General features: G+C 37.0%; 1 protein-coding gene across 1 annotated transcript; it reads left to right on the top strand.

Moving 5' to 3' along the window:
- The first annotated feature begins 11,025 nt into the window (after window positions 1-11,025).
- Window positions 11,026-45,664, top strand: LOC133641780 (protocadherin-9). Its single transcript, XM_062035779.1, has 3 exons — window positions 11,026-11,414; window positions 15,641-18,720; window positions 45,170-45,664. Exons 2-3 carry the CDS (start codon window positions 15,685-15,687, stop codon window positions 45,281-45,283), a joined length of 3,150 nt encoding a protein of 1,049 aa, XP_061891763.1. The 5' UTR covers window positions 11,026-11,414; window positions 15,641-15,684; the 3' UTR covers window positions 45,284-45,664.
- Window positions 45,665-62,500: the final 16,836 nt, after the last annotated feature.

Raw genomic sequence — 62,500 nt, 5'->3', positions numbered from 1 at the left:
TTAGCACACACACACACTCACACACACTCACACTACCGTATGACGGGGATAACTGTCTTATTTAATTTCATTTATCATGGATGGATTGATAAATAATAATAGTTATAATAGTTAATACATGTACATAATCAACATTTTTATTGCATTTTTAACATATTTGCATTCATATTTAAAAATAAAAATACAAATCTGCGTATTAAAATTCGGGTCACTGATGTGGTCTGGATTTTAAAAAATGTTTACTAGTCAAACGAGTAATGGAAGTAGAATATAAATCAGAGTTTTTTCCTACTCAAATGAATCCATTAATCATTGCAGCCCCAAAAGGAGAATATCATCACACTTCAACTTCTCTAACATGTAAACACTGCCTGTATGCTTAGGTCAGCCTCGCAAATGGAAATGTGTTTTTTTAATTGTTTTCAATAAATGTTACATGAATCTAATGTTCTTCTTTACATTAGTTTTGGCTGATACTACAAATGTGGGTATGGATCCGATACCAAGTAGTAACAGGATCATACGTTGGTCATATTCAAAGTTCTCATGTGTCCAGGGACGTATTTCACGAGTTTATAAACAATAAAAAAGACAAAGTCGATATCGACTATATACGACTCTTGTACTTGATATCGTTACAGTCGATGTCTGTATAGACCCACCCATTTGTTTACATTCAGGATAGCCAGCTTGATGTTAGCGGTTATGCTAGGTTCACACCAACGGCGCTTTGACGGCGCTTTAAAGCGGCATGCAAAGCGGCGTTAAAGCGTAACAAAGCCTGATTAAAGCGTGAGGGTCCTAATGGATGGTGGGAAAGCTTGTAGTGAAGCGGGACATGCGGCAAGTTCGCCAACAAATTTTAAGCGGTTTAAAAAAATTCTGCGCTCTGTCAAGAATGGAATAAAGCGCCGAGAGCGTATCAAAGCCTGACAAAGCCTGACAAAGCTCAGCAAAACTTGACTAAAAGCGTAGGAAAGCTTAACAGATCTTGGTTGAAAGCGCGGACCCCAGTCTACAACTACAAATAGGAAGTGACTGTGATGTTGACTAGTGACATTGAATATAAATAATAAAATAAATGCATTTTATTGTCAACTAGCATAAGAAATGAAAGATAGATATTTATTAATATGACAAATAAATAAAAGAAATGAAGATATAAAACGTAATAAATAATAAATAATAAACATAATACAACGGAAAAAAAAGAGGAATTGAAAAAATAAATGAATATAAACATAATAAATAATAAACATAATATAACGAAAAAATAGAGAAATTGAAAAAATAAATGAATATAAAACATAATAAATATTAAATAATAAACATAATATAACGAAAAAAGAAGACAAATTGAAAAAAATAATGAATATAAAACATAATAAATAATACATAATAAACATAATACAACAGGAAAAAAAGAGAAATTGAAAAAATAAATGAATGTAAAACATAATAAATAATAAATAATAAACATAATATAAGAAAAAAAGAAGAGAAATTGAAAAAATAAATGAATATAAAACATAATAAATAATAAACATAATATAACGAAAAAAGAAGAGGAATTGAAAAAATAAATGAATATAAAACATAATAAATAATACATAATAAACATAATACAACGGAAAAAAAAGAGAAATTGAAAAAATAAATGAATATAAACATAATAAATAATAAATAATAAACATAATACAACGAAAAAAGAGAAATTGAAAAAATAAATGAATATAAAACATAATAAATATTAAATAACAAACATAATATAACGAAAAAAGAAGAGAAATTGAAAAAATAAATGAATATAAAACATAATAAATAATACATAATAAACATAATATAACGGAAGAGAAAGAGAAATTGAAAAAACAAATGAATATAAAACATAATAAATAATAAATAATAAACATAATATAACGAAAAAAGAAGAGGAATTGAAAAAATAAATGAATATAAAACATAATAAATAATAAATAATAAACATAATATAACGAAAAAAGAAGAGAAATTGAAAAAATAAATGAATATAAAACATAATAAATAATAAATAATAAACATGATATAACGGAAAAAAAGAGGAATCGAAAAAACAAATGAATATAAAACATAATAAATAATAAATTATAAACATAATATAACGGAAAAAAATAGAGAAATTGAAAAAACAAATGAATATAAAACATAATAAATTATAAATTATAAACATAATATAACGGGGGAAAAAAGAGAAATTGAAAAAAATAAATGAATATAAAACATAATAAATAATAAAGAATAAACATAATATAACGGAAAAAAAAGAGAAATTAAAAAAATGAATCAATACAAAAAATGTGTGGAAAACAGTATAATGAGTTTTTCACATTTTTTTTTACTTATTTGTATATCATATTTCTCTTTTTTATTACATTATGTGTTTTATCCTGTATATAATAAAACAAAAAGAGAAATCAAATAAATAGATAAATCTAAAAAAAATGTGGGGGAAACTTAGTATACTGAGTTTTTCACATTGTTTTTTTTTACTTATTTGTTTATCATATTTCTCTTTTTTATTATATTATGTGTGCGCACGCAATTTATTCATCAAATTCACAAAATAATAATCACAGCATCTTCCAAATTGCGCATAATTACATAACAATATCACATTTCAAAGTCATTATTACAAATTAATGTTCATACTGTTCATGACACGTTAATTCCAATGCACAACAGAGCTTGATAATCGTGTCAGAGCCTGATTTAAAGCGTCAGGATCGCATCAAATCATAATAAAGTTCAATAAAGCGTAATAAAACGTATCAAAGCGGGATTTAAAGCGTATCAAAGCGGCATCAAATCGTGAGGAACGGTAATTCGTCCCCCCAAAGCGGCAACTAATTTGTATCAGAGCGTATCAAAGCATAACATTACTTCGGAGATCGGGATATTCGTGGAAAAATTGACAAAAATGACGGCGCTCTGCTCGCCGCTTTAAAGCGTGGCAAGCGCCGTTGGTGTGAACCAGGCATTAAGCAACTAAAACAATAATATATATTAAATAATAATACATTAAAATAAAAAAAATTAAGCACCCAAGCTGGCCCCCGTGTCAGCATCAGGTGCTGACACGGGGGCCAGCCTGGGTGCTGGTGCTGGTACGGGGACCAGCCTGGGTGCTGGTGCTGGTGCTGGTACGGCGACCAGCCTGGGTGCTGGTGCTGGTACGGGGACCAGCCTGGGTGCTGGTGCTGGTGCTGGTGCTGGTACGGGGACCAGCCTGGGTGCTGGTACTGGTACGGCGACCAGCCTGGATGCTGGTGCTGGTGCTGGTACGGGGACCAGCCTGGGTGCTGGTACTGGTACGGGGACCAGCCTGGGGTGCTGAGTCAGGGACCAGTTCTGGAGCATGTGCTGGTAGTTTGGTTGGTGGGTACGGCTCCGAAAGCGGATGCCAGACGCTTCCTGTCGACTGACGACCAGTCACTGAGGGTGGGGATGAAGAAAAAAACAATTGTGCTGTCAGGTCCCTAATCAATTGGCTGAAACATTCGGTTGACGCGGCCAGCGCGAGCAGGGGCGTGTCTCGGCGCGTTTCCAACGGAGAAAAAGCGGGTTCGAGCCCGCGCCGTGACAATATGTTTGTCATGTCTGTGTGATCATGTTTTGTTTTAGTTATGTTCGGTTTTGTTTTTGGACTCTTTGTGCACTCTTGTTTTGTCACCATGACGACCGATTAGTTGCACCTGTTTTCACGTTCGGAATCACACACCTGTTGTCAATCATGTCTGTATTATTTAAGCCCATTGTTTTCAGTTAGTCTGCCTGGCGACATCACACTTTATCATCACTCTGCTTCATGCCATGTTCACAGTCCCATGCCAAGTAAGTTTTTGTTTCATGTTTATAGTTCTGCCTTTGTGCCAGTTTTTGTTTTCATAGCCAAGTTTTGTACTTCCGCCATTGTGCGCGCCTTTTGTTTGTTCCTTTTTTGATAGATTCATTTAAAAAAATGTACTCACATTCACGTCTTGCCCGCGCCAACTTTCCGTTGCCTTCCGGGGAAAACAAACCCCAAGGACCAAGTCTTGACAATGTCCATTAATGTGCTTTGTGTCATGCACAAATGGCAACTTATTATGAGGAGTTTTATTGTACATCTAGAAACAAGCTTATTGGTGTGTCTAGTGGGACAGGCGAGAGTTAAGTCGGAGAAAAGGCGGTCGTTTACGAATTATTCAATGTTTCTCTGCGGCCCGGTAGCAAATGCGTCACGGACCTGTACCGGTCCCCGGACCGCTGGTTGGGGACCGCTGCGATAGCTGACAGGTTGTCTCGTGACTTTGTTGCCAAACAGCCTCGATATGGTGAAAGAATGCTGACTATTTGTACTACTCAGTGGCCTAGTGGTTAGAGCAGGGGTGGGCAATTAATTTTTACGGGGGGCCGCGTGAGCAACCCGAGCACTGTTGGAGGGCCACACCCACAATATTTCAATTAAATTTTGCTCAAATTATTTTTGATATACCGTAAGATAAATAATAATAATAATAATAATAATAATTTCATTTAACCTAACTTAACTTTATATAAAAGCAGATTGCTTTTGATGGTTTTATTTTTAACACTGTCTTACGCAACACTTCCTGATGTATAATACAATGCAAAAATGTCAATTTCTGTCTCTTTGTCCTGCATCCTCTTTAAAAGTCCAACTTTTTTCCCCGTCAGATTTGGACAACCATCTGCCAGCTTGTCCCATTTCAGTCCTAACATGTCCAAACACGCATTTACCTCTGTGATCAAGTCATTACCTTTGGTTGTCTCTTTAATTGACTGCATGGCTGCCAGCTCCTCTGTGATTTGAAAGTCTGCAGTTATCCCACGTAAGAAGATGAGCAGCTGGGCGGTGTCACGTACATCGCAGCTCTCATCCAAAGCCAGCGAAAAACAGTCAAAGTCGGCCGTTCTGTTCTTCAGTTGAAGCTACAAGTTTCCAGCGATGGTCTCAACCCGCCTCGTTACAGTGCGTCGGGAGAGTGACACGTTGTCAAATGCGCCCCTTTTCTCCGGGCATATCAGCGCAACAGAGTCCAATAAGCACTCCTTAATAAACTCTCCGTCAGAAAACAAGAAGCAGCACCGTTGTATTGCACACTCGACATAGATACTTTTTAAAATGTATTTTGTAATTTATGATTGGCCTCACGCGGGCCGGACAGGGATGCACAAAGGGCCGGATGTGGCCCGCGGGCCGCAGAATGCCCAGGTCTGGGTTAGAGTGTCCGCCTTGAGATGGGTAGGTCGTGAGTTCAAACCCCGGCCGAGTCATACCAAAGACTATACAAATGGGACCCGTTACAACCCTGCTTGGCACTCAGCATCAAGGGTTGGAATTGGGGGTTAAATCACCAAAAATTATTCCCGGGCGCGGCCACCGCTGCTTCCCAATCCTCCCCTCACCTCCCAGGGGGTGAACAAGGGCATGGGTCGAATGCAGAGGACTCATTTCACCACACCTAGTGTGTGTGTGACAATCATTGGTACTTTAACTTTAACTATTTGTGATGAAACAACACTAATTAGTGGTCCGAGCCAGCATCATGATCCCCGCAACCCCACTCCCTTCCAAACCTTTTGGCATGATGCGAACACCTAAAATGTTAATTGGTTGTTGAATTGTGCATGAATTGGCGCTATCCAAAGTCACCAAATTCTGAGAGTAATTTTTAATTTATTTTTTATTTTTTATGTTGTCTCTTATTTTGCTGCAGTGTGCTGGAATGGCCATCCAAACTGGAGCGTCCGATTATCTGACAGGTTGTCTCGTGACTTTGTTGCCAAACAGCCACGATATGCTAATAAAAAAAAAATATATATATATATTTATTTGTAAAAAGCACTTTACATTGAGTAAACAACCTCAAAGTGCTCATTGGTGGAGCTAAGGATAATATTTGAATATTGTTTTTGATGTTGTTTTTAATATTATTTTTAATATTGTTGTGCCGCACTTTGGAAACATTTTGGATTGGATTGGATTGCTACAGTGTATTAAAAAAAAATAAAATAAAAAGATAATAAAAAAATAAAAATAAATAAAAACTAGAACAGCCAAATAGCTAGAACTAGTGTGCGTATATCTAAAAAAAAAAAGGCTTTTTTAAAAAGAAGGGTTTTTAAGCCTTTTTTAAAAAACATCCACAGTCTGTGGTGCCCTCAGGTGGTCAGGGAGAGTGTTCCACAGACTGGGAATGTTAATTGTTTGTCGAATTCTGCATGAATTGGCGCTATCCATAATCACCACATTCCGATTATTTTTCACCTATTTACTTTAAAAATATTTTATGCAAACCAGTAATTATAATCTGCAAATTAAGTGTCGGGGCTGTCTAGAGCCCGACAGAGAAACCGTGTAATACTCTTCCATATTAGTAGGTGGCAGCAAGTAGCAAATTGCTTTGTAAACGTCGTATCTAATGCTTAAACCAAAAAATAAACAAAAGGCGGGTGCCCCTAAAAAAGGCATTGAAGCTTCGGGACGGCTATGGAAAACGAAACTCAAACTGAACTGGCTACAAAACAAACAAAAACAGAATGCTGGACGACAGCAAAGACATTCACGATATCGTGAAGCAACACTAATTAGTGGTCCGCGCCAGCATCATGAACCCTGCAACCCCACTCCCTTCCCCAACCTTTTGGGGGATGATGGCTGCGAACGTCTCCGTCATCATATTGTTTGTAGCCAAAGCTAATTTGCAACACTTGTCCCAAAACAAAAACAACAACAACAACAACAACAACACAGATCTAACATCATTAAAATAAGAAAATAAAAAGAATGAGGCAAAGAGGAGTCCATAATAATGATAAGAGTAATACTATATAAAAGCCAATAATAATAATAATAATAATAATAATAATAATAATAATAATAATAATAATAATAATAATAAATATTTACATATAATAATAATAATACAAATAATAATAATCAAAATAATAATCAAAATAATAACAATAACAATAATAATAATAATAATAATAATAATGATAATAATAATAATAAATATTTACATATAATAATAATAATACAAATATTAATAATAATAATAATAATAATAATAATAATAATAATAATAATAATAATAATGTAATAATACAGACAAAGTGCAAACTAGATAAAAGCCAATAATAATAATAATAATAATAATAATGAAAATAATAATACAAATAATAATAATAATAATAATAATAAATATTTACATATAATAATAATAATAATAATAATAATAATGATAATGTAATAATACAGACAAAGTGCAAACTAGATAAAAGCCAATAATAATAATAATAATAATAATAATCAAAATAATAATCAAAATAATAACAATAATAATACTACTACTAATAATAATAATACATATTTACATATAATAATTATAATACAAATAATAATAATAATAATGCAATAATACAGACAAAGTGCAAACTAGATAAAAGTCAATAATAATAATAATAATAAAAATAATAATAATAATATAAATAATAACAATAATAATACTAATAATAATAATAATAATAAATATTTACATATAATAATAATAATACAAATAATAATAATAATAATGCAATAATACAGACAAAGTGCAAACTAGATAAAAGTCAATAATAATAATAATAATAATAATAATAATACAAATAATAATAATAATAATAATAATAAATATTTATATAATAATAATAATAATAATAATAATAATAATAATAATAATAATAATAATAATAATGTAATAATACAGACAAAGTGCAAACTAGATTAAAGCCAATAATAATAATAATAATAATAATAATAATAATAATAATAATAATAATAATAATAATAATAATAATAACACAGACAAAGTGCAAACTAAATCTGACAAGTTGTCTCGTGACTTTGCTGCCAAACAGCCACGATATCGTGAAACAACACTGATTAGTGGTCCGCGCCAGCATCATGAACCCTGCAACCCCACTCCCTTCCCCAACCTTTTGGGGGATGATGGCTGCGAACGTCTCCGTCATCATATTGTTTGTAGCCAAAGCTAATTTGCAACACTTGTCCCAAAACAAAAACAACAACAACAACAACACAGATCTAACATCATTAAAATAAGAAAATAAAAAGAATGAGGCAAAGAGGAGTCCATAATAATGATAAGAGTAATACTATATAAAAGCCAATAATAATAATAATAATAATAATAATAATAATAATAAATATTTACATATAATAATAATAATACAAATAATAATAATCAAAATAATAATCAAAATAATAACAATAACAATAATAATAATAATAATAATAATAATGATAATAATAATAATAAATATTTACATATAATAATAATAATAATACAAATATTAATAATAATAATAATAATAATAATAATAATAATAATAATAATAATAATAATAATAATAATAATGTAATAATACAGACAAAGTGCAAACTAGATAAAAGCCAATAATAATAATAATAATAATAATAATGAAAATAATAATACAAATAATAATAATAATAATAATAAATATTTACATATAATAATAATAATAATAATAATAATGATAATGTAATAATACAGACAAAGTGCAAACTAGATAAAAGCCAATAATAATAATAATAATAATAATAATCAAAATAATAATCAAAATAATAACAATAATAATACTACTACTAATAATAATAATACATATTTACATATAATAATAATAATACAAATAATAATAATAATAATGCAATAATACAGACAAAGTGCAAACTAGATAAAAGTCAATAATAATAATAATAATAAAAATAATAATAATAATATAAATAATAACAATAATAATACTACTACTAATAATAATAATAAATATTTACATATAATAATAATAATACAAATAATAATAATAATAATGCAATAATACAGACAAAGTGCAAACTAGATAAAAGTCAATAATAATAATAATAATAATAATAATAATAATACAAATAATAATAATAATAATAATAATAAATATTTATATAATAATAATAATAATAATAATAATAATAATAATAATAATAATAATAATAATGTAATAATACAGACAAAGTGCAAACTAGATTAAAGCCAATAATAATAATAATAATAATAATAATAATAATAATAATAATAATAATAATAATAACACAGACAAAGTGCAAACTAAATCTGACAAGTTGTCTCGTGACTTTGCTGCCAAACAGCCACGATATCGTGAAACAACACTAATTAGTGGTCCGCGCCAGCATCATGAGCCCCGCAACCCCACTCCCTTCCCCAACCTTTTGGGGGATGATGGCTGTGAACGTCTCCGTCATCATAGTGTTTGTAGCCAAAGCTAATTTGCAACACTTGTCCCAAAACAAAAACAACAACAACAACAACAACAACACAGATCTAACATCATTAAAATAAGAAAATAAAAAGAATGAGGCAAAGAGGAGTCCATAATAATGATAAGAGTAATACTATATAAAAGCCAATAATAATAATAATAATAATAATAATAATAATAATAATAAATATTTACATATAATAATAATAATACAAATAATAATAATCAAAATAATAATCAAAATAATAACAATAACAATAATAATAATAATAATAATAATAATGATAATAATAATAATAAATATTTACATATAATAATAATAATACAAATATTAATAATAATAATAATAATAATAATAATAATAATAATAATAATAATAATAATAATAATAATGTAATAATACAGACAAAGTGCAAACTAGATAAAAGCCAATAATAATAATAATAATAATAATAATGAAAATAATAATACAAATAATTATAATAATAATAACAATACATATTTACATATAATAATAATAATAATAATAATAATAATAATAATAATATTAATAATAATAATAATGATAATGTAATAATACAGAAAAAGTGCAAACTAGATAAAAGCCAATAATAATAATAATAATAATAATAATCAAAATAATAATCAAAATAATAACAATAATAATACTAATAATAATAATAATAATAAATATTTACATATAATAATAATAATACAAATAATAATAATAATAATGCAATAATACAGACAAAGTGCAAACTAGATAAAAGTCAATAATACTACTAATAATAATAAAAATAATAATAATAATCAAAATAATAACAATAATAATACTAATAATAATAATAATAATAAATATTTACATATAATAATAATAATACAAATAATAATAATAATAATGCAATAATACAGACAAAGTGCAAACTAGATAAAAGTCAATAATAATAATAAAAATAATAATAATAATACAAATAATAATAATAATAATAATAATAAATATTTATATAATAATAATAATAATAATAATAATAATAATAATAATAATAATGTAATAATACAGACAAAGTGCAAACTAGATTAAAGCCAATAATAATAATAATAATAATAATAATAATAATAATAATAATAATAATAATAATAATAATAATAATAATAATAATAATAATAATAATAACACAGACAAAGTGCAAACTAAATCTGACAAGTTGTCTCGTGACTTTGTTGCCAAACAGCCACGATATCGTGAAACAACACTAATTAGTGGTCCGCGCCAGCATCATGAGCCCCGCAACCCCACTCCCTTCCCCAACCTTTTGGGGGATGATGGCTGCGAACGTCTCCGCAGCCTGCAGCATCTCCACGCAGCATCCCGCCGGCGGACAGCCCTCGGGGGTGTGTAGGTGGAGGGGTGACGTCGCCGCGGGGCCAATCGCCTTCCCGCTCGGCCTGCCGACGCGGATGCGAAACGACCCGGCTTGACCAATGGTGAGGTGGAGGGGGCGTGGGTGTACTCCACCGCCCCCCTCCACCTCCTCCTCCTCCTCCTCCTCCTCCTGTGGCTCGGCAAGAGAGAGAGAGAGTTCCGCCAAAGAGAGTCGGGCTCCGGCAGCGAGAGCGCGCAAATACGAGCGGCGCGTAAACGTTGCGCATTGCTGTGACATTGAACGGGTGACTTGGGGTTATTTTTTTTCTTCTTCTTCTTCTCCCTTCTTCATGTTTCGCAGCGCCCAGGAGGATTAAATCTAACCATTTTCGCATCTTTTTTTTGGAGGATCTTTTTTTTTTTTTTTTTTTTTTCCCTTGCTTGGTGGCTGCGTGCCAGCTTGTTGGCGGATGGCGCGCCGTGCGGACTTGATGCGTGAGCGGACGCCTCGTCTCGCCTTCACCTCACCGGCGCGTCCACGCTAACAGGTAGCCCGGGTGCGTTCTCCTTGGTTCTGCGCATCCATTCCGGGGAGGAGGGGGGCACGTCGGAGTGGAAGGACACCCGCAAAAGGGCTGCAAGGAGGATGAGACGCTGATCACCGCAACTGCTGCAGGTCACTCTTTTTAAAAAAAAAACCTTTGCATGAAGTTGAATTTTAGGATGAGGCTTTGTTTATGCAGAATGTTCCTCCAAAATGGTTCTTCCCCCAACATAATTGCCAAATGAAAGCAATGCATGAAATGACTACCATGTGAGGGTAATGACTAATAAGGAACGGTGCGTTTTTCCATAGGAAAGTACAATATCGGTCTAGAAGGGGCCAAAAGTACACATTTATAGTACCAAGAAGGTGATGTGAAGTACCTGCTGCATTCAAAATGTGCTTCGCTCATAGACAGTACCTATAAATGGTATTGTACCAGGGAGTAGTACACCATATTTGATTATCGGCATCATTTCAAGGCTAATAACTTTAATACATCATTTTTTGTGTCAATTGTATCCTTTAAAAATGCACTTTTTGTCATGTATTTGGCTTTTTTCCATCCTGAATTACGATGGATTGCACACATAGATAAGGAACGCAAATGGAGCTGGACTGAAGGGTACAGAAATATCCCCCCCCCCCCCAGGGACAGGCATTGTACTACCTTTAACTACACGCTACTTCGGAGAGGGTTCACAAGTGCAGAATGCTCTCCCAAAATGGTTTTCCCCTAACATAATTGCCAAATGACAGCAATGCATGTCATGACTACCATGTGAGGGTAATGACTAATAAGGAACGGTGCGTTTTTCCATAGGAAAGTACAATATCGGTCTAGAAGGGGCCAAAAGTACACATTTATAGTACCAAGAAGGTGATGTGAAGTACCTGCTGCATTCAAAATGTGCTTCGCTCATAGACAGTACCTATAAATGGTATTGTACCAGGGAGTAGTACACCATATTTGATTATCGGCATCATTTCAAGGCTAATAACTTTAATACATCATTTTTTGTGTCAATTGTATCCTTTAAAAATGCACTTTTTGTCATGTATTTGGCTTTTTTTCCATGCTGAATTACGATGGATTGCACACATAGATAAGGAACGCAAATGGAGCTGGACTGAAGTGTACAGAAATATCCCCCCCAGGGACAGGCATTGTACCACCTTTAACTACACGCTACTTCGGAGAGGGTTCACGAGTGCAGAATGCTCTCCCAGAATGGTTTTTCCCCTAACATAATTGCCAAATAACAGCAATGCATGTCATGACTACCATGTGAGGGTAATGACTAATAAGGAACGGTGCGTTTTTCCATAGGAAAGTACAATATCGGTCTAGAAGGGGTCAAAAGTACACATTTATAGTACCAAGAAGGTGATGTGAAGTACCTGCTGCATTCAAAATGTGCTTCGCTCGTAGACAATACCTATAAATGGTATTGTGCCAGGGAGTAGTACACCATATTTGATTATCGGCATCATTTCAAGGCTAATAACTTTAATACATAATTTTTAGTGTCAATTTTATCCTTTAAAAATGCACTTTTTGTCGAGTATTTGGCTTTTTTCCCATTCTGAATTACGATGGATTGCACACATAGATAAGGAACGCAAATGGAGCTGGACTGAAGCGTACAGAAATACCCCCCCCCCCCCAGGGACAGGCATTGTACCACCTTTAACTACACGCTACTTCGGAGAGGGTTCACGAGTGCAGAATGCTCTCCCAAAATGGTTTTTCCCCTAACATAATTGCCAAATAACAGCAATGCATGTCATGACTACCATGTGAGGGTAATGACTAATAAGGAACGGTGCGTTTTTCCACAGGAAAGTACAATATCGGTCTAGAAGGGGCCAAAAGTACACATTTATAGTACCAAGAAGGTGATGTGAAGTACCTGCTGCATTCAAAATGTGCTTCGCTCGTAAACAATACCTATAAATGGTAGTATTGTGCCAGGGAGTAGTACACCATATTTGATTATCGGCATCATTTCAAGGCTAATAACTTTAAAACATCATTTTTAGTGTCAATTTTATCGTTTAAAAATGCACTTTTTGTCGAGTATTTGGCTTTTTTTCCATGCTGAATTACGATGGATTGCACACATAGATAAGGAACGCAATGGAGCTGGACTGAAGGGTACAGAAATATCCCCCCCAGGGACAGGCATTGTACTACCTTTAACTACACGCTACTTCGGAGAGGGTTCACGAGTGCAGAATGCTCTCCCAAAATGTTTTTTCCCCTAACATAATTGCCAAATAACAGCAATGCATGTCATGACTACCATGAGAGGGTAATGACTAATAAGGAACAGTGCGTTTTTCCATAGGAAAGTACAATATCGGTCTAGAAGGGGCCAAAAGTACACATTTATAGTACCAAGAAGGTGATGTGAAGTACCTGCTGCATTCAAAATGTGCTTCGCTCATAGACAATACCTATAAATGGTAGTATTGTGCCAGGGAGTAGTACACCATATTTGATTATCGGCATCATTTCAAGGCTAATAACTTTAATACATCATTTTTAGTGTCAATTTTCACTTTTTGTCGTGTATTTGGCTTTTTTTCCATGCTGAATTACGATGGATTGCACACATAGATAAGGAACGCAAATGGAGCTGGACTGAAGCGTACAGAAATACCCCCCCCCCCCCCAGGGTAAGGCATTGTACCACCTTTAACTACACGCTACTTCGGAGAGGGTTCACGAGTGCAGAATGCTCTCCCAGAATGTTTTTCCCCTAACATAATTGCCAAATAACAGCAAAGCATGGCATGACTACCATGTGAGGGTAATGGTTAATAAGGAACGGTGCGTTTTTTTCATAGGAAAGTACAATATCGCTCTAGAAGGGGTCAAAAGTACACATTTATAGTACCAAGAAGGTGATGTGAAGTACCTGCTGCATTCAAATGTGCTTCGCTCGTAGACAATACCTATAAATGGTAGTATTGTGCCAGGGAGTAGTACACCATATTTGATTATCGGCATCATTTCAAGGCTAATAACTTTAATACATCATTTTAGTGTCAATTTTATCCTTTAAAAATGCACTTTTTGTCGTGTATTTGGCTTTTTTTCCTCCTGAATTACGATTCGTTGCACACATAGATAAGGAACACAAATGGACCTGAACTGAAGGGTACAGAAATATCCCCCCCAGGGACAGGCATTGTACCACCTCTTAGTACACGCTACTTCGGAGAGTGTTCACGAGTGCAGAATGCTCCCCCAAAATGGTTGTTTTCCCCTAACATAATTGGAAAATAACAGCAATGCATGAGATGACTACCATGAGAGGGTAATGACTAATAAAGAACATTGCGCTTTTTCACGGGAAATGTTCTCTCAAAAGTACAATATCGGTCTAGAAGGGCCAGAAGTACACATGTATAGTACCTGAAGTACCTGCTGCATTCAAAATGTGCTTAGCTCGTAGACAATACATATAAATAGTAGTATTGTACCAGGGAGTACTAATAGTACTATACTATATTTGATTATCTGCATCATCTCAAATCTAATAACGTTTACAGTGTCAATTTTATCCTTCAAAAATGCAATTTTTGTCGTGTACTTGGCTTATTTTTCCTCCTAAATTACGATTTCACAAATAGATAAGGAACAGAAATGGACCTGGACTGAATGGTGCAAACCCCCCCCCCCCCCCCCCCCCCCCAGGACAGGCATTGTACCACCTCTAAGTACACGCTACTTCGGAGAGTGTTCACGAGTGCAAAAATGCTCTTTCAAAATGATTGTTTTCCCTAACATAATTGCCAAATAACAGCAATGCATGAAATGACTACCATGAGAGGGTAATGAGCAGTAAAGACCATTGCGTTTTTTCATAGGAAATGTTCTCTCAAAAGTACAATATCAGTCTAGAAGGGGCCAGAAGTACACCTTTATAGTACCAAGAAGGTGATGAGAAGTACCTGCTGCATTCAAAATGTGCTTAGCTCATAGACAATACCTATAAATGGTAGTATTGAAGGGTGCAGAATTACCCCACCCCCCAGGGACAGGCATTGTACCCCTCTCTGTACACGCTACTTCGGAGAGGGTTCACGAGTGCTATCGCAGATTTTAATACGTCAACTCAAATTGAGAGTATAGTTCATTTTTGCAAGCTTCAGCCAGACACAATTTAGATGTACGGATAGGTATCTCTATTGTCAAAATAAACAATGGATTTAAGGGTGCTCTCCAAAAACATATTGCATGAGTCAAAAAAATGTTTCGGGTTCTACACACAATAATGCAAAATACAATAATGTTTTGATTTAATAATTTACTGGACTAAAAGGGATGTTCTCTATCTGCTTTTTAGGTTTGGAAGATTCCTTAGAAAACGTTTGATTCCCGTCCTCCGTCATGGATCTAAAAGACTATTACCTGTTGGGTGCTCTACTCGCCTGTATCTGGCTCGACCCATCCATCGCCCAAGAACTAATCTACCCCATCAGGGAGGAGCTGCAGGAGAATGTGCTCATCGGGAATATACCCAGGGACCTTAACATTTCTCACACCAACGCTGCCACCGGAGCAAGTGCTAATCTGGTGTACCGACTCGTCTCCAAGGCGGGAGATAATCCCCTGGTCCGCGTTCTGAGCAGCACAGGTGAGATATTCACCACCTCCAACCGAATAGACCGGGAGAAGCTATGCCCCGGCCCCTCGTTTGAGGACAGCGAATGCTCCTTTGAGATCGAAGTGGTCATCCTGCCTAATGATTATTTCCGGCTGATTAAGATCAAAATAACCGTCAGAGACACAAACGACAACGCGCCGATGTTTCCGTCACCTGTGATCAACATCTCCATTCCGGAGAACACGCTCATTAACAGCCGTTTCGCTATTCCTTCGGCCACCGACCCGGACACCGGCCCCAATAGTGTCCACAAATATGAGCTGATCAACGGGCAAAGTGCCTTTGGCCTGGACATAGTGGAAACACCCGAGGGGGAGAAGTGGCCCCAGCTTATTGTGCAGCAGAATCTGGACAGAGAGCAGAAGGACACGTACGTGATGAAGATCAAAGTGGAGGACGGCGGCAGCCCGCAGAAATCCAGCACCGCCATCCTACAAGTTTCCATAACGGACGTCAACGACAACCGGCCTGTGTTTAAGGAGAGTCAGGTGGAGGTGCATATCCCGGAGAATTCCCCCGTCGGCACATCTGTCGTGCAGCTTCAGGCCACGGACGCAGACGTGGGAGCCAACGCAGAGATTCGATATGTGTTTGGCGCTCAGGTGTCACCTGCTACGAAGAGGCTGTTTGCACTCAATACCACATCTGGCCTAATCACGGTGCAGAGGCCCTTAGACAGGGAAGAGACTGCAATACATAAGCTCTCTGTTGTGGCTAGCGACGGCAGCCCGAGCCCCGCCAGAGCGATTATTTCCATCAACGTGACCGATGTTAATGACAATCCCCCCAATATAGACCTGAGATACATTATCAGTCCCATTAACGGCACTGTTTTCCTCTCTGAGAAGGATCCCATTAATACCAAGATAGCCCTCATCACGGTGTCGGACAAAGACACCGACATCAACGGCAAGGTCAGTTGTTTCATCGAGAACAACGTGCCCTTCCACCTCAAAGCTGTGTATGACAACCAGTATCTGCTGGAGACATCTGCGCTGCTCGACTATGAAGGGACAAAGGAATATAACTTTAAGATCGTGGCTTCCGATTCCGGGAAACCCAGCTTGAATCAGACCGCTTTGGTGCGGGTGAGGCTGGAGGACGAGAACGACAACCCGCCTATTTTCACTCAACCCGTCATCGAGCTGGCCGTCATGGAGAACAACAAACGCGACTTGTTCCTCACCACTCTCAGCGCCACGGACGAGGACAGCGGCAAAAACGCGGAGATTGTTTATCAGCTGGGGCCGAACGCGTCCTTCTTTGACCTCGACCGCAAAACGGGGGTTTTGACGGCCTCCCGGGTTTTCGACCGCGAGGATCAGGATCGCTTCCTGTTCACTGTCACGGCGAGGGACAACGGGACCCCGCCTCTGCAGACGCAGGCGGCGGTGATCGTAACCGTGCTGGACGAAAACGACAACAACCCCAAGTTCACGCACAACCACTTTCAGTTCTTCGTCTCGGAGAATCTTCCTAAGTACAGCACCGTCGGGGTGATAACTGTGACGGATTCCGACGCCGGGGAAAACGCCGCAGTTTCTCTTTCCATTCCGAATGACAATGAAAACTTCATACTGGACGCGTTCTCTGGCGTGATAAAGTCCAACGTGTCCTTTGACAGGGAGCAACAGAGCTCCTACACGTTTGACGTCAGGGCTGTGGACAGCGGCAGACCCCCTTGCTCCTCAGCAGCTAAGGTGACCATCAATGTCATCGACGTAAACGACAACACTCCCGTTGTCATATACCCCCCCTCAAACACGTCTTTCAAACTGGTCCCTCTGTCCTCTATCCCCGGATCTGTGGTCGCGGAGGTGTTTGCAGTGGACGGCGACACAGGAATGAACGCTGAACTCAAATACACGATCGTGAGTGGCAACAACAAAGGTCTGTTCAGGATCGACCCCGTCACCGGGAATATCACCCTGGAGGAGAAACCGGCAGTGAGCGACTTGGGTCTACATAGATTGGTCGTCAACATCAGCGATTTAGGATATCCTAAGTCCCTTCATACTCTGGTGCTGGTCTTCCTTTACGTCAATGATACTGTGGGGAACTACACACTCATCAATGACCTCATCCGACGTAGGATGGAGACACCGATTGATCGGAACATGAGCGATAGCAGCGAGACCTACCAAAGCGGGGACTATTTAACAATAATGATAGCCTTTGTGACCGGCGCCCTGGTGGTGATTATCGTCATATTCGTTACCGTTCTGTTGCGCTGCCGTCACACCTCCAGGTTCAAAGCTGCACAGCGGAAAAAGCAGGGGACCGAGTGGATGTCGCCGAACACGGAGAACAAGCAGAACAAGAAGAAAAAGCGCAAGAAAAGGAAATCTCCCAAGAGCTCTCTGCTCAACTTTGTCACCATCGAGGGGAACAAACCTGAAGACCCCGCCCACGAGCCCATCAACGGGAGCATCAGTCTGCCCACCGAATTGGAAGATCAAGGGATCGGACGCTTTGATTGGAATGCCACGCCTACCACCACCTTCAAACCCGGCAGCCCCGACCTGGCCCGACACTACAAATCCGCCTCGCCGCAGTCGGCCTTCCACCTCAAGGCCGACACGCCGGTTTCCGTCAAGAAGCACCACGTGATTCAGGAGCTCCCTCTGGATAACACGTTTGTCGGGGGCTGCGACACCCTTTCCAAGAGGTCCTCCACGAGCTCAGACCACTTCAGTGCCTCGGAGTGCAGCTCCCAAGGAGGGTTCAAGACGAAGGGGCCCATGCACACCAGACAGCAGGTAAAAGAGCACTTTTACTGGTCTATAAGTACTGCCTATAACTGCCCTGTTCCACAGTGCTAAAGTGCCAGTTCAGAGTCACACTTAAGTTACTGATGCAACAAAATAGTCGAGGAAGCACACCTAATTACTCTCATTTAACGTCGAGAGAAAACACTTGCTATGTATTTGGTTATGAACTCCACCGTCACGCGCATCATTCGGGGGTACAATCAAAGACTGATGTTGGGGACATGAAAGTATATTACCATGAAGAGTGCGAGCGGCTGCCTTATTTTGTGCTTTCAGCTCTGGATTTTCTCCCCCCAACCCCCCCCCCAAAAAAATGTACATTGTCAACAACTGTGACTCACTGTTCTTTGTGAAAGAAACATTTTTTTCTCGCCTATCTACTCCAACCAGGTACACATTTAAAAAAAACGAAAGCAGACGTTTTTCGCCCCTCATAAAACTCCCGGGTGCATTCATGTTTCCTCTCTTTGTTTACTTCTGTGCGTCTGGTATGGGCTGCGACGCCGCAGCCCCCCTTTTCAGTGCCGGCGTCGCAGTCGAATGGAATCCCTCCTCTCAAAGCTACACTAACAAACTGAGCGAGGCTCGTCTGGGATTGATACGCATCCAATTCAGAAAGGTTTAGCCAATAATGAGCCTCGAATTTCGACGTAATCCAGGCTGATTTTTACCCCGCCTAATCAGAGCCTTATTAATTTCCCCGCTAATAACGCACCTCTGCACTGATCTACTGGAACACACGTGGACAAATGCAGGAGGAGAGAGCGAGAGAGCTGTCAGTGGGTCAGGCTCGGCTGCCGGTGGTACTGGAGCTGTAGGTGGCAGTGTTGGGCCGTAGGTGGCGGCGCTCGGCGCGGCGCCAGCCTGCGGTAGCCGGTGCAAGGCGGCAGAAGGAAAGGAGCGGAATCTTAGCGGGAATACTCCCGTGTGACCATGCTGAGGTTGCACGGGGGAAGATTGATAGAGATGAGAGTGATAAGGTCCGTCCGGGAGGGTTGGCAGAATCACCGACGGAGGGGTTGGGGGGGAGGCGGGAGACTCCCGTCCACGCGCACCTCCGGGGTCGCTGCATCCGGGCTCCTCCTTTTAAAGCCTTTTTTGTGCGAGCCGCAGCAGTCAAAAGAGGCATTCAGTTTGCCAGACACCAGTTTGGGGGAGTGTGCGGCTGCAGGCGGGAGGAGGCGGGGGGGCTGGTGGTGTTGGGGGGGGCGAGACAAGGTGATGACATGGGTGGCTGTGAAGGTGACAAGCGGGCTAGCGCATGAGATATGACACTCTGCAGTAAGCACATCTTCATTGATTCTCTCAGTCACCCTGCGCTTTACCGAGGATTTATCCAGGTCGATAATTCTGACGGATGATCAAAAGGAGCACAAACACGGTGTGTTTTTTTTTTTCTTCATATCGGGCTATTTATAGGACAAATAATGCACTACGCAGACACTTAAGTGCACACGTTTTCCAATAACTGACTTGATGGATGATGTTTATGTTCATGCTTATGTATGGCTTGAATGGAAAACTGCTCCTTTTTTGTTGGAATGTTGCCCGTCATCCACCATTCTTGTAAGAGACTAGAACACACGTGTCTTTTTGCCTTTCCTGTGCATTCTAAATAGTAAAAAACTGCTAGCACGAGGAGGTTTACTGAAGATTCCACCTAGGGCTGGGCAATATGGCCTTTTCATAATATCTCGATATTTTAATGCCATGTCACGATACACCATATATATCTCGATATTTTGCCTTAAAATTAACACTTGATGCATATAATCACAGCAGTATGATGAGTAGGGATGATGTTTGATAAGAAATTATCGAGTTCGAGCCCATTATCGAATCCTCTTATCGAATCCTCTTATCGAACCGATTCCTTATCGATTCTCTTATCGAATCCAGATAGGTTGTTGTATATGGAAAAAAAACACAATATTTGGTTTAACAAAAGCTCACTTTTGTTTTATAAGAAAAAATAAAAATAAAATAAATAAATAAATATTGACTGTTACCCCAATAAAAAACTAAAATAAATAAATATTGACTGCTGTTACCCAAAGTATATTAAGTGGGATTTTTCAGAAAAACAAATATATACAGTAACACAAAAACAACCTGTCTCTGTGATCACTATAGGTGAATAGCCATGCCTTGAGGCCTTTTTTCCGGTCCATTATTTTTGCTGCTTGTGTGACATCTCAGGAAATGTCATTTCCTGTGATGTCCCACAGGGCATTTCTTGTGGGACGGGATTCGTTCTCAGGGATTCGAATAAAGAGTCAACTCTTTTTCTTTACTATAGTGGCCTCGATAACGGGAACCGGTTCTCAAAAAGGGATTCGAGTCCATGGAATCGGTTCTTTTCTTATCGAACGGTTCATTTCTTATCGAACAACCGGGAGAACCGGATTCGAACATCATCCCTAACTAGAACACACGTGTCTTTTTGCCTTTCCTGTGCATTCTAAATAGTAAAAAACTGCTAGCATGAGGAGGTTTACTGAAGATTCCACCTAGGGCTGGGCAATATGGCCTTTTATTAATATCTCGATATTTTTAGGCCATGTCACGATACACCATATATATCTCGATATTTTGCTTTAAAATTAACGCTTGATGCATATAATCACAGCAGTATGATGAGTAGGGATGATGTTTGATAAGAAATTATCGAGTTCGAGCCCATTATCGATTCTCTTATCGAATCCAGATGGGTTGTTGTATATGGAAAAAAACACAATATTTGGTTTAACAAAAGCTCACTTTTATCTTATAAGAAAAAAATAAAATAAAATAAATAAATAAATATTGACTGTTACCCCAATAAAAAAATGAAATGAATAAATATTGACTGTTGTTACCCAAAGTATATTAAGTGGGATTTTTCATAAAAACAAATATATACAGTAACACAAAAACAACCTGTCTCTGTGATCACTATAGGTGAATAGCCACGCCTTGAGGCGTTTTTTCCGGTCCATTATTTTTGCTGCTTGTGTGACATCACAGGAAATGTCATTTCCTGTGATGTCCCACAGGGCATTTCTTGTGGGACGGGATTCGTTCCCAGGGATTCGAATAAAGAACCAACTCTTTTTCTTTACTATAGTGGCCTCGATAACGGGAACCGGTTCTCAAAAAAAGATTTGAACGGTTCTTTTCTTATCGAACAACCGGGGCAACCGGTTTCGAACATCATCCCTAATGATGATTCTATGTGTCTACATTAAAACATTCTTCTTCATACTGCATTAATATATGCTACTTTTAAACTTTCATGCATAGAGGGAAATCACAACTAAAAGTGTATTTATTAAACAGTTATTAAGCAGTGGCACAAACATTCATGTCATTTCCAAAACACAAAGTGCAAGATTGTCAGAGACATTTTAAAACAAGCTATTAGTGCACTTTTGTGCATGATGTCACTAAGATGACAAATCAAAACAACACTAAATTACAGAACGCCACTACAATAGTTTGAAACAAATAAAGTGCACTTTTGTGCATGATGCCACACGAGATAGTTCAATAACTGTCAAATAAAAATGAGCTGCATAATAGGAAATCAAATTATCCCCTTCTGTTGTTGACAATTTTTTTTAATACGGTGTTGATGTGGAAATGGTTGCTTGGGCATTTTGTGGGTGATGTTGACATGCGGAGTTTCAAGCACTCCTTATTCTCTAGCGCAGGGGTCACCAACGCAGTGCCCGCGGGCACCAGGTAGCCCGTAAGGACCAGATGAGTAGCCCGCTGGCCTGTTCTAAAAATAGCTCAAATAGCAGCACTTACCAGTGAGCTGCCTCTATTTTTTAAATTGTATTTATTTACTAGCAAGCTGGTCTCGCTTTGCCCGACATTTTTAATTCTAAGAGAGACAAAACTCAAATAGAATTTGAAAATCCAAGAAAATATTTTAAAGACTTGGTCTTCACTTGTTTAAATAAATTCATTTATTTTTTTACTTTGCTTCTTATAACTTTCAGAAAGACAATTTTAGAGAAAAATACAACCTTTAAAATGATTTTAGGATTTTTAAACACATATACCTTTTTAACTTTTAAATTCTTTCTTCTTCTTTCCTGACAATTTAAACCAATGTTCAAGTAAATTATTTTTTTTTATTGTAAAGAATAATAAATACATTTTAATTTAATTCTTCATTTTAGCTTCTGTTTTTTCGACGGAGAATATTTGTGAAATATTTCTTCAAACTTATTATGATTAAAATTCAAAAAAAATATTCTGGCAAATCTACAAAATCTGTAGAATCAAATTTAAATCTTATTTCAAAGTCTTTTGAATTTCTTAAAAAAATTATGTTCTGGAAAATCTAGAAGAAATAATGATTTGTCTTTGTTAGAAATATAGCTTGGTCCAATTCGTTATATATTCTAACAAAGTGCAGATTGGATTTTAACCTATTTAAAACATGTCATCAAAATTCTAAAATTAATCTTAATCAGGAAAAAATACTAATGATGTTCCATAAATTATTTTTTTAATTTTTTCAAAATGATTCAAATTAGCTAGTTTTTCTCTTCTTTTTTTCGGTTGAATTTTGAATTTTAAAGAGTCGAAATTGAAGATAAAATATGTTTCAAAATTGAATTATCATTTTTTTCGTGTTTTCTCCTCTTTTAAACCGTTCAATTAAGTGTAAATATCATTCATTATTAATAATAACATAGAGTTAAAGGTAAATTGAGCAAATTGGCTATTTCTGGCAATTTATTTAAGTGTTTGGAAACTGGTAGCCCTTCGCATTAATCAGTACCCAAGAAGTAGCTCTTGGTTTCAAAAAGGTTGGTGACCCCTGGTCTAGCGGGTGACTTTTGAAATGGTGCAACAAATTAGTAGTAATGCTACTTTTTGTAGCAATACTTGACATATTACTGTTCAACATCTTCCCGCTTGAAGCCAAACCACCGCCAGACGATGGACCCCCGTGCTGTTTTTCTTTGGAATAAATTCTTCTTCCTTCATTTGTTACCAGATTGGCACCTTCTTTCTCTCGTATTACCACTCGCACCGCACCGCTAGCACCATTGCTAACGTTACCCATGTCTCTACCTCTCTGCTCCGCGAGGGCGTATGGCGTTGCGCGCGCGACAGTATGTGACGTATGTAAGAAGGTGCGCTTGTTTTATGTCTCTGTGAGAAGGAGAGACAAGAAAGAGTGAGAAAAGTCTTTAGTGTAATGCCCACAGCTATATCCGAGGTCGGGTCGCGGGGGCAGCAGCCTAAGCAGAGAAGCCCAGACTTCCCTCTCCCTAGCCACTTCGTCCTGCTCCTCCCGAGGGATCCCGAGGCGTTCCCAGGCCAGCCGGGAGACATAGTCTTCCCAACGTGTCCTGGGTCTACAAGTTGCCTCTATATTGATTGATTGATTGAAACTTTTATTAGTAGATTGCACAGTACAGTACATATTCCATACAATTGACCACTAAATGGTAACACCCGAACACGTTTTTCAACTTGTTTAAGTTAATCAATTCATGGTAAAACTATTATCATATATATCTGATCTAAACTGCGAAAATTAACCAAATATGAGTGATATTGTTATTATAAGTGCTAACGCAGGCGGACTATTTTAGCGGCGCATTGATAGCAGGGAGATAAAGCTAGCTTACGCTGCTGTTGTTGACACACTGAGTCATTTTGAGAGATAACGAGTAAGCCAGTCATGTGATCCGTGACGTAGAGGAGGAGCCACAGATCCCTTCCCCATCAACAACAATGCCAACCAAGTAGACTTTGTGAGATGATTTTGGGAAATGTTATGATCCAGAATCGTATCTTTTTGAGCCCGAATACAAAGAGGATGCGCGATACGTTTTGCAAACCGAGCGCTAAACGGATGTAGCTTTATTGTGACACTGTAGCATTAGCAGCATTGCTAGGTGCTAAACATACAAACTAACCATAATGAAACAACGACTTACTGTAATATTTCCACTCTCGCTGGGATGTCGACCGACGGGACGCTGACATAATTCTGTTTAGATGAAGATTCAATCCCAATCCTCATGAAGGGTTCAAGAAAAGTTGTCTATTTCAACATCTCGGGGGATGTGGAAGTGGACCAGCCTGTCGATCCGTGGCTAGCAGGTGAGAGATCCGTGAATTATAATCTAGAATGTACTTTTAGCAAGTTTGAGACCAAGCAGAAGTAGCCGTGTGTCAACAATAGCAGCGTAAGCTAGCATTAGCTCACTGCTATCAATGCGCCGCTAAAATAGTCTGTCTGCGTTAGCACTTGTAATAACAATACCACTCATTTTTGGTTCATTTTCAGGTCAGGACATGTAAATGGAGTATTGTTGGTACTTTCTGGATGTTTTTAGAGAGTATAATGAGAGGACCCTCCATCTGTTGACTACATTGTTACATATTTATTTACCATTTAGAATGCATAAAAAACATAAAAACAAACGTGTTCTTGTCTTACATAAGGATTATGAATGATAAACAGCACATCTCTTTACAATGTTTGTGTATTTCCAGTGTGACTGCCCTAATAATGTGGTCAGAGTGCAGAAGTCTTACTACAGTGACGTAGAATCTACAGAAATTACCGAAGGCGGAATATTCTGAATTTGTGGCATTTTGCGACGTTCTAGACAATATTTTCACATACTTTGCGGATTGTAGATACAATTGGATATGGTTTAATGGACACAATGACACACAAATAAACGTATAAAGTCAACTATTTTTTTTTAAATCAGAACTTTGGGACTATAGCTATCGAGAACCTTTATCTTTTTGAGGTTGAATATACGGAGGATGAGATCGAGCTAAACCACTGCTAGCACGCGGCGAACAACAATGGGGATTCATCTGCCTATAAAACTAGGTTTTATATACACTCTGTAACCATGTAGTATCAGGCACATTCAGGATAAATATTCACACTATTGTTCAAGTAGCAGGGTGCTAGTTAGCAACTACAACAATGTCGTTATAGCTTGTTTAATATCCAGGTAAAATGGAGCGTTGTTGGTGGTTTTTTTTTTATATATTTTAGAGGGCTTTATAGGCAGAATAGTAGTATTGGAACCCTCCCAGATTCTGGTTCTGATTCAGGTTGTCAAAATATTGAGAGCTGACTAGAATTGAATATTTTCCGGAAACTTTCCACCCCTTTGCATTTGTAGTAGAAATTGAATATTAACAATTTATTCTGTACAAAGGAGTAATAAAACCGATAGCAATACCGGAGAATTCCATTGTTGATTGCTTTTGTCCTCCTTGGCTGCCCCTACCTTTACGCGCATCGAAACTGAAAGTTAACATTCTTCTGTGCAATCTACTAATAAAAGTCTCAATCAATCAATCGGCGCCCAACTTTGAATAATAAAAAAAACGGTCAAAATTTCCAAACTTCCCGACTTTAACTTTCCGTGGTAAATTTCCGGAAAGTTTCTGGAAATTTACCGGAAACTTTCCACCCCTTTGCAATCGTAGTAGAAATATATTCCAAATTTCCAGACTTCCTGAGGTTAACTTCCCGTGGTAAATTTCCGGAAAGTTTCCGGAAAGTTTCCGGAAATTTAATGGAAACTTTCCACCCCATTGCAATCGTAGTAGAAATATAATCAAAATTTCCAAACTTCCTGAGGTTAACTTCCCGTGGTAAATTTCCGGAAAGTTTCCGGAAATTTACTGGAAACTTTCCACCCCTTTGCAATCGTAGTAGAAATATATTCAAAACTGACCGGAAACTTTCCACCCCTTTGCAATCGTAGTAAAAATATATTCCAAATTTCCAAACTTCCCGAGCTATGCTTCCCGTGGTAAATTTCCGGAAATTTTCCGGAAATATACCGGAAACTTTCCACCCCCTTTGCAATCGTAGTAGAAATATATAAAACATTTCCAAACTTCCCGAGCTTAACTTCCCGTGGTAATATTCCGGAAAGTTTCTGGAAATTTACCGGAAACTTTCCACCCCTTTGCAATCGTAGTAGGATAATATTCCGAATTTCCAAACTTCCCGAGCTTAACTTTCCATGGTAAATTTCCGGAAAGTTTCTGGAAATTTACCGGAAATTTTCCACCCCTTTGCAATCGTAGTAAAAATATATTCCAAATTTCCAAACTTCCCGAGCTATGCTTCCCGTGGTAAATTTCCGGAAATTTTCCGGAAATATACCGGAAACTTTCCACCCCCTTTGCAATCGTAGTAGAAATATATAAAACATTTCCAAACTTCCCGAGCTTAACTTCCCGTGGTAATATTCCGGAAAGTTTCTGGAAATTTACCGGAAACTTTCCACCCCTTTGCAATCGTAGTAGAATAATATTCAGAATTTCCAAACTTCCCGAGCTTAACTTTCCGTGGTAAATTTCCGTAAAGTTTCTGGAAATTTACCAGAAACTTTCCACCCCTTTGCAATCGTAGTAGAAATATATTCCAAATTTCCAAACTTCCTGAGGTTAACATCCCGTGGTAAATTTCCGGAAAGTTTCCGGAAATTTTCCGGAAACTTTCCACCCCTTTGCATTTGTAGTAGAAATTGAATATTAACAATTTATTCTGTACAAAGGAGTAATAAAACCGATAGCAATACCGGATAATTCCATTGTTGATTGCTTTTGTCCTTCTTGGCTGCCCCTACCTTTACGCGGATCGAAACTGAAAGTTAACATTCTTCTCCATCCTGGTACCTTTTCTTCCGTAACTCAAAAGGAGGATAGCAAACGTCCATGTCCTCGATCATAATGAGAACTCATCCACAGTTCGCTCTCTTTAAAGGCGGGGAAATAGTCCTGGAACAGTACTGCATTGTTAGCCGCCTCTTACTAGCACTTTTTTCCTCACTATGTAGAATGCGCAGACAAGGTAAGGACGTGTTTTCTTGTCAGGATTTCTGGAAGAACGGGCAACATTTTAATTTCCTGAGAACGAGAACCCTAATTGTATCCCGTAAAGTGGAGGCTGCCTCCTTGTGCCTCGCTCTCAGTGAAATTTACCAATTTGGTATCGTCATCCATCATACTCAACCAGACTTCAAAATCCACCATGACCCCACACAAACCAACAAAAAATACTCAGAAAAAAGCCTGAAATGCTTGCATCTTGTCTAAGACGCTTCATGTCTGTCACTTTGAAACCCCCACTGACTTCACTCAACACTTCACTCAACCACTCCACATTCCTCCCTTTTTAGTTTTTATCTGGAGCTCCTCTGATTAGGGAGGGAAAGTAATTTATTTTTCCTCCCTTAGTGACGAGTACCAATCTTTGGAGGCTTGGCGACCGCGGCCTTTTTTCAGTCTCAACAATTCTTAGATAACTCACTGAGCTATTCAGATTGGAGGTTAAATGGCAGCCATTGATTGTGGCAAAAATAATTTGACAGCTGAATCCATCAATGGAGGACTTTTTTGGAAAACCTTCTCGCTCTTTGTGACCTCGCAATTTAGTGTCAGGACCCCCTTTTAGGGAGCAGGGTCCTCCTAGATTCTTCAGTTCTAAGGCTCTCTGAATAATGAGAAGTGACTACAACTTAAAAAACAATTCAATTTATTCGACAGTTGTATCTCTTTGGCAGCGGAGATCGAAACTAAAAGTTAACATGACGCGAGTACTAGGGATGATGTTTGATAAGAAATTATTGAGTTCGAGCCCATTATCGAATCCTCTTATCGACCCGATTCCTTATCGATTCTCTTATCGAATCCAGATAGGTTGTTGTATATGGAAAAAAACACAATATTTGGTTTAAGAAAAGCTCACTTTTATTTTATAAGAAAAAAATAAAATAAATAAATAAATATTGACTGTTACCCCCCCTAAAAAAAATAAAATAAATAAATATTGACTGTTGTTACCCAAAGCATATTAAGTGGGATTTTTCAGAAAAACAAATATATACAGCAGGGGTCACCAACGCGGTGCCCGCGGGCACCAGGTAGCCCGTAAGGACCAGATGAGTAGCCCGCTGGCCTGTTCTAAAAATAGCTCAAATAGCAGCACTTACCAGTGAGCTGCCTCTATTTTTTTAATTGTATGTATTTACTAGCAAGCTGGTCTCGCTTTGCCTGACATTTTTAATTCTAAGAGAGACAAAACTCAAATAGAATTTGAAAATCCAAGAAAATATTTTAAAGACTTGGTCTTCACTTGTTTAAATAAATGCATTATTTTTTTTACTTTGCTTCTTATAACTTTCAGAAAGACAATTTTAGAGAAAAAATACAACCCTAAAAATGATTTTAGGATTTTTAAGCACATATACCGTTTTACCTTTTAAATACCTTCCTCTTCTTTCCTGACAATTTAAATCAATGTTCAAGTAAATGTTTTTATTTTTTATTGTAAAGAATAATAAATACATTTTAATTTAATTCTTCATTTTAGCTTCTGTTTTTTCGACGAAGAATATTTGTTAAATATTTCTTCAAACTTATTATGATTCAAATTCAAAAAAATCATTCTGGCAAATCTACAAAATCTGTGGAATCAAATTTAAATCTTATTTCAAAGTCTTTTGAATTTCTTTTAACATTTTTGTTCTGGAAAATCTAGAAGAAATAATGATTTGTCTTTGTTAGAAATATAGCTTGGTCCAATGTGTTATGTATTCTAACAAAGTGTAGATTGGATTTTAACCTATTTAAAACATGTCATCAAAATTTTAAAATTAATCTTAATCAGGAAAAATTACTAATGATGTCCCATAAATTATTTTTTAAATTTTTTCAAAAAGATTCGAATTAGCTATTTTTTCTCTTCTTTTTTTTGGTTGAATTTTGAATTTTAAAGAGTCGAAATTGAAGATAAACTATGTTTAAAAATTGAATTGTCATTTTTTTCGTGTTTTCTCCTCTTTTAAACCGTTCAATTAAGTCTAAATATGATTAATTATTAATAATAACATAGAGTTAAAGGTAAATTGAGCAAATTGGCTATTTCTGGCAATTTAATTAAGTGTGTATCAAACTGGTAGCCCTTCACATTAATCAGTACCCAAGAAGTAGCTCTTGGTTTCAAAAAGGTTGGTGACACTTGATATACAGTAACACAAAAACAACCTGTCTCTGTGATCACTATAGGTGAATAGCCATGCCTTGAGGCGTTTTTTCCGGTCCAATATTTTTGCTGCTTGTGTGACATCACAGGAAATGACTTCCTGTGATGTCCCACAGGGCATTTCTTGTGGGACGGGATTTGTTCCCAGGGATTTGAATAAAGAACCAACTCTTTTTCTTTACCATAGTGGCCTCGATAACGGGAACCGGTTCTCAAAAAGGGATTTGAGTCCATGGAATCGGTTCTTTTCTTATCTAACGGTTCTTTTCTTATCGAACAACCGGGAATACCGGTTTCGAACATCATCCCTAGCGAGCACACATAACTGCAAACATTCACACAATAACATTATCCACCAAACAAAATAATCTATTTATTATTATTTTAAGTTTGGCACGCTCCACAGCCCACGTTTGCATCCGATCGGAACTGTTCGAGTATCGACCGGGATTCGTGAGCCCCCCACCACAAAAAAAAACACAAAAAAATGTTAACTGATTCATGTAGAATTATAATAATCATAATAATACATCATCAATATACGTATAATATTGTTATTAGGGCATCTACAGGGGGGTTAAGTCCCTCCCGTGTCTGAAATCTAAAAATGTGTATTTATTGAAACAACAGGAAAGTAAAGGAAAGTAAAAGTAATAATATATATACATTAAAATAATATAAATACATTAAATAAAGTCAAATACAAATAAGGCAACAAGAAAAGTATCCTGCACTTCTCATTTGTAAAGTAAATCTGAACAGCCAATATCTACATCAACTATATGATTTGTCTGAGAAACTGGCCAAAAAAAATAAAAATTAAAAAGCCTAAAAGTAAAACATTACTAGCAAATTTACAAACAAATGTTTGCCATCCCTTCTGAGAATGAAGAGCATAGAAGAAAAGGTCAAACATCAATATTCAAGGACATCTTTAAAACAAAATGCGTGTATCAGTGGTGGGGGTTAAACTATGGAATTCTCTTTTTTGATTGTAAATATTAGGGTTGCAAAATTCCGGGAATTTTCAAAGTTAGAAACTTTCCATGGGAATTAATGGGAAATTAATGGGAATAAACATTGAATGCAACATGCTAGATCTTGTAGCATGATTATTAGCGAAAACAAAACAGATTTAATGCAAATTCAGTAGAATTTCAACCCTGCACTGTGCATTCCTCCATCACATGTGCAGTGCATTCCTCCATCACATGCACCGATAATTCCCAGCATGCAACACACTACAGGCCACACTAGTATTTGAGCTCAAGGACTTCATCCAGTCAGGTAAGTTTTGATGATATTACTGGGGTAAATATATTTGACGTATGGTATTTAAGTTTAATAGAGGTGTAATTGCTTGTTACTGTATGACTTTCAAGCTAGCTAGCTAGCCGTTCCTGTACTTGTTACATGATTTTGGGGCCAATATCTCTAGCTAGCTAGGTTTATGTACCACCACCAGTCTCATAACGAACCGAAAATATTTCTCCGTTAGCCGCGACGCTAATTTTCTCCATGTTAAATCCCATTCATTTATGCTAACAACGTTAGCAATCTGAATTTACCTTTTTTTTTGTGATCTGTAAAGTTGAACTAGCAAAAACTAAATCAAAAGGTGTAGTTTCCTCTGCCGTCTGTTCTGCCAGCCATTCTTTTGTCATACAAGAATGTAGGATTGCTGATTGAGTGTTCATTTATTCATCTAGCCTATTTCTATTCATTTGTCCATCAGTCAAATATTTTTTAAAGACTCTTCCAATTGTTTAGCGGACTATTTATATCCGTGTGTGGCATTGCATTAGTGTTTTACAAGCTTATCTTCTTATTCTACGGAATAAGATGGACGAACCATGAGTTGATTAACGTGGACCCCGACTTAAACACGTTGAAAAACTTATTTGGGTGTTACCATTCAGTGGTCAATTGTACGGAATATGTACTGTACTGTGCAATCTACTAATAAAAGTCTCAATCAATCAATCGGTGCCCAACTTTGAATAATCAAAAAAACGGTCAAAATTTCCAAACTTCCCGAGCTTAACTTCCCGTGGTAAATTTCCGGAAAGTTTCTGGAAATTTACCGGAGGCTTTCCACCCCTTTGCAATTTGTAGTAGAAATATATTCCAAATTTCCAAACTTCCCAAGCTTAACTTCCCGTGGTAAATTTCCAGAAACTTTCCGGAAATTTACCGGAAACTTTCCCCCCTTTGCAACCATAGTAGAAATATATTCCAAATTTCCAAACTTCCCGAGGTTAACTTCCCGTGGTAAATTTCCGGAAAGTTTCCAGAAATTTTCCGGAAACTTTCCACCCCTTTGCATTTGTAGTAGAAATATATTCAAAATTTACCGGAAACTTTCCACCCCTTTGCAATCGTAGTAAAAATATATTCAAAATTTCCAAACTTCCCGAGCTATACTTCCCGTGGTAAATTTCCGGAAAGTTTCCGGAAATTTACCAGAAACTTTCCACCCCCTTTGCAACCGTAGTAGAAATATATTCCAAATTTTCAAACTTCCCGAGGTTAACTTCCCGGAAAGTTTCCGGAAATTTACCGGAAACTTTCCACCCCTTTGCAATCGTAGTAGAAATATATTCCAAATTTCCAAACTTCCCGAGTTTCACTTCCTGTGGTAAATTTCCGGAAAGTTTCTGGAAATTTACCGGAAACTCTCGACCCCTTTGCAACCGTAGTAGAAATATATTCCAATTGAAAACAAATATATATGATGACAGAACAATAAGATAACATGGACAGCCGTAAGTGTCTACATTTTGCTTTATATTTATTATTTTACTTACTTTTTGTCTGGTTTTGTATTTGTTTTGTATCATCCCGTGAGGTGTGTATTACTTTTTTTTGTCGGGTTTGTACTTCATGAAGTTTTGCACTTTTTTTGTTTGTTTTCATTATATTTGGATGTATTGGTTTGGTTCGTATGCTTGTGAATCTGGGCTCGCCTTGAAGTAAGACTACGTATTATGTTGAAGGGGGGCAGGAAATATGAGATTTTCTTCATCCTGTTCCTTCTCAAGCATGGGTGTGTAAATATGTGTTTTGTTGCTGAAGTTTAATTGTCTGTTGATCAAAAATGCACATCAATGAAGGAGATAAATAAAAAATACAAAATTAACGAATGTCTGTTCCGAGCTTTAATCAAGGGTCCTTGAATGCACCACAATTATGTGCTATGAGATGCAGAAGTGAAACCCAACCATGACTTTGTCCGACGCTGACACAAATACATTTATTATATTTTCACTTATCCACACATCAATGTGAGCTTTTTTAAATGTATTTTAGGTAGTGTTATTTTATTTTTCCACAGCGGCAATCACATTTTTGGGGGCCTTTTCATCATACAAGCTAGCCAATAGCTAGCTGTAGCAAACCGATTTTAGTTCAATATAATACAGTTCATGACATACTAGACAGCTAATTCACTTTATCCATCTTCAACCATGTTTTTTTTAAATGTATTTTAAGATTTTTTTATCATGTTAGCTAGCTAACACAGCTGTAACTAAAATGTCAGACTAGCAGGAAACAGACTTCAATACAATTTACTGCATTTATGAATGATTAGACTGATAATTTACTATCAAAACTCACATAAACTATATTTAAAATGTTTTTGTTTACTTTAAAATTGTTACACAAGTAAGCTAACTAGTAAGCTAGGATGCCAGGCTAGCAGCTACAATTTACGACAGAGCATGACTGATAAAACAGATGATATTTATTCAAAATTGATTATTTATTTTCATTTGATAAATGTTGTAGACGTTAGCTAACGCAGCTGTTGCTAGTAAACCATGATGTCCGACTAGTAGCACACAGACTACACTTTGGTTGACTACATTTCAATAATGATTAGAAAGGTAATCTACTTTCAGGATTTACATTAGCCATTGTTGCGTCTGACCAGTCTTCCATTCCAGGGAATTAAAGTCACTGGTCAATCCCAAATTCTTTCAGATGACATATATGTTGAGTAAGAAGGACCATCAAGACAGATTAGGAATATTGTCAAGTTTTACTAAAGCTTTAGGAGACCAGTCCTACAGTCCGTTAATAGCGGCATCTAGAAGCGGTCTGAAAGCCAAACATGGCTTTTCACGCCTTCCACCCGAATGCAGCCTTCCCCGAATGGGACAAGCGGTAGAAAATGGACGGATGAATGGAATTTGCATTATGGCCCGTCAAGCGAGGAAAAACACATCAATTAGCCTCGCCGTTTAATAAGCCGCAGGGTGCAAAGCGTAGGGAAATTATTGTTTACAGTTTTTGAATGTAGACAATTTTTTTTTTTTTTTTTTTTGGGGGGGGGTGTGGATCTTTTTATTTTATTTTATTTTAATGGACAGGTTTTTTATTATTATTTTTTTAATTTTGACAGATTTTAATTACATTTCATTTGTGACCCGCCCTAACAGCCGTATAAAAGAATTTACGCCACCATTTTGTTTTTAAGGAATTTGCATTAAAAACAAGACATATTTCCATTCAATCACAAAACAAAGCACCGGGGTCTTTACCTCGTTCCCCGCACGCCACCCTTCGCCACCCCGAACGGGACAAGCGGTAGAAAATGGACGGATGGATGGAATTTGCATTATGGCCGTCAAGCCAGGAAAAACACATCAATTAGCTTCGCCGTTTAATAAGCCGCAGGGTCCAAAGCGTAGGGAAAAAAGTAGCGGCTTATAGTTGACAGTTTTTAAATGATTACACAAAATTTTAAAAAATTTTAAAAATTGGAGTGGGGGTCTTTTTATTTTATTTTACTTTAATTGACAGGTTTTTTTGTTTTTGACAGATTTTAATTAACTTTCATTTGTGACCCGCCCTAACAGCCGTATAAAAGCGTTTACACCACCATTTTTTAAAAAGTAATCTGCATGAATAACAAGACATATTTCCATTCAATCACAAAACAAAGGGCCGGGGTCTTTACATCGTCCTCTCGCCACCCCGAACGGGACAAGCGGTATAAAATGGACGGATGGAATTTGCATTATGGCCGTCAAGCCAGGAAAAACACATGAATTAGCCTCGCCGTTTAATAAGTCGCAGGGTTCAAAGCGTAGGGAAAAAAGTAGCGGCTTATAGTTGACAGTTTTTGAATGATTAGACAAAAAAAGTAAAAATAAAAAATTTAGGGTGGGGGTCTTTTTATTTTATTTTACTTTAATTGACAGGTTTTTTTATTTTTTTTATTTTTTTTGAAAGATTTGAATTAACTTTCATTTGTGACCCGCCCTAACAGCCGTATAAAAGTGTTCACGCCACTATTTTTTTTTAAAGTAATTTGCATGAATAACAAGACATATTTCCATTCAATCACAAAACAAAGCGCCGGGGTCTTTACCTCGTCCTCCCCCCCCGGGAGTAACCAACGCCATCAATCACCTGGTGTTGTTTGACGTTGACGTGGAAGAAGCGAGTGAGCGGACAAGGATGTTTAAGGCGGAGAGACACCGCCAAAGCTTTGGGGAATCGCTTTTAAATGGATTCTTGCTCCTCCCGGATTGGAAACGCCATTTTGATCCGGCGCTCCCAGTCGCTTCCATGCCGTGTCGGCATCAATCAATAAATAAGAACATTGAAAGTAAATTGATTAACAAGTGGACAGCCGGGGGAAGAAGGTGCAGAGCGGCGGCGGCGGCAGCGAAGCGTGAAAAAATCCGCCGGTAACCTCGTCTTTTTTTTTAATGGCTGACATTAGGAACTAGAGAGAGGAGACGTTTAAAGTTGCGTCATCATTCCGTGTGGCAATACGTGCAATCCTTGCCTTTTTATTTACCCTCCGGGGACCAGCATTAGTGGGAACAACAGCCAAACATAAAAACGCTGTCCTACTTTCACCAGGCTTCCAAGAACCCAGGCCTAATATGGCGTGTTGTGCGTCTCACAGAGTGCTACCTGCGTGGCGACAAGAACTCGTCTTGGCTCCGTGGTTCAGCGGCATAACACGAGCCCAGTGGCTGTACATGGAGCACACCCAGTGCAAGGCTCCGGTTGACCACGCATTAAAGGCCTACTGAAATGACTTTTTTTTTTATTTAAACGGGAATAGCAGATCCATTCTATGTGTCATACTTGATCATTTCGCGATATTGCCATATTTTTGCTGAAAGGATTTAGTAGAGAAAATCGACGATAAAGTTCGCAACTTTTGCTCGCTGATAAAAAAAAGCCTTGCCTGTACCGGAAGTAGCGTGACGTCACAGGAGCTAGTATTCCTCACAATTCCCCGTTGTTTACAATGGAGCGAGAGAGATTCGGACCGAGAAAGTGATGATTACCCCATTAATTTGAGCGAGGATGAAAGATTCGTGGATGAGGAACGTTACAGTGAAGGACTAGAGTGCAGTGCAGGACGTATCTTTTTTCGCTCTGACCGTAACTAGGTACAAGCTGGCTCATTGGATTCCACACTCTCCTTTTTCTATTGTGGATCACAGATTTGTATTTTAAACCACCTCGGATACTATATCCTCTTGAAAATGAGAGTCGAGAACGCGAATGGACATTCACAGTGACTGAACATGTAAATACACGATTAATAATTCAGCTTTGCGAAGCTAAGAAAAATAGAAGCTAACCTAGCTACGTAGCCAACGTGATAGCAACAGTCTCAAATGCGGATAGAAACTAAATTAAAAAAACCCTGACTGGATGGATAGACAGAAGATCAATAATACTATTAAACCATGAACATGTAAATACACAATTAATAATATTCCGCTTGGCGAAGCTAAAAAAACAGAAGCTAACCTAGCTGCGTAGCTAACGCGATAGCGTAGCAGTCTCAAATGCAGATAGAAACTACATTAAAAAAACCCTGACTGGATGGATAGACAGAAGATCAATAATACTATTAAACCATGAACATGTAAATACACGATTAATAATTCAGCTTTGCGAAGCTAAAAAAATAGAAGCTAACCTAGCTGCGTAGCCAACGTGATAGCGCCAGTCTCAAATGCAGATAGAAACTAAATAAAAAAAACCTGACTGGATGGATAGACAGAAGATCAAAAATACTATTAAACCATGAACATGTAAATACACGATTAATAATATTCCGCTTGGCGAAGCTAAAAAAACAGAAGCTAACCTAGCTGCGTAGCTAACGCGATAGCCTAGCAGTCTCAAATGCGGATAGAAACTAAATTAAAAGAAACCCTGACTGGATGGATAGACAGAAGATCAATAATACTATTAAACCATGAACATGTAAATACACGATTAATAATATTCCGCTTGGCGAAGCTAAAAAAACAGAAGCTAACCTAGCTACGTAGCCAACGTGATAGCAACAGTCTCAAATGCAGATAGAAACTAAATAAAAAAAAACCTGACTGGATGGATAGACAGAAGATCAATAATACTATTAAACCATGAACATGTAAATACACGATTAATAATATTCAGCTTGGCGAAGCTAAAAAAACAGAAGCTAACCTAGCTACGTAGCCAACGTGATAGCAACAGTCTCAAATGCAGATAGAAACTAAATAAAAAAAACCCTGACTGGATGGATAGACAGAAGATCAATAATACTATTAAACCATGAACATGTAAATACACGATTAATAATATTCAGCTTGGCGAAGCTAAAAAAAACAGAAGCTAACCTAGCTGCGTAGCTAACTAAGATGCGGCGGCGGGCGTTGTACGCTTTTGACGACACCCCGGCCGCCATCAGAGTCGACAAGAAACATATATTTCCCCAAAGTTACGTACGTGACATGCACATATCGACACGCACGTACGGGCAATCGATCAAATGTTTGGAAGCCAAAGCTGTGCTCACCGTAGTGCGTCTGCTATCCTGCTCAAAACACAACACAACCCCCTGGTGTTGCTGTTGCTGTAGTCCGCTGCTCCACCGGCTCCAACTTTCTTATTGGCAGTCTCCATTGTCCATTAAACAAATTGCTCAATCGCTTTATTAACAAGCGGTAACTGGTTGTAGTTCAAAAAGTAACACACACACATACACGAGCTGCTGTTAGCCAAAAGTCACGATCACACACACTCAAGTTCTCCGCCAACTCACTCGCGCATGCGCGTTCCCCAGACCCTTAAAGACACAGTACACTAATGCAAATATCACGGATATTACAGTATTGTACTTAGCCGCTAAGACACCGATCCATCCCACCTACAACGTTCTTCTTTGCAGTCTCCATTGTTCATTAAACAAATTGCAAAAGATTCAGAATACTGTGGAATTTTGTCAAAGAAAACAAGAGGCTTTTCTATCGGGTCCGATGGGGTCCAACCACTTCCGTTGCTTTTGTGACGTCACGCGCATAAATCATATCCAAAGGAGTTTTTCAACCGGAAGTGTGGCGGGAAATTTAAAATTGCACATAAAGGCCTACTGAAAGCCACTACTAGCGACCACGCAGTCTGATAGTTTATATATCAATGATGAAATCTTAACATTGCAACACATGCCAATACGGCCGGGTTAACTTATAAAGTGACTTTTAAAACTTCCCGGGAAATATCCGGCTGAAACGTCGCGGTATGATGACGTATGCGCGTGACGAAGTCCGAGTAACGGAAGTTATGGTACCTGTAGAATCCCATACAAAAAGCTCTGTTTTAATTTCATAATTCCACAGTATTCTGGACATCTTTTGCAATTTGTTTAATGAACAATGAAGGCTGCAAAGAAGACAGTTGTAGGTGGGATCAGTGTATTAGCAGCGGACTACAGCAACACAACCAGGAGGACTTTGTTGGAGCGCTAGCCGCGCTAGCCGCGCTAGCCGCGCTAGCCGCGCTAGCCGCGCTAGCCGCCGACCTCACCTTGACTTCCTACGTCTCCGGGCCGCCAAACGCATCGGGTGAAGTCCTTCGTCCTTCTGCCGATCGCTGGAACGCAGGTGAGCACGGGTGTTGATGAGCAGATGAGGGCTGGCTGGCGTAGGTGGAGAGCTAATGTTTTTAGCATAGCTCTGTGAGGTCCCGTTGCTAAGTTGCTAAGTTAGCTTCAATGGCGTCGTTAGCACAGCATTGTTAACCTTCGCCAGCCTGGAAAGCATTAACCGTGTATTTACATGTCCACGGTTTAATAGTATTGTTGATTTTCTATCTATCCTTCCTTCTATCCTTTATTTTTTTGTTTCTATATGCGGTTAAAGCACGATGCTATCACGTTAGCTCGTAGCTAAAGCATTTCGCAGATGTATTGTCGTGGAGATAAAAGGCACTGAATGTCCATTTTGCGTTTTACTAAATCCTTTCAGCAAAAAAATGGCAATATCGCGAAATGATCAAGTATGACACATAGAATGGATCTGCTATTCCCGTTTAAATAAAAAAAAAATCATTTCAGTAGGCCTTTAATATCATTCTGCTCAGCCTGGAAGTCGGTATCGGCCTATTTTTTATTTTTTTTATTTCAACGGAAACTATTTCGGCAGCTACAATATGCACACATATGATACCAGTATTTACATTGTAATAACCACGGAAGAATTGTTCATATTCAAATGTTGACAATATTTCAGGAGGAAAAAGTGTATAAAATGGAGTAGATGAGTTATTGTTAAATGTCATATTTTGACCAGTTTTCCCAGGAGATGTTCTATAGTTTGAAATAAAATATTGATGCTCCTCTTTAATAAACGCGTTTGATGTCTTTTGATGATAAATTAAAGAAAACATCAAACACTATGTCACTACTGGTGCCACCTTTCCTAAAAAAAACATGTTAAAAAACAACTTAAAGGCCTTTTTCCAGATGTTTACTGACATATAATATTCATGTTTAAATAACTTTTACTGCAAATGAATATCACCTCCAAATAGCGGCCTCCTTGACTACTAATAATCGGTATCAGTAAAAAAAAAACATATCTACGGATATCTCATTTTTATTTACCAAAACAAATGAGGGATTTGCACAGCATAAAAGATTTCTAACCCTGAGATTCTAAATGTGGGGGGAGCGTAGTTATGTGATGGACATGTGACTGTGGGCTTGTTTTTTTCCCCCACCGGCTTTGTTATGGTAATGTGGCAATTCACTGTGGGAGCACGTTTAATGGCCTCATGTTGGACTCGGAGTGAAGAAGCATGTTGTTTTTACCATCATTTCATCCTGTTTGTATCGGGGGAAAGATGCAAGTACTCTAAGGAAAACTGCATCCATCTTTCTCAATCCTTACAGTGGGTGTGGATTCGTTTTTTGCCTCAACCCTCACTGAAGAATGGGTGGAAAATGGTGATTTTTCAGTAAACTACAAGTAGTCCTGGACATTTTAACCAACCCTGACACTTTAATGCTTCAGTCACACGCAGGATTCTCACAGTATTGAGGCAAACAATTATTCAGACCCACTTTATGAGAGGTAGGGAAAGACAAGCTTCTTGGAACTTCAAAAATGGGGCTGGGACTTTTTTTATCCACCAGAGGTTCCACCAAAGGGTCTACTGTATCTACTTGTACTAGGAAAAAAATCCACGGACTAAAGATAACAGAAAAAAAGGACCATCTACCCAAACGAGATTGACCCCTAAAAGTGCTGCAAAAGGTCCAAAATGGGCAAAAATACCCTTTTAGGCGCGTTTCTAACATTTTGGGCAACCCCATTTATTATTGGGACCACTCTTTTGGGACCTTCCCGGGCCCCTCCAGGCATACTTGCCAACCTTGACACCTCCGATATCGGGAGGTGGGGGTGGGGACGGGGCGGGGGGCGTGGTTAAGAGGGGAATATATTTAAGCTAGAATTCAGCAACTCAAGTATTTCATATATATTTATATATATATATATATATATATATATATATATATATATATATATATATATATGAAATACTTGAGTATTTATATATAAATATATATATATATATAAATATATATATATATATATATATATATATATATATATATATATATATATATATATATATATATATATATATATATATATATATATATATATACATATATATATATGTATATATATGTATGAAATACTTGACTTTCAGCGAATTCTAGCTATATATATATATATATATATATATATATATATATATATATATATATATATATATATATATATATATATATATATATATATATATATATATATATATATATACACTACCGTTCAAAAGTTTGGGGTCACCCAAACAATTTTGTGGAATAGCCTTCATTTCTAAGAACAAGGATAGACTGTCGAGTTTCAAATGAAAGTTCTTTTTTTCTGGCCATTTTGAGCGTTTAATTGACCCCACAAAAATGTGACGCTCCAGAAACTCAATCTGCTCAAAGGAAGGTCAGTTTTGTAGCTTCTGTAAGGAGCTAAACTGTTTTCAGATGTGCGAACATGATTGCACGAGGTTTTCTAATCATCAATTAGCCTTCTGAGCCAATGAGCAAACACATTGTACCATTAGAACACTGAGTGATAGTAATGCTGGAAATGGGCCTCTATACACCTATGTAGATATTGCACCAAAAAGCAGATATTTTCAGCTAGAATAGTCATTTACCACATTAGCAATGTATAGAGTGTATTTCTTTCAAGTTAAGACTAGTTTAAAGTTATCTTCATTGAAAAGTACAGTGCTTTTCCTTCAAAAATAAGGACATTTCAATGTGACCCCAAACTTTGAACGATAGTGTATATATATATATATATATATATTTATATATATATATATATATATATATATATATATATATATATATATATATATATATATATATATATATATATATATATATATATATATATATATATATATACATATATATATATATGTATTTTATTATACATATAAATAAAAGAAATACTTGAATTTCAGTGTTCTGGAGGCTATCCAGTAGATGTCAGTATTGTCCTGTTTAAGAGTGTCACAACATTGCTGTTTACGGCAGACGAACTGCTTTACGGTAGACTAAACGTGACTGCTGCCGTTGTGTGTTGTTACCGCGCTGGGAGGACGTTAATGAAACTGCCTAACAATAAACCCACATAAGAAACCGAGAACTCGCCCTCGATCATTCTACAGTTATGACGTCATTGGGCAGGCACGCTGTTTATATTGTGGGAAAGCGGACGTGAGAACAGGCTGTCCCCACTCAGGTCCGCATAGAGCTGGCCTCCAGCTCCGGCTGAATACCGGGAGTTTGTCGGGAGAAAATTTCTGCCGGGAGGCGCTGAATACCGGGAGTCTCCCGGTAAAAACGGGAGGGTTGGCAAGTATGCCTCCAGGCCTACATTTGGTACATTTATAACGTGCAGATACTTCTAAAATTGGTTTAGGGCAGGGGTGTCCAAAATTAAAGCATGTGGGGCCATTTTGATATTTTTTCATTTCAAACCATAACAAAATATATGGATTTTTTTTTAATTTTACATTTAGAGGTCCCGGGGACCATAAAGGGTCTCAGTCATTAAAATGTTAAAAATAAGTCAGATTATAATTATTTTTTAATTATTTAATGCTTACAGTAAATCTCTATAGCAACTTCAAGTTGATATAAAGTAATACAAATTTTAAAAAAAATGTTGTATGGCTTTTCTGTCAAAAACAACTTAGTTTTTTCATAGTAAAACTGAAATATGCAGTATTTAGTAATTAGAGCCCTAAAGATCAATAATGCAGGGCACCATTTATTTTAATTATTTCATATTTTCGAGTAATCACAGTGAAAAGATAAATAAAAAATCACTAAATATATTTGGGATCCAAAAGGTGCCCCACTCATAAAGTGATACATTTTTATTATCTTTTTTCTTTAACTTTCAACACGAGATCAACTTCAGATATATCTGTCCGTTTTATGCTGGAACTATTATTTTGTTTGTTTTATGCGCTTTTGTCAAATAAAACGTTGATGTTTTTATATGGCAACCACACAATATATGCAATATTTACCACATGAAACATTTTAAAGTGAAATATCTGAAGTCATTGGGGCCCTGAAAATAATTCATTATAACATCCCCCAAAGAGATTGGGGCCTATCTACTTGTACCAAAACAAGTCCATGGACTAAAGAAAGGACTAACAGACCAAAAGGACCATCTATTGTCCCAAAGTCCCTGAGGACCCCAAAACGGATTTACCCCTACAAATGCTACAAAAGGTCCAAAATGTGCACAAAGACCCTTTTAGGTATGTTTCTAACATTTAGGACAACCCCATTTATTATTGGGAGCACTCTTTTAGGGACCTTCCCAAGCCCCTCCAAGCCTAAATGTGGTACATTTATAACTTATAAAATAGTTTAAGGTTGGGGTAAGAGAATGTTGATTTTTTGGGGGCACTTATAAAATGGGGTTAGGATTTTTTTCGACCAGAGGTTTTCCCAAAGGGATTGGGGCCTGTATACTTGGACTAAAACAAGTCCATGGACTAAAGAAAGGACTAACAGACCAAAAAGGACCATCTATTGTCCCAAAGTCCCTGAGGACCCCAAAACGGATTTACCCCTACAAATGCTACAAAAGGTCCAAAATGTGCACAAATACCCTTTTAGGTATGTTTCTAACATTTAGGACAACCCCATTTATTATTGGGACCACTCTTTTAGGGACCTTCCCAAGCCCCTCCAAGCCTAAATGTGGTACATTTATAACTTATAAAATAGTTTAGGTTGGGGTAAGAGAATGTTGATTTTTTTTGGGGGCACTTATAAAATGGGGTTAGGATTTTTTTCGACCAGAGGTTTTCCAAAGGGATTAGGGCCTGTATACTTAGACTAGAAAAGTCCATGGACTAAAGAAAGGACAAACAGACCAAAAAGGACCATCTATTGTCCCAAGGTCCCTGAGGACCCCAAAACGGATTCACCCCTACAAATGCTACAAAAGGTCCAAAATGTGCACAAAGACCCTTTTAGTGTGTTTCTAACAATTAGGGCAACCCCATTTATTATTGGGACCACTCTTTTAGGGACCTTCCCAAGCCCCTCCAAGCCTAAATGTGGTACATTTATAACTTATAAAATAGTTTAAGGTTGGGTAAGAGAATGTTGATTTTTTTTGGGGCACTTATAAAATGGGGTTAGGATTTTTTTCGACCAGAGGTTTTCCCAAAGGGATTAGGGCCTGTATACTTGGACTAGAAAAGTCCATGGACTAAAGAAAGGACTAACAGACCAAAAGGACCATCTACCCCAAAACGTATTCGCCCCTTAAAGTGCTCCAAATGGTCCAAAATGTGCACAAAGACCCTTTTAAGTGTGTTTCGAACATTTTGGGTAACCCCATTTATTATTGGGACCACTCTTTTGGGACCTTCCCGTGTCCCTCCAGGCCTAAATTTGGTACATTTTTAACTTACAGATACTTCTAAAATTGGTTTAGGGTTAAGGTGTGAGAACGTTGAGTTTCTTGGGGACTTTTTTCCACCAGAGGTTCCCCCAAAGGGATTGGGGTCCATCTACTTGTACTAGAAAAGTCCATGGACCTTCCCAGGCCTAAATGTGGTACATTTATAACTTAAAAAATAGTTTAGGGTTAGGGTAAGAGAACGTTCAGTTTTTTGGTGAACCTTTTACATGGTGTTAGGACTTTTTTCCACCAGAGATGTGTTTTGAACATTTTTGGCAACCCCATTTATTATTGGGACCACTCTTTTGGGACCGTCCCAAGCCCCTCCAGGCCTAAATGAGGTAATTGTATAACTTCTAAAATTGGTTTAGGGTTAGGGTAAGAGAACGTTCAGTTTTTTGGGGCACTTATAAAATCGAGCTGGGACTTTTTTCCACCAGAGGTTGGTTGGAGCCTATCTACATGTACTAAAACAAGTCCACGGACTAAAGAAAGAGATAACAGACCAAAAAGGACCATCTATAGTCCTAAGGTCCCTGAGGACCCCAAAACAGATTCACCCCTCAAAGTGCTCCAAAAGGTCCAAAATTTGCACAAAGAGCCTTTTAGATGTGTTTCAAACATTTTGGGTAACCCCATTTATCATTGGGAGCACTCTTTTGGGACCTTCTCAGGCCCCTCCAGGCCTACTGAGGTACATTCGGTTTAGGGTTAGGGTAAGATAATGTTGAGCTTCTTGGGGTACTAGGGTTCTGATTCTAAATCAATTCATAATAAAAAAAAATTAAAAAAATAAATAAATAAATAATAAAAATAAATAAATACAAAATTAAAATAAATATTAAAAAAAAAAAAAAAAAAAATATATATGTATATATATATATATATATATATATATATATATATATATATATATATATATATATATATATATATATATATATATATATATATATATATATATATATATGTATTAATTAGATTATCCAAAAAATAGTGCTCGATACTGTGGTAGAGCTCAATATATGTATGTGTGGGAAAAAATCACAAGACTACTTCATCTCTACAGGCCTGGAGAAGAGTTCAAAGCCAGATGGAACAATCACAAGGCTTCTTTCAGGAACCAAAGCCTGCGGAACACTACAGAACTCAGCAAGCACATTTGGAACCTCAAAGACAATAATGTTGAATATTCAATAACATAGCAAATCCTTGCATTCAGCACACCTTACACAACAGTGGTAATAAAAGATGCAACCCATGCTTAAAAGAGAAACTTTTTATTATATACCGCCCAGACCTGTCATCCCTCAACAAGCGCAGCGAAATTGTATCAGCATGCCGTCACAGAAGGAAACACCTCCTAGGTATCACATGAGCCAATCACCACGCCCCTACGCCTGCCTGTACCTACCCGTTCTGAGCCCTATATAAACCATGGTATGTGAATGCTTCTATTAAAATCTCCTGATGATTGAGGGAACCCCTCATGAAACAGGCCTGTAGAGATGAAGTAGTCTTGTGATTTTTTTCCCACACATACATACATACATATAGATATATACATATATATATATATATATATATATATATATATATATATATATATATATGTATATATATATATATATATATATATATATATATATATATATATATATATATATATATATATATATATATATATATGTATATATATATATATATATATATATATATATATATATATATATATATATATATATATATATATATATACATATATATATATATATATATATATATATATATATATATATATATACATACATACATACATACATACATACATACATATATATATATATATATATATGTATATATATATATATATATATATATATATATATATATATATATATATATATATATATATATATATATATATATATATATATATATATATATATATATATATATATATATATATATATATACATACATACATACATACATAGCCCTGCGATGAGGTGGCGACTTGTCCAGGGTGTACCCCGCCTTCCGCCCGATTGTAGCTGAGATAGGCTCCAGCGTCCCCCGCGACCCTGAAGGGAAGAAGCGGTAGAAAATGGATGGATGGATGGACATACATACATACATACATATATATATATATATATATATATATATATATATATATATATATATATATATATATATATATATATATATATATATATATATATATGTATATATATATATATATATATATATATATATATATATATATATATATATATATATAAACAAATAGACAAACGTACAGTAAACAAAGAAATATTGTCCCTCCCCACATCGTGCTCCCAAGTTTGTGGCATCATTCCATCAAGGATTTCTTTTTGTAAGCATATTTTATGCTACCATACTTGGAAAGAATATCAAAAGCCGTACAAAAGTGCAAACTGCATGGCTCACTAGGGGTATAAAGAAGTCAATCAATGAGAAAAATATACGCTACACTGATGGAAATGAAAAGTAGAAGTTTCTTGGTTTTCGTTTTTTATATGTGTTTTCATTCAATATATATATTTTTTTCCTTTACACTATGTGTTTTTTCATTTATTGCATGTTTTTTTTTGTTTGTTTACAGTACTGTATGTACAGTATATGTGTTTCCGTTTCTTATATATGTTTTAAGTCTGTAAAACTCCTGACCACACACTCTGTAAACTTTTCTCAGACAGGCATTAACATCCTCTCACATTTCTCTCGTTTAAACACTCTCAAAGTTCAAACCTTCGTGGATTTAAAAAAATAAGTACAGTACAATACTGTATTAAAGAATGAAATCAAAGATCAAAACCGGTTTCTTATGGCTCTAAGATTTTTTGACCTATAAATAAGCCCGGGTTTTTATCATAAAACCCGCAGCATTACCACACCATCTTTTTGGCTTAATCCTGCATTATAAAGGTGCGAGAGGGCATTTGTTTCCAAAATAAACCTGTCTCATCCATATTAAAAACTTGTTCAGGATTATATCCCCCACCACAGTATACATTCTGTCCTTAGAGAATCAGGACACAGAACCCAATGCGCAGTCATTTTTGCTGATATATATATATATATATATATATATATATATATATATATATATATATATATATATATATATATATATATATATATATATATATATATACACATTCATTTTAAAAACGTTTTTAGGCCATTTTCATGCAACTAGAAGGAGCGTTTCCGACCTGTAACCTGCTTTAAAACGTTTCATTGTAATTATTATACTAAAGAATACATAACGAAAATCGAAAATCGCCTCGAATTGGGAATCGATTCAGAATCGAATTGTCACCCCAGTAATCAGAATCGCATCAAATCGCTAGCTGTCCAAAGAGTCCACACCCCTATAGCGTTACTATTGTAACTGCGAGGAACTACTTTTCTGGCGTAGAGACACGTTGCCTTGCTCACACTCATTTGTCTTACACCTACTAATAAATCAGTTATTAAAGTATTCCGAACCTGGAAAGTTCCCATACCGCTGGTGATGTAGTGAAACCGTCCAATTCATTGTGCATTAAACATTGCAGATCCGCATGTCTATTGTATCGATCTCTCTCTGCCTAAAATGACTAAGATCGCAAAAATGATACCAATTCACAAAGCTGGTGAAAAAACAACTTGCCAAAATGATCGACCTATATCCTTTATCAAATTGAAAACAAAACACAAAACAATGGCGTTGTTGATAATGGTGAGTGCGGAATCTGTGTTTTCCTTGATTTATCTGAATAATTTGATAGCATGGGTTTTTGAAATGTTATTGGGTAAAATTGCAACGTTATGGTGTCAGAAGGGCTGCACTCAGTTGGTTTAGGAGTTATGTATTTTAAAAGGGAGCAACATGTGCAAAAAAACAAAAAAACAGCACATTTCTAAGTCAACTTTTAACATGTGGCGTTCCACAAGGCTCAACATCGGGACCACTTCGCTTTCTATTTGGCCAACTCATCATTCATTCTTCGCACAGTCATTTTTGCTGACAACACCAATTTATGTTTTCTCACACAAAAATCCTGAAACTTCAAACTAGTGTCAATAGGTAGTGAGTCAAAGTAGACGATTCAAATGTAATAAGTTATCATTAATTATGAATAAAACACATCCTATAGTATTTTGTTCAAATAGGTGAAAATGTTGACAAGATGCCGATTGAAATAAACGGTAAGGCAATGGAGAGAATAATGATTGTTTTTTCTTTTTCTGCGTGGTTTAAAACGAGTACATTATCGCCATCATTCCTATTTTAGGGGCTAGAAGGTTAGGGAGTTAGGGTTAGTGTTCGGGTTAGAGGCTAGAGGGTTAGGGGTGTAGGGGGTTAGGGTTAGAGGCTAGGGGGTTAGGGCTAGTGTTCGTGTTAGAGGCTAGAGGGTTAGGGAGTTAGGGGGTTAGGGTTTGGGTTAGAGGCTAGAGGGTTAGGGCTAGTGTTCGGGTTAGAGGCTAGAGGGTTAGGGGGTTAGGGGGTTAGGGTTTGGGTTAGAAGCTAGAAGGGTTAGGGAGTTGGGGTTAGTGTTGGAGGCTAGAGGGTTAGGGTTAGAGGCTAGAAGGTTAGGGAGTAAAGGTTTGGGTTAGAGGCGGGAGGGTTAGGGAGTTAGGGTTAGAGGCTAGAGGGTAGGGAGTTAGGGTTAGGGTTAGAAGCTAGAGGGTTAGGGAGTAAGGGTTAGTGTTCGGGTTAGAGGCTAGAGGGTTAGGGAGTTAGGGTTAGTGTTCGGGTTAGAGGCTAGAGGGTAGGGAGTTAGGGTTAGGGTTAGAAGCTAGAGGGTTAGGGAGTAAGGGTTAGTGTTCGGGTTAGAGGCTAGAGGGTTAGGGAGTTAGGGTTAGTGTTCGGGTTAGAGGCTAGAGGGTTGGGGGTTAGGGTTAGGGTTAGGGTTAGAGGCTAGAGGGTTAGGGAGTAAGGGTTAGTGTTTGGGTTTGAGGCTTGAGGGTTAGGGCTAGAGGCTAGTGGGTTAAGGAGTAAGGGTTTGGGTTAGAGGTGGGAGGGTTACAGGCTAGAGGGTTAGGGGGTTAGGGTTAGGGTTAGAGGCTAGAGGGTTAGGGAGTAAGGGTTAGTGTTCGGGTTAGAGGCTAGAGGGTTAGGGACTTAGGGCTAGTGCTCGGGTTAGGGGCTAGAGCAGGGGTGTCAAACATACGGCCCGCGGGCCGGAACCGGCCCCCAAGGAGGTTCGATCAGGCCCGCAGGATAATTTGAAAGTGGAAAAAAATGCATAAAAGACATGGAATTAATATTTTAAATTCGCTGCAATTCATGGATTATCCGCTAAGGGGCGCACTCTTTCCATCAGAGTAGAAGACAAGCCGCATCACTGAGACAGACTGAAAACAGCAGACGGTATCAATGCGCCATCTGCTGCTTGTTACGACGTTGTTAATACCTTGGTCTCTACCTCTACCTCATTAGCCAAAATGGCGTTATCCAAACGGAGAAAAGTAGATAAGGAGTGTAGAATTTTCAAAGAAAAATGGACCACGTCCTATTTATTTACAGAGATGCACGGAAAACCTTCGTGCTTGGTGTGTTTGCAACAAGTTTCGGTATTGAAGGAATATAATATTCGACGCCACTACGAGACTCATCACAGCGAAAAATATGACGGCTTGCAAGGACAACTGAGAAGAGATAAGATTAACGAATTGCTGGCGGGTCTGAGGAAACAGCAGTCAACTTTCATCCAGAGCCGAGAAGTCAGTGAACAAATTTTCTCAGTGATGAATATCAATAAAACAAAAATGCGTTCAAGGCTCACAAACAAGCACTTAAATGACATTCTGAAAGTGACAGCTAGTCAGGACATGACACCTGGTGTTGATGCACTTGTACAGGCCAAAAGATGCCAAGTTTCAGGAACAAATACAAGTCCAGACTAGACTAACACCTTTAAAATGCTGCCTTAGATACTGTTTGCATTGAAAGAATACAGCTCTGTGAAGATGAATCCTTACTGTGGTGATTTAAAAAATGTGCACTTTAATGTTAGTCAGCAGCTTCAAAACAAAAGTTGTGTGATGGAATTCTACTGTTCATACAACTCCATAAATGTTCAGTATGTATTGTATGTGTATGTATGTTTCATGTATGAAGTTTACAGATTTACAGGACAGGCGAACACTTTCTTCATTACACATTTAAAATCACTCTCCTTAGTTTGTAAGGTGTACGCAGGGATTACATTTAGATTTTATATGCGTATGTGTAAGTGGTTTAAAAATTCCTTTCTTTAAAAGTCTCATTTAATCTTAAAGTGCATTACTATATTTTTCAGTACCAATTAAAGTTTTGTGCCTTTGTACAATCAGTGGGATCAGTTGCAATGCATATTTGTGAATGATAAAAGTAAATTGCACATTTGTCTAAGGAAATATGAGGTGTTTCATGAAATGTTTTGTAAAAGGATAGTTCATTAAATTTCAATATTTTCCTAATGTTCTTGTGCTTCTTTACACCAAAACAAAGGAAAGACATGATATTTTGGTTATTTATAGCAGAGTATGGTATAATTTTAATGGTCCGGCCCACTTGACATCTCCCTAGGCCGTATGTGGCCCACGATGCGAAATGAGTTTGACACCCCTGGGCTAGAGGGTTAGGGGGTTAGGGTTAGAGGCTAGGGGGTTAGGGCTAGTGTTCGTGTTAGAGGCTAGAGGGTTAGGGAGTTAGGGGGTTAGGGTTTGGGTTAGAGGCTAGAGGGTTAGGGCTAGTGTTCGGGTTAGAGGCTAGAGGGTTAGGGGGTTAGGGGGTTAGGGGGTTAGGGTTTGGGTTAGAAGCTAGAAGGGTTAGGGAGTTAGGGTTAGAGGCTAGAGGGTAGGGAGTTAGGGTTAGGGTTAGAAGCTAGAGGGTTAGGGAGTAAGGGTTAGTGTTCGGGTTAGAGGCTAGAGGGTTAGGGAGTTAGGGTTAGTGTTCGGGTTAGAGGCTAGAGGGTTAGGGAGTTAGGGTTAGTGTTCGGGTTAGAGGCTAGAGGGTTGGGGGTTAGGGTTAGGGTTAGGGTTAGAGGCTAGGGGGGTAGGGAGTAAGGGTTAGTGTTCGGGTTGGAGGCTTGAGGGTTAGGGTTAGAGGCTAGAGGGTTAAGGAGTAAGGGTTTGGGTTAGAGGTGGGAGGCTTAGAGGCTAGAGGGTTAGGGGGTTAGGGTTAGAGGCTAGAGGGTTAGGGAGTAAGGGTTAGTGTTCGGGTTAGAGGCTAGAGGGTTAGGGACTTAGGGCTAGTGCTCGGGTTAGGGGGTAGAGGGTTAGGGGGTTAGGGTTAGGGTTAGAGGCTAGAGGGTTAGGGAGTAAGGGTTAGTGTTCAGGTTAGAGGCTTGAAGGTTAGGGGTTAGGGTTAGGTTTGGGTTATGGTTAGGGTTGGGGATAGGGTTAGGGTTAGTTGGGCTCACAGTTGAACGCCTAATAAATGAATAATAAGTGGTCTGGGTTAGGGGTTAGGGTTAGGGTTAGGGTTGGGTTAGGGTTAGGGTTAGGGTTGGGGTTAGGGTTGGGGTTAGGGTTAGGGTTAGGTTTGGGGTTAGGGTTAGGATTAGGAATAGGGTTAGGCATAAAGAAAATAGTTGGTTAGGGTTAGGGCTAGGGTTGGGGGTGGGGTTAGGGTTAGGGTTAGGCTTAGGGTTAGGCATAAAGAAAGAGAGTTGGTTAGGGTTAGGGCTAGGGTTGGGTTAGGGTTAGGGTTGGGGTTAGGGTTGGGGTTGGGATTAGGGTTGGGATTTTTGTAGAAATGGAGTGTTTTTTGAGGCCACGGCTGCAAGGAACACATAAAACCGACGAAGAAACTTTACAAAAGTCACAAGTGGAGTCGATGCTGTAGAAAGAAACAACACTGCAACTTTTGCCACAACTTTATTGCACAGCAATCACACAAAAAAAAATAAAAAAGGGTGTGAAATCCCGGCTGGCCCGTCCGCAGGGCTCTCACGACGTCAACAAATATATTTAGAAGGTCATAAACGGGTTTATTGTGAAAAGATTCGGGATGTATAATGGTCAGCGTTTCCCAGCCATGGCGGCGATAAAGGCGGTTTGACTGTACGTTGTGTTGTTTCAGTGGGATGGTTAGTGCCCAGGGAAGTTTTACTGTACGTTGTGTTGTTTCAGTGGGATGGTTAGTGCCCAGGGAAGAATGAGTCCAACATGTGGAAATGAAGTGTTGGACAATCAGACTAGATTAGAACCTGCAGGGATGCACAACAACACCATAACTCAGTCTGGGAAGCTGCAGAATTGTGACTTATTTGCTATTTCTTCAACCAAATGAGGTGATTCTGTTTTTTTTTATAGATTATTTCTGTATTTTTTTTTTTTTACTCATTAAACTGGCTAAAACACAAACGATGGCAAATTACCAGGAATTACACGTCATGTTTGTTCATATTTGTATTGCTCTGAGTGTATTTGTCCACGCCCAACCTTAAAGGAAAACTGCACTTTTGTTTGATAAAATGTTGCCCATCATCACATTCTATGAGACACCAACACACCTCTTTGTCTTTTCGGTGTGGAAAAACTACTAATACCAGTCGGCTAATTGGAATTTGTCTGTTCCACTAGTAAAGTGTCGTAAAAAAAAAAAACTCTAAAACTTTTAACAATGCATTATGTACTGTGACCTGTAGGGGTTTACAGGAACAAATCGATTCACATCCGAATCACGATTCTTACTCAGTCCAACTCTTAATCGACCATCATAATTTAAAAAAAATCAAATAAAAAACGAAAAAATAAATAAATAATAAAAAATTAATAAATTATTTATATATATATATATATATATATATATATATATATATATATATATATATATATATATATATATATATATATATATATATATATATATATATATATACATACAACATATACATAAATATATACATATACAGCATATATATTTATGTATATATATACACATGTACTATATATACAGTATATACATACATAGGTATATACATACATAGGTATATATATATATATATATATATATATATATATATATATATATATATATATATATATATATATATATATATATATATATATATATATATATATATATATACATACATATATACATTTTTATATATATGTATGTATATATGTATATGTATGCATATATGTACATGTATATACATATATATATATATATATATATACGTATATATATATATATATATATATATATATATATATATACGTATATATATATATATATATATATATATATATATATGTATATGTTGTATATGTATACATATATATGTATATATATACATATATATAAATGTATATGTTGTATATGTATACATATACAGTACACGTGTATACATATATATATATATATATATATATATATATATACATACATATATATATATATATATATATATATATATATATATATATATAAATATATATATATATATATATATATATATACATACATACATACATACATACATATATATATATATATATATATATATATATATATATATATATATATATATATATATATATATATATATATATATATATATATATATATATATATATATATATATATATATATATATATATATACATACATACACTGTTTTCATTTTTTAATAAATGTTTGAAAATTATAATCAGTTGAGGAACTATAACACCAAGGAACTATTTATAGTTTAGCAGGATTGACCTTGTCAAATGATATGTAAGCATGTGTTAATCGTTATTATCCAGACTTCGGGCAGGCTGATTACAAAGTAAAATACATGTAAATACAATCAGACAGTGACAATATAAATACATTATAACTCAATTAAAAATAGATACTAATAATAATATACAGTACAGGCCAAATCATTTGGACACACCTTCTCATTTCAATGTGTTTTATTTATTTTCATGACTATTTACATTGTAGACTATGACACCTGTGAAGTGAAAACCATGTCAGGTGACGACCTCTTGAAGCTCATCCAGAGAATGCCAAGAGTGTGCAAAGCATTAATCAGCGCAAAGGGTGGCTATTTTGTAGAAACTAGAATATAAAACATGTTTTCAGTTATTTCCCCTTTTTTTTGTTAAGTACATAACTCCACATGTGTTCATTCATAGTTTTGATGTGACAATCTGCAATGTAAATAGTCATGAAAATAAAGAAAACACATTGAATGAAAAGGTGTTTACTGTATGTTTCTTCAATAAAATGGTTAAGAAACAGTGCTTCACAGGGCTTTTAATAACTAGCTTTCTTCGCCACCTCTTACTAGCAGTTTTTGACTATTCAGAACGCACAGAAAAGGGAGCATTTTTCCCTTTCCCCTTAGTTTTCCTTGAAGTTTGGAACCGTACGCAGCATTCGGTTTTGATCACGGCGGACGTGGTCATACATCAAAAGGGCGCGTGCACGTGTGCGCCGAGCTGATCCCCCCCCCCCCCCCCCCCCGTCGCCTGTTTGTTTGTCCGCCACTTTTTAGCCGACACGCCATTCATCTTAAAAGCCGGCGTCGTCTTATCTCCGCCAATTCTCACTGCAAATGTTGACGGCCCATCAATCATCCCAGGCTCCACTTCAACATATATGCATGTTGCGCACGCACGCACGCACACACACACACACACACACACACACACACACACACACACACACACACACACACACACACACACACACACACACACACACACACACACACACACACACGCACACACATTCTTGTATTTGTTACCTTCTTGAGACCTGAGAAAAATGCCTCCCTCTTTAGGACCAGCCTTTCTAGATACATAAATAAGTGTATTTACAACATTAATAATATATACATACTATGCAAATATAAAAAAGCTTGTTGTGAAAAATGAGTTGGAATTTCACGAGAAAAAGGTCACAATTTCACAAGAAAAACTTAGAATCTTGGCAGTATTATAATAAAAGTCACAATTTTACTCATCGCAAGTCAACGTTTCACAAGAAAAACTGAACATTTGTGCAATATTATGATAAAAGTCGCAATTTTACAAGAAAAGCAAAAAAATGTTGTCAATTTTATGAAAAGAGTCGTAATTTTACTTGACAAAAGTCACAATTTTAGAAGAAAACTAACATTTTGGCAATATTATAATAATTAATTGAAATTTTACTTGGCAAAACTGCGACAAAAGTCACAATTTTGCTCAGAAAATGTCCCTATTTTACGAGCACAACAAAATGGTGGCAATATTGTGATACGAGTCAAAATTTGATATGACAAATGTCACCATTTTGCATTAAAAAAGGAAAAATTTTACATAAAAAGGTAACCATTTTACGAGAAAATATTGCAATATTACAGAAACAGAAATAATATGAGAAATTGTTCCCAATTTTACAAGAAAAAAGTCGGCACATTGTGAGAAAAAGACTGCTTTTAGTTATTTTATTTTTATTTTTAATTTTTTATTTGTAATTGCTTTTTAGTCTTAATTATTTACTTCAAGTTATTACAGTATGTCTCCATATACATTTGTATTTAACTTTGTTTAAAGTAATTTCGGCCAAAGGGGGCGCATTTCAATTTCTTACACACACTTGTTATTTCATATGTTGACCAGAAGGGGAGCACTTCAAATTTTTACACAAACTTGTTATTTCATATGTTGACCAGAGGGGGAGCACTTCCAATTTCTTACACACACTTGTTATTTCATATGTTGACCAGAGAGGGCACACTTCAAATTTCTACACACACTTGTTATTTCACATGTTGACCAGAGGGGGAGCACTTCCAATTTCTTACACACACTTGTTATTTCATATGTTGACCAGAGGGGGAAGCACTTCCAATTTCTTACACACACTTGTTATTTCATATGATGACCAGAGGGGGAGCACTTCAGATTTCTTACACACACACTTGTTATTTCATATGTTGACCAGAAGGGGAGCACTTCCAATTTCTTACACACACTTGTTATTTCATATGTTGACCAGAGGGGGAAGCACTTCCAATTTCTTACACACTCTTGTTATTTCATATGTTGACCAGAGGGGGAAGCACTTCCAATTTCTTACACACTCTTGTTATTTCATATGTTGACCAGAGGGAGAACACTTCAAAATTTTACACACACTTGTTATTTCATATGTTGACCAGAGGGGGAGCACTTCAGATTTCTTACACACACTTGTTATTACATATGTTGACCAGAGGGGGAAGCACTTCCAATTTCTTACACACACTTGTTATTTCATATGTTGACCAGAGAGGGAGCACTTCAGATTTCTTACACACACTTGTTATTACATATGTTGACCAGAGGGGTAGCACTTCAGATTTCTTACACACACTTGTTATTTCAATGTTGACCAGAGAGGGAGCACTTCCAATTTATTACACACACTTGTTATTTCATATGTTGACCAGAGGGGGGAACACTTTTAAAACCGACACAGTCAATTAGAAAAATCCCTCCTTTTTGGGACCACCCTCATGTTGATAGATGTCACCAGCAGGGGGTGCAAATGAGACATTGTCTATTAGATGCAATGTTATTGAGACCATGATTTATGTCATCACTTGTTCACACCTCCTCATATAGGGATGATGTTTGATAAGAAATTGTCGATTTCGAGCCCAGTATCGAATCCTCTTATCAAACCGATTCCTTATCGATTATCTTATCGAATCCAGATGGGTTGTTGTATATGGAAAAAAACACAATATTTGGTTTAACAAAAGCTCACTTTTATTTTATAAGAAAAAAATATAAAATAAAATAAATAAATAAATATGGACTGTTACCCCCCTGAAAAAATAAAATAACTAAATATTGACTGTTGTTACCCAAAGTATATTAAGTGGGATTTTTCATAAAAACAAATATATACAGTAACACAAAAACAACCTGTCTCTGTGATCACTATAGTCCAGGGGTCGGCAACCCAAAATGTTGAAAGAGCCATATTGGACCCAAAATACAAAAACAAATCTGTCTGGAGCCGCAAAAAATTAAAAGCCATATTACATACAGATAGTGTGTCATGAGATATAAATTGAATTAAGAGGACTTAAAGGAAACTAAATGACCTCAAATATACTTACTAATGAGGCATAATGATGCACTATGTACATATAGCTAGCCTAAATAGCATGTTAGCATCGGTTAGCTTGCAGTCATGCAGTGACCAAATATGTCTGATTAGCACTCCACACAAGTCAATAACATCAACAAAACTAACCTTTCATGCACAACGTTGAAAGTGTGGTGGACAAAATGAGACAGAAAAAGAAGTGGCATAAAACACGGCCTGGAAAGTCGGAGAAAGTTATACATGTAAACAAACTATACGGTGAGTTCAAGGACCGCCAAAATTAGTAGGGCAAAACGGCGCTCGCCAAATACTCGAATCAGTGAAGCGTGTTTAATACAAACAGTGTGCTTTATAACAATTAGGGAGGTTTGTGTCATGTTTGTCCTCCTACAGAAAACCATATTAAAACAAAAAATATATTTTTTTCCCCTCATCTTTTTCCATTTTTCATACATTTTTGAAAAAGCTCCAGAGAGCCACTAGGGCGGCGCTAAAGAGGTTGCCGACCCCTGCTATAGGTGAATAGCCATGCCTTGAGGCCTTTTTTTCCGGTCCATTATTTTTGCTGCTTGTGTGACATCACAGGAAATGACGTAGCTCAGTGTAATGACTGAGCTACGTCCCACAGGGCATTTCCTGTGGGACGGGATTCGTTCCCAGGGATCCGAATATAGAACCAACTCTTTTTCTTTACTGTAGTGGCCTCGATAACGGGAACCGGGTTCTCAAAAAGGGATTTGAGTCCACGGAATCGGTTCTTTTCTTATCGAACAACCGGGAGAACCGGTTTTCGAACATCATCCCTACCCTCATATGGAAGATACTTTTCCTTCTTTGTGTCTCAAGGAGGGTAGCAATACAACAACACACACACACACGTGCAAAAACAACAATGTTAGCGAGGCTTCTGCTGCCAGGAGTGTCACTGCTCGGTGTTTGCGCTAATCGGCTAAAAACAAAATGACTCACGCCGACACACTCTCGCCACCATCCCTCCGACGCAGCATGGCGAGGAGAAGACATTCCACGCCACCTCAGGTGTTTTGTAATTGGCAAAATAAGAGTAGAGGGTGGAAGAAAATGTTTCTTGGCTTCTTGCTTGTCTACAAAAATGATATATATACATATACATATATACATACAGTATATATATAAAAAAATAAATCATTGTGTGACTGGCCTCACCCTTTTCACCCTATCCCCGTCTCACACCCCTCACCCATCCTTTATCAGGGTCAGGTGTGTCCACGCCACGTTAAACCACGGACGGCGTGCTCACCTTTCTGTGGCCCCGCCCTTCTACCTGGGGGTGTAAAAGACGGACGGTGTCCTGAAATGACAAAAGTGTCCTTGTCGTCCGCTTGATGTTCCATGTGACACACGGACCGCTAAAAGTCGCGATAAACCCTCCTCACCCTCCTCACACCCCCGCCCCCCCGCCATGAAAAAGGGTGTCTGAGACGACACGTGAGTGCCATTGACTGCTGTGACCCTCATCCATGTAAATACTGACTGTAAATATGAGATGTTTCATCCACAGTGGGTGTGGTTGCTTGTTGCCTCGTCGCTCACGTCACACCTGTGTGAAGACTGCACCGCCCACCCGATAAGTCCACCTGGGAGGGAAAGATCCCGGCAGGCACACGAGAACTTGTTGAATTAGGTCCTGACGTCGAGCAACTCAAACCTAACGTTGAAACAACATACCTTTTGAAGACGTTTAATCAATGTTGGGTTGTGACGTTGATCTTACATTGAAATTTGGTCATTTTTCAACCAATATTTTACAACACAAATACAACGTTGAAACAACATGCTTTTGGATGACGTTTAATCAATAATGGGTTTTGACGTTGAAATTTGGTCATTTTTCAACCAATTTTCTACAACACAAATACAACGTTGAAACAACATGCTTTTGGATGACGTTTAATCAATAATGGGTTTTGACGTTGAAATTTGGTCATTTTTTAACCAATACACACAAATACGAATACAACATTGAAATACAAACATAACGTTGAAACAACATGCTTTTTGACAACGTTAAATCAATGTCAGGTTGTGACGTTGATTTGAAAATTGAATTTTTGGTCATTTTTCACCTATTAAACAACAGAAATACAACATTGAAACAACTGTTTCTGACAACGTTTATTCAATGTCGGGTTCTTACGTTGATTTCAACATTGAAATTTGGTCATTTCCCAACCGATATTCTACAACATAAATACATTGAAACAACATACTTTTTGAAGACGTTTAATCAATGTCGGGTTGTGACGTTGATTTGACATTGAAATTTGGTCATTTTTCAACCAATATTCTACAACACAAACACAGCGTTGAAACAACATGCTTTTTGACAACGTTAAATCAATGTCAGGTTGTGACGTTGATATGAAAATGGAATCTTTGGTCATTTTTCAACTATTAAACAACAGAAATACAACATTGGAACAACTGTTTCTGACAACGTTTATTCAATGTTGGGTTCTTACGTTGATTTCAACATTGACATTTGGTCATTTCCCAACCGATATTCTACAACATAAATACATTGAAACAACATACTTTTTGATGACGTTTAATCAATGTTGTGTTCTGACGTTGATTTGACCATTGAATTTTGGTCATTTCCAAACCAATATTCTACATTAAAAATACAACGTTAAAACAACATACAACATACAACGTTTAATCAATGTCAGGTTGTGACGTTGATTTGACCATTGAATTTTGGTCATTTCCAAACCAATATTCTACAACACAAATACAACGTTGAAACAACTGTTTTTGAAAACGTTTATTCAATGTCAGGTTCTGACGTTGATTTGACCATTGAAATTTGGTAATTTCCCAACTAATATTCTACAACATAAATACGTTGAAAAAACATATTTTTTGGCGACATTTAATCAATGTCAGTTTCTGACATTGATTTGACCATTGAAATTTGGTCATTTCCCAACCAATATTCTACAACACAAATACAACGTTGAAACAACATGCTTTTTGACGACATTTATTCAATATCAGGTTGTGACGTTGATTTGACCATTGAAATTTGGTCACTTCCCAACTAATATTCTACAACACGAACACAACATTGAAACCACATGCTTTTTGACGACATTTAATCAATGTTGGGTTCTGACATTAATGTGGCCATTGAATTTTGGTCATTTCCAAACCAATATTCTACAACACAAATACAACATTGAAACAACTGTTTTTGAAAACGTTTATTCAATGTCAGGTTCTGACGTTGATTTGACATTTGGTCATTTCCCAACCAATATTCTACAACACAAATACAACGTTGAAACAACATGCTTTTTGATGACGTTTAATCAATGTCAGGTTGTGACGTTGATTTGAACATTGAATGTTGGTCATTTCGCAACCAATATTCTACAACATAAATACGTTGAAACAACATCCTTTTTGCCGACATTTAATCAATGTCGGGTTGTGACGTTGATTTGACCATTGAAATTTGGTCATTTCCCAACCAATATTCTACAACATAAATATGTTGCTTTGTAACGTTTATTCAAGGTTAGGTTCTGACGTTTAATTGACCATTGAAATTTGGTCATTTCCCAACCGATATTCTACAACATAAATACATTGAAACAACATACTTTTTGATGACGTTTAATCAATGTTGTGTTCTGACGTTGATTTGACCATTGAAATTTGGTCATTTTTCAACCAATATTCAACAACACAAATACAACGTTGAAACAACATACATTTTGATGACGTTTAATCAATGTCAGGTTGTGACGTTGATTTGAAATTGAATTTTGGTCATTTCGCAACTAATATTCTACAACACAAATACAACATTGAAACAACATACTTTTTGATGACATTTAATCAATGTCGGGTTGTGACGTTGATTTGACCATTGATATTTGGTCATTTCCCAATTAATATTCTACAACACAAATACAACGTTGAAACAACCGTTTTTGAAAACGTTTATTCAATGTCAGGTTCTGACGTTGATTTGACCATTGCATTTTGGTCATTTCGCAACTAATATTCTACAACATAAATACAACGTTGAAACAACATACTTTTTGACGACATTTAATCAATGTCAGGTTGTGACGTTGATTTGACCATTGAAATTTGGTCATTTCCCAACCAATATTCTACAACGTAAATACGTTGAAACATGCTTTTTACTTACGTTTATTCAATGTTGTGTTCTGATGTTGATTTGACCATTGAAATTTGGTCATTTGTCAACTAATATTCTACAACACAAATACAACGTTGAAACAACATGCTTTTTGACAACGTATATTCAATGTTGTGTTCTGACGTTGATTTGACCATTGAATTTTGGTAATTTCCAAACCAATATTCTACATTAAAAATACAACGTTAAAACAACATACAACATACAACGTTTAATCAATGTCAGGTTGTGACGTTGATTTGACCATTGAATTTTGGTCATTTTTTTAACCAATATTCAACAACACAAATACAACATTGAAACAACATACTTTTCGACAACGTTAATTATATGTCGGGTTCTGACGTTAATTTGACCATTGAAATTTGGTCATTTCTCAACCAATATTCTACAACTCAAACATAACGCTGAAACAACGTGCTTTTTGACGACGTTTATTTAATGTTGGGTTCTAACTTTGATTTGACCATTGATAATTGGTCATTTTTCATCCAATATTCTACAATGCAAACACAACGTTGAAACAACATGCTTTTTGACGACGTTTAATCAACGTCAGATTCTGACATTGACTTGACCATTTAAATGTGGTCATTTCCCAACCAATATTCTACAACACAAACACAACGTTGAAACAACATACTTTTTGACGACGTTCAATCAATATCCGTTTGTGACGTTGATTTGACCATTGATATTTGATCATCAGGCAACCGATGCTCTACAACACAAACACAACGGTGAAACATGTTTTTTGACAACGTTTATTCAATGTCAGGTGGTGACGTTGATTTGACATTGAAATTCGGTCATTTCCCAAACAACAACGTGGATCCAACGTTGGACATCAACGTTGTCTCAATTTACAAATAAAACTACTTTGCAACGTTGTGTCAAAGTCCGTTTCAAAGGACATGTACGTATAATCAACGTTGTATCACCGTCTTGTGCCTGCTGGGATGATACCGTATTATCTGCACACGGATGTCACCTGTTGGTTGTTTGAGCACACTGCAGCTGGTACTGGCTAAATTAACCAACCCTACTCCCTAATGCTTCAGTCACACGCAGGATTCTCACAGGAATGAGGCAAC

Source organism: Entelurus aequoreus, linkage group LG02, assembly GCF_033978785.1.
Source record: "Entelurus aequoreus isolate RoL-2023_Sb linkage group LG02, RoL_Eaeq_v1.1, whole genome shotgun sequence".
Classification (NCBI taxonomy): domain Eukaryota; kingdom Metazoa; phylum Chordata; class Actinopteri; order Syngnathiformes; family Syngnathidae; genus Entelurus; species Entelurus aequoreus.
The sequence above is the reverse complement of the archived record's forward strand: the minus strand, read 5'-3'. Positions and strand labels throughout refer to the sequence as shown.

Coding starts and splice junctions, on each gene's coding strand:
- LOC133641780 (XM_062035779.1), top strand. CDS start 15,685: ATGGATCTAAAAGACTATTACCTGTTGGGTGCTCTACTCGCCTGTATC. Junction 18,721..45,169: donor CCATGCACACCAGACAGCAG/GTAAAAGAGCAC, acceptor TCATCTCTACAG/GCCTGGAGAAGAGTTCAAAG.